The 60,948-nt window shown below is 41.8% G+C and overlaps 1 protein-coding gene across 2 annotated transcripts; it reads right to left on the bottom strand.

Moving 5' to 3' along the window:
- Positions 1–883: 883 nt before the first annotated feature.
- Positions 884–41,288, bottom strand: APPL2 (adaptor protein, phosphotyrosine interacting with PH domain and leucine zipper 2; the record flags this gene model as incomplete). 2 transcript variants are annotated; one of them, XM_084256256.1, is made up of 21 exons in its annotated part: positions 884–1,018; positions 2,260–2,307; positions 3,642–3,782; positions 4,009–4,045; positions 7,842–8,016; positions 9,172–9,224; positions 9,389–9,547; positions 12,315–12,403; positions 12,504–12,560; positions 12,645–12,687; positions 14,023–14,211; positions 15,563–15,721; positions 17,709–17,791; positions 22,073–22,219; positions 23,221–23,297; positions 23,414–23,455; positions 25,146–25,233; positions 26,217–26,288; positions 27,128–27,187; positions 35,006–35,104; positions 41,235–41,288. In XM_084256256.1, the coding sequence occupies 21 exons, from the start codon at positions 41,286–41,288 to the stop codon at positions 884–886; spliced, it is 2,007 nt and encodes a 668-aa protein (XP_084112382.1). The 2 variants fall into 2 exon arrangements, with proteins under 2 accessions (XP_084112382.1, XP_084112383.1); XM_084256257.1 differs by having other exon boundaries at positions 23,221–23,279.
- Positions 41,289–60,948: the final 19,660 nt, after the last annotated feature.

Genomic DNA, 60,948 nt, shown 5'->3' with positions numbered 1-60,948 from the left:
ATTACTGAACATACCATATCAAGTCAAGATTATTATATTGATTTCACAGGTAAGGGGATGACAGAGTGAGCTGGGATGCCAGGAACTAGATGTGTCAGGGTGGAAATAAGAACTTTATGCCAAACTCCTTACCAGCTGTGCTTCAACAGTGAGTTTTAAAATTAATTGGTCCCTTCCTTGAGGAGGGTCTGACTCAGAACTGGACACCACCCTGAAATATCCAAGAGAACTGTAAACTTCTGAATGCTGGCTCATTAAGGCTCCAATGTAAAATTAAACACACTTCATAGTACTCATTGGCTATTAGGTGCTAGTCTTTTTATTGCATGATGTCTGGAAGAATTATCAAAACTACTCCTGCATTTCTGCTACTGTTTGGGCCTCAAGGGCTCATCACCTAACAGCACAAATTAATACTATTAGGTCCAATTATAAGACAACTTGATTATAGTTTTCAGAATGACAGGCACTTAAAGCTCACTAAGTAAAATACAAAAATAGATCATATTAATAGGAAATATTTAGTATATCAAATCTAGGTTTTTGCCATTTTTAAAAAGGATACTGGAAACTGAAAAGAGATGACATTCAAATAAAGTGAACAATGCATTTTTAACTTACATTCTGAGCACTGAACAGTAAAATCTAAGACAAGAACTTACCACAAAGCACCTAACATAACATTGTAGATGGGTAGGAATGTTGTCAACCATTTCTTACTGTTTCCCTCCCAAGTCTCAGTATCAATGCCTCGAGAGTACAGTCCACAAGCGATTGTCAGCATTCTGAAACCAGGGCGTGTGCCTGTGTATCAGAGAAGTTGAAAACCCTTAAGGAGATAGCTCTCCCTCCTGGGTGCTCTTGCCTCAAAGGCGCAAGAAAATTATGCTTCAGATTCTGCGCCTCTATTTTCACTTGGACTTCCATCATTGTCATCTGGTTGATCGTTTAATAGTACATATTTTCCATCATTGGTTAGTGGTATGGAGTGCATTAACTGAGCCAATGCTTCTGGATCCTGAAGTTATGGGAGTTTAAGAAGAAAAAATAAAAAGAGCTTAAAATGTACTTAAAACCCCTTTGTCTTGGCTTTCACTTTTCTCTGTCATCTAGCCTCACTCCTTCTGACTCTATGCCTTCAAGTGTGTCTTCTGGCTTCTGTGAAGAAACTCAGCTGTATTACTTCTCAAGAATCTTGGCCAAGGTTTTTCTCTCAGGGAGAATATCATTTACATAGGCAAATCATAGTCATCTCCCAGAAAAAGTCCAAGAGGAACTTTCTTCACAAAGCCTCTGTCTAATGTCTTTAAACCCCTTTCTTTTCTTCTATTCCAAGAGTTGGCAATTATGGCCATTTGGCTCACCATTTGCTTTTTTTTTTTTTTTTTTAAAGATTTACTGGAACACAGCCATGTGCATTAAGTCACATACTGTGGTTGCTTTTATGTTACAACAGCAGAATTGAATAGTTAGTTGCAACAGAGATTGTAAGCCTAAAAGGTTATCTGTCTGGCCCTTTAGAGAAAAAGTTTGCCAACCCCTGGTCTACACCATAAAAATGCTAACTTGTAGTGGCTGCCATTATTTTGGGTATGTTGGTGATAGGCCTTGGTCCTTCTGCTCTCCTCGATAGATTAGAACTGCACTAATACCTATCCACTAGCTAAAGTTACTGTTTAAATTTAAATACAATTTTAAATTCAGCTCCTCAGTCAAACTACTGACATTTAGTCTGCATATTTAAACAGTTTAGAGATTTTCCATTATTGCAGAAAGTTCTGGGCAGTACCAATCTGGAAGCCCCTGGTACAGAGACTGCATCTGTCTTGCTCACTGCTATAATGCCAGGATTTTTCTTAATCAAACTTGGCTCTCAAAATTATGTTGGGTAAATGGAAGACATAAGCTGCTGAACAACCAGGAGGTAAGAGTTAATATTGATGGACCTGTGACCAGCCTGAGGAGGATGGCCTTTGAGTACATGATGGATACTTAGGTTTGTTCCATCCTAATTGGAAAGAAAGGGAACCCAGCCAACAACAGCAGGCAAAGAAAGTGACAACATAAAGCAGGAGCTGCAGCAATCATCAGCATTAAGACTCCACATGTGCTACCAGGGACCTGGGGGCCAGAGTGCTGAAGGAGAGCCCAGGCATGAGCACGCGCCCAGTGAGCAGCAGTCCCTTTTAACAGCAATCTTAGCATGTGTACAGATCTCTTTCTGAGCAGTGGTTAAACCAGTTCTAAATCATACCTTACCTTCTGAACCTCGATAATTTCTTTTCCCAAATTAATAGCATAACATATCTGTAAAAGACAAGAAAAGCAGTGTTTGGCAAAGGTGGTAGCAAAGGAAAAGGAATTCCAGGAAAAAAAGTGTCCATATTAATGAGGTCACTGTCGGGTCACATGAACACGAGGACAGAGAACTGGCTGAGAGACTCGTGACACAGGCTCTGGACAGCAGCAGCACCTGTCCTGATCTGCAGCCAGTGTGTGCTGCGCAAAAAAACCCCAGGTAAGTGAAAACTGAAGTTATTCCAGTGTTTCAAATTCTTAGTGGGACACTTTTTCCTTCTCTCTTAACCATATTTAGCCATTGAATGTTTGCATACACAGTGGCAAAGATACTTGCTGAGAGCAGGGTTGATTAATTCTAAGTAGAAAATGCAGTCACACAAGAACAACTCAGACACCCTACTTTCCTGGTGTCTGCTCCCTTGGCTCGCTCTTGGAGACTAGCTTTTCTCCTTTGTCATGTCTGCTTTAATTTTTAAAGAGAAAATTAGAGGAATTCTTTTTAACATTTCTTGATACCGCTACTAAACATCTGCATTTCGCCATCAGAGTTCTTCACTTACTCTTGTTTTTTTCCTAGGAGGTATTATCTACACTCCTCAATCAGAACATGCAGAATAGGGACTCCCTGGTGGTGCAAGGGGTTAAGCACCGTATTATGAAGCAATACACAGCCTCTGCAGCATAGGTTCAATCCCTGGCCAGTCAGGGAGAAACCCACATGGTGCAGCAGACCTCTCCTGTCTCACCCGCTGCTCCCCTCAGCAGTGGATTTCAGTAGATCTGCCTGTTCTGTTCCCCACTCTGTCTCTGGTGAATCTTCTCACCCCCCACATCTCTGGCCTGCACCCCAGCTCTTGTATGCATAAATAAAATAAATCTAAAAAAAAACCAACAACAACATGCAGAATAGTCAACTGAATTGAATATACAGGGGACTGGTGCCAAAAAAACACCCAAAAATTAAAATGGACTGGTTTGGACTCATATTAGAAAATCTTGGGCCTCCCCGGTGGCGCAGTGGTTGAGCGCTGGGTTGCGAAGCTGCCCGCGGCCTCTGCGGCGCCGGTTCGATCCCCGGCTGCTCCCCGGTCACCGAAGGAGGGTCCCACATGGCGCGCAGACCTCTCCTGCCGCCCGCTGCTCCCCTCAGCAGTGTACTTCGGTCCTTCTGCCTATTCTGCTCCCTGCTCTGGCTCTAGTGAATTCTCTCACCCTCCCGTGCTTCTGACTGTACCCAGTGCATGTATAAACAACAAAACAAACAAACAAACAAACTAAATAAAGCATGCCTCTATAAAAAAAAAATTCTTTAAAAAAAAGAAAATCTTAAGATGAAAAACCTTTTCGCCTTCAGAGTTGCTTTCAAAAACGTAAGTGCTCAGAGACTCTCCACCTGTGGACTCAGGTATGCGGACCACGAAGCCAACCAGTCTCTTGTTTTCTTGATGAGCAGCAAATCGGGTGATACTAGTAAGGTCAAACTGAAAAAAAAAACAAAACAAAACAGGAATAGACTGAGTATCAACAACAAACTGAAATTAAAAAACAGACAATGTCGTTCTCTCTAGGAAAAGTCATTTAAACAGTGCATGAAAGGTGACATTTAATTTAGGAAATAAAAATATAAAGTGCCTACTTTGTGTATAGAGTGGTTACAAAGGTAGATTAGAAGTAATCACCAAAATTAGCACACAGGAGGGTACTTACATTGGCTCTTGTTACTTGAGTCTGAGGATCTATCAACCTGAAAATTTAAGAGGTTCATTATATTACAGATATTGGATAAACAAATTTGCAGAAATTCTAGATGAAATCACACAAATAGCTTCCAAATATGAAAACATAAGGCCTGGTTGTGACCATTCAAAGGGAGGATGTGGCATGTTTCCTTGCCTTTTTTATAACTGTATATAAAAGCTCAGGGAATCTTTAGTGAGAGGTTATAGCAAATGGAGCTTTGTAGTATTTTGGTACTCATCTAAAAAAGGGCAGCATTATTCTCAATAGTTGTATATAATATTCTGAATAGCCTCAACATTTAATGACTTTCCTTTGGAGTGCTGGATCAACTGGTTCTCCTAAAATAGCAAAGGAAATTACAGGGTAGTGGTGAGAAACAGTGAAGGGATTTTTTTCTTGAAACTTCTTGTACACAATGGTGTATAAGAAATCTTTAAGAAGGCATTCTAGAGTATTCTTAACATTTTAAGCATCAGCTAAAAATCAGGTTGATGTATCTGAGAAAATAGAGTATTGCTATCTTTATAAACAAAAATTTATTCTAACACAAGGTGTATATATTTAAATTATTATTAATTCACTGTTTCATAAATGAAAGCAAAAATATTCTCTTTGTTAAAGGAAAAAAGGTTTTAATTCCACTTATAGGAAATGTCCAGAATGGGCAAATCTATAGAGATAGCAAGATTAGTGGTTACTGGCTGTTCAGGGTTAGGTATTTGGGAGGGGGCAGTGGGAAGAAATCACGACTAATGGGTATATTTTTTCTTGGAGGGGTGATGAAAATGTTCAGAGACTGTGGTGTTGGTTGTGCAATTCTGGATACGGATAAATTGTAGGGTATGTAAATTATATCTCAACAAAGATATCCCCCTCCTGTGCCAAAGCCACAGTTTTAAATATATGCTTTTATAACGCATATATTTATAATCAGAGAGATCAAAATTGAATTCTAAGCTGGTTATTCTAAGATACTGTGTACATCACCGTTCTCTCAACAGCTTCACCTGTAAAACTGGGATAAGAGCTTCCACTTCAAAAAGGTAGTTAAAACGAGAAACTCTGTATAGAATTTCAGGTAAACCATAAAACTAAATAAATGTTATATTTATTTATATCCCAATTAATGGTTATGAATTTAATGATTTTTTAAAATAGCCATCATAAAGAATTTCCCTCAAGTAGAGAGAACTTTCTTGATATTTTTTGTAAGTTTTTCTATTAATAAAAACTTAAAATTTGTCTATCCTCTTCTGTAACTTGAACATGAAAATTGCCATTATTGGTACATTCACAACACTGTACAATTAGCACGCTCTAATTCCAGAACATCTTTACCATCTTAAAAAGAAGCTGGATACCCCTTAAGCATTCACACTCCATTTCTCTTCCTCTCAGCTTTTGGCAACTACCCATCTTCATTGTTACCTCTATGGAGTTTCCCATTGAAGATATTTCATATAAATGATCATACAATAAAAAACTTTTTGTGTCTGTCTGTTTTCACCTGGCATAACGTTTTCAAGGTTCATCCATGTTGAAACATTTATCAGTACATTATCCCTTTTGAAGACTAAATAATATTCTACTTATGTATGTACCACATTTTGTTTATTCAATTATTGATGATCATTTTAGTTTTAATGAGTATACAGCAGGCCCTTGAATAATATCATTTCATTCAACATTGTTTCTTTATAATGTTGATGAGGGAGGAAAAAAAAACAGTGATTCATAGCCAGGGCCACTGTCCAGGTAGAGCTGCACATTCCCCATGTGTGCCTGGGCTCTCTGGTGTCCTTCCACATCCCAAAGATGTGCATGTCAGCTTCATGGGCGTGTATAAACTGTCCCAGTCTGGCTGTGGGTAGGTGTGTGACACACCCTGTAATGGAATGGCATCCTGCCTAGGGTTGGTTCCTAACATGCACCCTAAGCTGACACAATAGGCTCCAGCCACCCTATTGGTGACCCCGAACTAGAATGAGCAAGTTGTGAAATAAATGAATGCAAATCATTGGTTATTATTATATGTTTTGGGTATTTAAAGATTTGATGCTGTTTTGAGACTAGCAATATGCCACCAAACTTAACTCTTGTTTAGCCTATGGTCTCATTATACATTGTTTTGCTTAAAATTGCAGTTACCAAGAACCTATCAGTAACATTAAATGAGAACTTACTGTACCATTATGAATGTTTGCAAGTTTTTGTTTGAACACTTGTTTTCAATTCCTGTGGGTCTCTACTTAGGAGTGGAGTTCTTTAACTTATGGACGAGCTACCACACTATTTCCTACAAACCATTTTACATTCCCAGCAGCAGTGGATTCCAGTTCCTTTATGTCTTAGCTAAGATTTTAAAAATCAAATTGTTGCTGTCCTCAGGGATAAGTAGTATCTAATAGTGTGTTTGATTTTTCATCTTTTTCATGACTAATGCCATTGAGCATCTTTTCATGTGCTTGCTGGCCACTTGTGTATCTTCAAGAAATATTTACTCAATTTCTTCATCCATTTTTTTAATTGGGCTTTTTTCTTTTACTGTCTTTTCTTGATTTGTAAAGGTTGTTTATCTATTTTGGCTACGAGACCTTTATTAAACGTATGATTTGCAAATGTTTTTCCCCACTCTGTGGGTTGGTTGTCTGTACATTTTTGGGTAGTGTTCTTTGATGTACTAACTACAGGTTTTCATACTGCTTTAAAGTGTTACTTACTCTGATCTTTTTTTAGTGATTATATGAACAAAGAGCTAACATGTATAAAAGGTTTATAACAAATGAAAAGGCCTTATATTAATAAGGGTAAAGAACTATATTCTGATATTTGCCAAAGTCCTAGGTAAGTTTTTGGGGCATGGATATAAAATTATTTTCATTTAATAACCAAAGAAACCAAGGTACAAGGTTAAGTGACTTGCCACAGTATTACAACTAATAAATGAAGCCGGGAATGAGCCTAGACAGTTTGGCACTAAAGTAGTGGCTGCTGTTCCCCAGAAATTTAATGTAAGCTTCATACATAAACTTTTTCTAACAGTCATATTAAAAGAGTAAGAAGAAATAGGTGAAATTAATACACTTCATCTAATAGATCTAAAATACTAACTACCTAAAATTATTGAGGTATTTTTGCATTCTTTGGAAGGTATGAGGCCTTAGAAATCTGGTATTTTAGACTGAAACACATCTGAATTTAACTAGTTATGTTCAAGTGCTGTACGTGGCTACATATACTGAACAGTGCAACTATTAATGAAGCCTGTGCTAGCTGTGGCCTCGGTCACCTGCTATCATTCCTAGATACCTGATTACCTAAAACCCTGTCATGTAGTTCACATTGCTTGGCTTTTTTAATTGGATCCTTCCAACAAATATTAATCAGATTTTCCTTGTGGTGGTCTAGTTATCTCAGGCAGGCTCATGTTTTGTTTCCACTGCTGTTGATTTTTATAACCAGTATTCTCAGAAATGAAAAATAGAAAACACAGTCTTCCACTTCAAGGTGTGAGGTCTAGAGGGTCACTTTAGAACAATGGTATCTTCATGAACAATAGTAATCATTCACTACTAAGTTTCTAAAGGTATCAGTTCTTGTCTTTACGGGAGCATCTTCTGGCCAATATATCTTATAAAACTGAAATGCAAAAAGGAGTAGGAATAGAAAGAGTAGCATCTTCATTCAGTCCACTCAGATATTCATTCAGTCCACTCAGATAATGTTCTAGACGGGTAAGTGTGCCTTACAAGGGGGCTAGATCAAGCTATAATTAAGTCTGAAAATGAAATTGAATGTACCTCAGGTTTTGACTGGTTACCATCAGATGGGTTTCTGCCATTCGGAAGATGTTATGAATCGCCCGAGCAGCCAACACTTGTCTCATTGCTTCATAAATTACTTCAGGAGTGTTGTCTGTTTTTACTGCCATCGATCCCAAAAATCGAACTATAAACATCTGTTGCAAGAGAGAATCTGCAAGAGAGCGTGTCTGCTGAGGGTCATGTTCCCTTCCTGCCCTACTCATCTGCTTCCCGGTGTCAGGTGAGTTAGCCTGAGAACAGCTAGAACTGCCAGTTTTGGCTTCCTGATAAAGGCACATAACCTGGCAGGACTGATCCACAGCAACCATTACTGAAAGATCATAAACAAGGCTTAAAAGATCTATTTTAATAATTCACTTACCCAACATTTTAAACTAAAGAAGTCTGCTTTCTCACTTGCCCTCCCTATTGTGCCACTGCCCCTAAAAATAAGGGTCACAAAATTATTAAGAAAATATAACCAATAGAATGTTACAAATAGCTACTCCCATGAAAAGATAGTTTTTTTTAGAAGTTTGAAAGTCTTTGCACAGATTTTTTAACAGCACGGACTATATGAAGCTATATAGCTGTAAGTGCAGAGTCAGATGGGAGGCACAGCCCATTAATGTAATGTCTTCCCCTACCGCTGTGAGGAGTGCCAGTGCTTAAGTCCTACTTTTAAATTTAAACAACAGGCATTTCATTCCAGTGATATTCTCAGCCTCCAGTCCTGAAGCTGTGTTAAAATGGGGTCTTGCCAGCATTTTTAGCTACTAAATTGCCTTGGCTAGAACCCAGATTTAGTAACATGGAATAGTAGATTATGGTTAGCTCTACTGAGTATGTTCTCATTATGAGACTATAAATCAACCAACAAAAATTATGAATTTAAACAACATAAAGTCAATTTATTCATGACATCTTTGCACTGAAGAATGGGTTATTTGTGCTTTGGGTTTTCTAAGATGAAAGAGCCTATTTATGACTCATTAAATTTCATTTAATGTGACCATTCAATCCTGTTTGAATTTGTTTTGTGATGCCAGATTTAGATTTGGCAACATTTCTATGTAGGAGCAATACAAAAGGTATATATGGATATAGCTAATGTAGAAAATCTGTTACTTCCCCTTCATTTTTATCCAAGAGCTTCCTTAACTGCATGTATAATAATTAATTTTCAAAGTGAACAACAGATCTGTGGGTCATGATTTCAATTCATATTTCAAGTTTAGCTCCCTCCGACTTGACTTCACATCTCATTTCAATGGCCCTGTACATTCTGTACAGGGGAAAGAATAAGCACACCAAGCTAGCCACTTACCTTCTGCTTCTGGAAATGTGTCATCCTCAGTTTCACCAAAAGGGTTGACACGCCTATGGGAAAAGCCAGTCAAACAATCACGACAGCTTCAGCTGAAAGGATACTTAACACCTGAACTCTTTAAGTCAGAATGCAATCATAGCTGGAGGCGGGTGGGGGATACAAGAGCCATCAAATTTATTTTCATCTCTCAGAGACAACCTCCCTTAGTCCATACCTGCTCCCTCTGTTCTGATCAAGGAATTCTGTAGCAGGAAGTACAATATCAAACTGAATAGGTGTTCCAGGTGCAATGAGTTGTTCAGCTTCAGCTATACTGACGCTTGCTTTGGGAACAATACTGTCATTTTCCGTCTCTGAATTTTTCAGGTTCTGGCTGGAATATAAAAATAGGAAGGCAAGAAAAAGTCAAATCTCTTTTAGCCTTAGGCCTTTACAATCAAATGAATACTAGTTAAATGCTGATGTGACTTTTACAAATAGAAAGGCAAGGAAGATTTCAATCAACCCTCCATTCTACAAATAAATCTTTGTGGAACATCATTCATGCCCATGGTAAAAATCCTTCTGCACTCCCCACTACCTGTAGTTAGTGCTGCTGCACAGTCTCTGCATTGTTAAACTACTTATTACACTAGCAACTAACTTTCTCGTTGTGTCTTTCTCCTTTTGGGGCAGGTTTTTGCCAGTAAGGGCTACAGCTAAGTCATATTTACTACTTGGTATAAAAGGTAAATTGAATGAGTAATACATCTGCCCTCAGCTATCTCCCACCCCATCTCATCTTACTCCCAATTTCCTTTTGCCTGCCCCAGGTCTAGTTACTGATTTCCTTTCTGTTCCTTATAGACACTAAGTTCTTTTTGCCTTACATCCTCCACTACTAGTATCAGGAGTGCACACCTCTGGCTTTTTGGAAGATGGCTACATCCCATCTCTTCTCAGTTTAAATGTCAGACATACCCTAGTTAAGTCTCTTCTATACTCTCCGTGATTGTACTGGCATTAGTAACATTGTAGTGTTTTTCTCCACTTTAAATATTCGCTTATCTTTTTGGCCTGTCTTCCCCCACATGTAAGTTTCATGACCTAGCCCAGTGGCTGGGCTCGTAGCAGACACTCAGCAATTATTCTGAATAGCTACATAAATGAACACTAGATAAACAATCATCACAGAATGAGGGGAGATGGCTACACATCCTTAGAAGTGAATGACAACTTGTTTCCAAGACAATCTCTCTGACTCTTTCCCCACTGCTATCACAACATTTCTTTATTGTCAATGAGCTGACCCTCAGAGATAGCACCCCCACCCCCAACCCCACCCCCACAGCTCTGGAGCCAGCTGGCGGCCACATCTGTCACCCTTCCAATCTCTGGTTGATTCAGCTGGTCAGTGTCATTTTTTCCAGATATTCTTCTGTGTCCTTTCTGTGAGGTCATTTCTGCCTAAGAATGTGATTTACTTATTCTGGAACAGGGAGAAAAATCAGTTACTAATTAAATCTGACCTCAGATTGGTTTTTTAGAAAACCAGGCATGCCTTCTAATTATTAACACTAATTAAAGTATACATTGGCACCCTAGAAAGATAGCACAGCAGAGCTGGAAGGGGACTTGGAGGCCTAGTTTCTCATCATCTTATATCTCACAAAGCTGAGGAGACAGAGACCCAGATGGTTGACTGACTCACTCAAAAGTATCTAGTTGTGTTCAAGGCTATTATCAGCATTATCTCCCAACTTGGAGTGTAGCGTTTTTCACTGCGTCCATCTAACATTCTTGTAGCTTTAGAGAGAAGACACACTCACTTACCTGGCAAGGCTCAGGGATTAGTTCTACTGGCTAGATCTTTTTCCTAAATCATTCATATAGTACTCCCCCTAGAGTTGTACTTAATAAGCATGCTACTTGTGTAAACTGTTAGTTTCTTAAATTACAGCAATGAAATGTTTCTCGAACTTGTTGCCTCTTTCCCATTTTTATTACCTTTGTTCCTCTCCCATTCTGCTTCACTACAGTAACAACCCATTGGGTCTTTCTGCCCGAGCCTTCTCCCTACCACACCTCATTCACCCTGTCCCACAAAGTGCAGCAGAATACTCTTTGCAATGGCTCTGATAACACTACCCCTTCTTGCTAAGTCTTCAGTTCAGCTCCATTGCCTGCAACTCCTACTTTGTACATAACTGAAATGCAGATCTGGAATTATCTTTTTCTGTTATATCCATATCCAATGTAGTTGCAGGAACACTGAGTGGACATACAATTCATTCTCAGTGGACAGCACTGAGACCCTGGACAGTCACTCTGAGCTTTCTTACGATATTCTTCTGGGGTCATTAGAGGATACTGGTAGAACGTGTAATGGGGTTCTCTCTACTGTGCCACAAAAGATGAGCACCAAACACAGTCTTTTTAAGTTACCCTTTGAAGCCATGCCTCACTAACATGGCAGATATTACAACCCTCTAGTGTTTAATCACACAGAAACTCCCAGTAAGACAAAAGGTGGGATTCCTGGAACAAATCCTAAGTACAGTATTCAGAAATAAGAGAAAAAATATGTGTATGAAAATGCAACAGATAACGTACAAAGGAAGGGGAGACAATCTATTCAGCTGTCAGTAGTAATAAATGATAGAACAGTGTGTAGTTATTAAAATAAATATGAAAAATGTAAAAATATTAATGTATACGTGTGTGTATATATGTATATGAAATGTAAACGCATGCCCATCTACCAGCATGTGTGCAGATAAGGGCTGGGCAATAACACGGACATATAATTGTTTCTTATTTTATAAAAAATTTTGTTTTGGTTCCATAACTGTTGATGCTGATATAAAATGCAGCGAGAGCTCCTGACTAGCAGGGTCTTCTATGCAAGAACTATCTGCTCGGACTCGGGGCCCAGTGTAGTGGGAAATACATGGATGCTGAAGGCACAGAGGTTTGAACCCTGGCTCTGCTCTTCGTGTGACATAAACGTGGGCCTCACAGCTGCCCTTCCTGGTCACACTGCTCCTGTAGACCAGAAGTGAACAGCACCCTGAGTGGTTTATAAGGATAAAGTGACTCAAGTCAACTTCTAATGTACAGCTGGTTCTGTAAAAGCTAGTTTTCCTTTGTCCTCTAGTTACCTGGGGCATGAGCTTTCTTGCTTTTTTCCAAAACTTGTAATGGGAGTCACTGCTTGGAGAGCCGTCTGATTCAGTTTGATGGCGACAGCCTAAAAATTCACAGGAAGACAAGCTCAGTCCCAAGTGGATGCTTACCTTGCAGACTGTTTTAGAAAAGGGCTGTGAGGCAATAAGGTGCCTGTCAATTACCTCTGGGTTGTCAGTCAGGTAGATCTGTCTGGAGATGTTGTTTATTGCACATATCCACTGTAGAGGAGAGAAAAACAAAACAGCTGAATCCCAAATCCCAAAGTCATACAAGGAAAGAAGTAAAACAAACAAAATCTCTACCTCTTCATTTTCCTTTTTGCTTTCTGCTTGGAGGATTATTCCCCTGAAATAAAAGTGCATCTAAGTGAGTACTTCCCAGATTGCAGTGCTGAGGATTATTCTACATAAGCTGAATTCAGCTGGGGCCCAGAAAGGGACAACAGCATGACTGGGAGGACTGGAAAAAAAGCCTCTGGTTCTAGCTCTGCCACTATCCACCATGTGATCGCGGACAAACACCTTTCTCTAGGGCTCTTCCCACTGCATCCTTCTCATTTCTAAAAGAGCAGAAACTCAGATCCACCAGCCCAGCTTTTATCATGAGAAGCATCTCAGCCTCTCTGAAATGATCCAAGGCCACCAGGACTCTCGCCCAGTCACTTCTCTCAACCACACTCAAGGAAGAATTAGCCACCATCCCACTCCTTCCCAAGAACTGAGAAATCTGTTTATGGAGGGCCAGGGAACATGATATAATCTACTGCCCTACTTGCGGAGGGACTCCTCATCTCGCTCCTTTGATCATACACCTATGGAAGGTGAGGGACGTGGGCCTCATCCCTATTTTATATCTGAGGGAACCAAGGCATGGAGAAGTTAAGTAACTGCCTGCAACCAAAACGAGAAGTCAGGTACCTTCATTCCTCAATCATGTCCACTCACCCTGGGAGCAAGCGTATGCAAAACTACGCTGCCAATCTAGGAGAGGAAATGGTCAACACCTTGATACCAGCAAATGGGGTGCTTGTTCAAACACAACCCCAAATCAGAATGCCAATGTCAGTAGAGCAGCTCTGAGGAAGGATGGAGCCACTCTTCTGCTCCCCAGCTGAACCCTGGAGCTCTGACCTCCATGGGGCAGTTTCATGATGTGCTATAAGCCAGATCCCACTGGGATGGGAACTGCTATGAGTGACTACAAGCCTGCCATTTCCCCAGCAGGACCTCTTCCCCAGCAGCACATGGGCCACGTGTGGGGACAATACACTAACAAATGGCTCAGCAGCTGAATGCAGAACTCACATCAGCAGGAGAAACGGCCTCCTCAGGCAGGTCTTCCTACCTTCTCTCCTCCTCATCTGGCCCCATTACACAAAAAAGATGCCTGTCTCAGCTCAGACGGGGAATAGACACAGCCTTCTCTCTCTGAGAATGCTGACAACCTGCATCTACTGCCATCTTACATACGCAGGTCATCTCTTTCCCAAGGCCATGCATGGACAATCCTGCTGGGACTCCTTATATAAAGAGAACCAGAACCTTCTTCTGGAGGGTCTATGATACTCGGGACACTGCTTCTCCATGGAGGAGTGGCATCTGGGGTGGGATAGGAGACCTTTCCTTGGCAGGGGTGGAACACTACCCTTATCCTCCTCCCAAATAAAACCCGTGGGCATACGATTTTCCATTGGGCGTGGTGATCTGAAAGCAGTATCGTCGGTCTTCACAATCTACCGCCATCACCGAGCAATTATCCAGGTCCTGGATCAAACTTCCAGCCACCGCGCCCCTGGGCTGACACATGAGGTTCCCACCTTGAGTGAAGAAGTAAAGCCTCTCCCAGGTAGTGGTGACCAGCCCCGTTTTACTGCAGGAATAAATTTTAAAGTGCCCATTAGTACGAGGAAGTGTGAGTAGCACCTCAAAGTCTTGCTGTCTTTTCATGGCTATTGGTGGCATATTAGAAATAATATGTCTCCATATTACAACAAAACCGCTGCGAAGAGTATCAGAAGGGATGCAATCAAGCTAGGACAACCTGAGAGAAAACAGGCTCTGCTCACACTGGAGAAGATGGTCCCCAGGCACCTCCAGCACGTGGGCAGCTTGTGCCCATCCCCACTGCAGCCAGACTCTGGCATCAAAGCCCTGTATCTGAACAGAGACACCGTCCATGACCATGCACAACTGGAAACCTGGCGATCATCCCTCTGAGATACAGAGCTGAACTGCTCTGGCCCACAGCACACAGAATCCGGGTTAATTTTGCCACAACTTGATGTTACTCTTTGTGGGCTAATTATAAGAGAGCAATTCAGTTTCTGGCAAATAACCCCAGAACTTTGGGGTTTTCTATCCATATGGATTAGAGGGGACATTTGCCTGTGATCTCAATTCCGTTGAGGCATTCTATCCTGGTGAGAACACAGCTGGCGATTCATCCGCTCAGAGCCTCCACTTGGGAGCTATCAAATACTTTATTTGATGCAGTATTTCCTGTGTAGTAACTATGTGCAAGGCACTAGGTTTTCTGCCTCAACAATTATAGTAATTTCTGCAAAAATGTAACAGCTAACATTTGAGGGCTTACCACCTGCTAGGAATGACCTCATCCAGCCCGTGTAGAGACTTTATGAAGTGGGTGAATTATCAGTTCTATTTTATGGATGAAGTGACGGAGGCCCAGCTGAGTCAGGGTGCCTGTCCACTGATACGGAGTCTTCACACCTGACGATGACTTCCCTCGCTTGCAAACACAATTAAACCCTATCACTAATTCAAAATGGACATTTATATGCCTGAGTTTTAAATATGTGGTTAGGTCAATAAGCATCTAGATGACTCTGAAGGCCTTTTGGCCCTCACTCTCGCCTCGATGATGGGTGTCCTGCACCACCTAGAGTGAAGGGGTGAGATAACAGCCCTCAGTGGTGGAGGATGAGGACACTGGGAGCAGTCCATCTACCAGCAGCCTGGTAAATGGAGCCTGGGTGAACTGCCAAACCTTGCAGTTGACATACTGGCTTCTTAACATGATTCTGTTTCAAGCCCCATCTCTCAGTGCAGTTTGGGATCTGAACCCAGAGGCTTCCTGTGTCCCAGCAGGAAGGGGCAATATGGGGAGCTCTTCCCCTGTATTAGGGCACTTAACAGGTACTCTGCAGTCACACCTTGAGAAAACAGGTTTTAGAAAAAGAGGCAGGGAACAGCATTCTCACTTTCTAAGGTTAAGGTATCCAGCTTTCTGGATGAGGTTCCTGTTGATCTGTGGTGCAGACACGTCAAAGTCTGGAGTGTAAACAGATTTATCAGCTATAAGTAATTCTTGCAGAAACATGTGTGTCTTCTCAGCTTCACCTTCCAGGTTCACCTGGATGCTTGAGACAGAAAGTCACAGGTCAGTCACGCCTCATGGGCCAGTGCAGTACTGCAGAGCAGCAGATGGCAAGGCTGTCCCTTGAGGGCCCACAAAGAAAGCTGCAGGGTCCCCATCGCCACTCCACCTCTAACTCAGGTCCTGAAACCTAGAGGCCATGGGGACTGCAGTCTGTGTGACTAGAGGTGTTTGTGTGCCTGCTGTTCTAAAGTGGGATGTAAGGATTGCCACTGGGGATACCTGAACCCAGCTAAACGATTTCTCTGCTGACGTGGGAGGATGCATGCTCAGAACTGTTGATGCAAATTTTAGGAGAAAAGATTTGATGAGTCTATCCTCAAGGGTTTCATGTGCAGGAGCTGAAGAAAGTGCCAGAAAGGAAGATGAAAACATCTGTCAGTCCGCCTGTGGCCTCCCCTTCCCACTGTACTAGCACACCGCTTCCTACCTTGGTTTTGGCAGCGTGGTGGGGACGCCACTGGAGATGGGAAAATGACCCAGAAGTGGTACTAAAGCACACTGACAAAGTCAAAGGCAACACTGTTCCTTCTATGAACGCCATACAGCTGTGCGAGACAAACAGCTGTATGGCGGGCGGCCAACCAACGGCCACCCCAGCCACATGAGGGGTAAGTAAGTGGGCTCTGGTTTTCATGTCTGTGCACTGAGGTATGAAAAACCCAGGTACTTTAGCTTTATAATAAGCAACTGTCCTTTCTCCCCACAGACTGAGGTCTCCACAGCCACCCCACCTAGTGGTGATGGTCTTGGTCACAGCGTCTTGGACCATGGAACTCTGAAGTTAAAACAGGATGAAAAAGAGACAGTGAAAGACAAGGCAGAAAGGGGTCTAAAGTGACAATTTAATAGGCCCCCTCCTTTTACTTTTCCTCACCTCCCCAGTGGCTAACAATCGAACGAAAAGGTAAGAAACCAAAATCAGATTTTGAAAATCGCCTTCTAGCATAATTATAAACCCAACCTGCTTCACAACTGATACCAGTCATCAGGAAAAAACCAGCTCGGTGACTTTCAGAAAGGAGTCCCTGCCCTCATAAACTACACCTCTCCCCTGGATTTGTATGAATGCTTAGCTCTGGTTTTTCGTGGGATTCATGCTTTACTTTCAGAGCATTTCAGGTGGACTTCAGCCTAAATAAATTCCACTGCATGGCCTTCAGAAGCAATTTTGAAATGCAACATCCTCAAGAAGATGAACAGCTCTCTTCTTTTCTATTTTGTGTATTTTCTTACCAACTCTCAACATACAGAGAGACACATTTACATGCTCCAGGAAGCATGAAAAGTATTCAAGGCAGCAAGTATTCTTGGTCTTTACGAAAGAGGCCTGCAGCCAGAGGGGCCTGGTACCAGGGTGAGTGTGGACAAGAGAGGTCAAGGGGCCAGTGACCTCGGCATCCAATGTGGTCAGGACAGTCTGAACGTTGTTTTCAAAGACAAGCATTTTCAAGGTTAAACTGCAGTTTGTTAAATTAATTCAATAAAGGTCAAATGCCTCTTTTACCTATTATAAACTAATGTTTATTATCATTAGCTTCCTGAAAAGTTACAGCACTTCTGGCTAGGAACCCAACGAGCTTTCAAAAAAAAAAGCAAAGAGAGCTAGTAAATTCTCAGTAAACCTAAGTTGGACTCACAAGCTTATACCATGTGAAACTTTACTATTAACAAAAGGTGAACAAGAATTTGGATTTAATGTGGCAGTATCCCTATGTTTGTTTTAATCTTATTTCCTCTTGTCATATAATGGATAGGCCTCTGAGCTGCACACAAGTCAGGGACTGAGGAAATCATTACTTTTCAACCACATTAGCCCCAAATATTGGCAGCTCAGAAGGGTGCTATTTCTCAGCGTTCTGGGAGCTCTGTGAGACCCTCTACAGCCAGCACTCTCCCCTACCTCCCCAGAGGTAGATTTGCATAAATGGCAAAAGGCACACAAGACCCAAACTGGAATGTGGTATTACCTGTGAACCATGTCTGTAACAGAGGATAAAAAGCTGTCCATACTTTGGGAAAACATCTCTGCTCCCTTCTTAAAAAAGTTAATCTGAAAGATATAATTGCAACATTCTGAAAATCATCTAGAAAAGGTGAACGAATAATTCATTTCATGTGAGAGCAACATTTGGAAGTGGCCCACCCTGCTGGCCACAGTACTGGCTGCATCTCTGGAGCCCTCACCACACCGAGAGTCACTCCAAAGCCCCAAGGACTCTGGTACGTGAGAGACGGTGAAACCAGTACCTGGCTGAAGCAGCAGTGGATGGGAGCAAAGCAGGTGAAGTGCCTGGAACATACCAGGTGCATCGATAATTACTACTGGTGGCAATTTTTGATATTATCAGCAGTCTCTTTCCTGTGTGATAGTTTTTTGAGGGCAAGAGGTATGTCTTACTTGCCTTTGCATTTCCAGGGGCTAAACTGGTGTTGGCACATGACTGGCCTGGCCCCAGGAAGATGCAGCCACTGAAGTGGCTCTGAACACAGCTGGACGGATGGTGACATGGCTGAGGCACACTTTGCAGAGGGAAAGCCGAGGTTCTTCCAACCCTGACATCAACATACAGGGGACTGAGTGTGTAAAGGAGACAGCAGGCACCTACATGGTATAGACGCCCCAGGAGGCGAGGACGACCTCCTGCTGCCAATATCCCGGAAGGCAGGCGCTCTGCCCCAGGGTTAGTGTCCTCAGGAGACCTGAGGACTGCACAGTCTGCACAGTCTGAATGTGAAACAGTGCTCGCTAGCTTTGGGAAATGACAAGAAGGAAGTCCTTACTTGGGCCCCTTAACAGGCAGAAACTACAGGAAAGAGAAAAAGGAACATTTTTGTACATGGCCAACATCTGCAACCATCCTGCCCTGAAAAGCTCAAGTTTCCATTTTTTCTATAGCCAAGGTTTTAGGAAATCTGAATGTGGGATATGAACTGCTCTACTTTACATGCCTGACTTCAGAGTTAACAGGCCCAAGCCTAGTCAGGAAGAACAAGAGAAAACATTGAGTTTGGAAGTGGTTGTTACCTCACGTTAGCCCAGCTCATCTCAGACCTGGGTGCTGGCACAGAAATCTACCTCTCACCCCGAGGACAGCTGGTATTCTCAGCACAGTTCTGACATCTTTACATCTGTTCCCAGACACTCTGGGAAGGACGGGCACCAACGTCCTGAGTTTTCACAGTACAAAAGCAGATGATGGCAATTATCCTAATGCAAAGTAATACACACACAGGGAAATACTCTGTCCTCATGCTCTTTGAATCACATAGAGATCAACACTGTAAATGCTACTCTGAATCCCTGACTGTTAAATATCAAGGTGTGTTAAGTGAGCATTCTGCATTCTCAGGACACAAACATCAGGATGGCTTTCCCTCATCTTCCCCAAGCAAAACTCCTTGGATTGTGTACTATAAGTTCATGTCTCAGTTTCACTACTATTCTGTAAACTCCTAGGATAGGGGCTCACATAATCCCTAAGGAAATCTGATGGACAAACAGAAGGATCAGATACTGGGCCTGATAGCCATATTACAGAGGACTTACTTCTGTGAATACTACACTGGAGCTCATTTTTGTACCCATAAACCTGTACACAGATGACAAAACTTCAGTCTGTCTGCAGGCATGGGACTGAATCATGATATAATTAGAAACCTGTTTGTCAAGGGCCTAGGAAGGCAGAGATGGAGTCAAACAACCTCCACTAGGATGGGTGGTATGGAGAAGTCTGATGCAATGGAATGCCACATAAAGCAGTTCCTGACAACAACAGGAAGTACAATGGTCATCTGACCATGAGCTTACAAAGGTGGATGCTTAATTAACACTGATTTAAAAGGGCTGATGCGGAAGATGGGGAATGGATGCTGTAATCATCCAAAATGACTCATGGGGTTAAACAACAACCTTGTCTAAGAGAAGGAACCAGTTTCCATGAGGATTGTAAAAGTCTGATGGTGATGGACTATCTGGTCTTGTGTCTTGCAATTTTCCACATGAAAAATAAAACATACCATCCTCAGTCCTCAAAACGCTGCTGCTGCCACCCAACAGTATCAGTGAGCGCTGTTTTGTTCTCCTAGCATTTGCGCTACTGCTCACAGTCTCCTGTCCCCAGAGGCCAACATTCACTAACAAAGAGCAGGAGAGGTGGTGGAGCCTGTGGCCACCAGTGAGCATGAAAGCAGCCTGGATTAAACCCGTCCTTTAGGCCCTGGGGGGCTCCTCTCTCGAACCAACCAGGCTCTCCAGGCACTGACCAAACAGGCCTGGAGCTACTTCTCCTCCTGAGACTCTGGGTGCAGGACCCTCCCCGACCCAGGCTTCTAATAAGCAAGGATAACTGCTCATTCCAGTGAGGACAGACATGACACGAGGCATTAATGAGAGCACAGAGCACCCTGGCATTTGCTAGCAAAGCTAGGACATGTGCCAGGGCAGAGGTGTAATACTGAATCCAAAGAGAGGAGGGCAACAGAAAGTGAGCAAGTACACACAGGGGGGCATAGGTCCTTCTGAAGAAGCACCCAAAGGTCTGCTGAGGACCAGAACCCACAGTTGGACAGTGCTACTTTCTGGTTTAGCCCAGTTTCACTCAGAAGATGCAGAAAAGTCAGACTGCCCTATTTATATAATACTGCTGCACCTCCCCCTGCAATGACCCTCAGGGCTAATGGCTGTTGCCATGGTCCCTGAGGTCCGGCGTGGGCAAGGAACCATGCGCGCAGGGGGAGAACAGCAAACTCCCTAAGATGCAGAGAAGCCGAATGCCTGCCAAGAGATAACGACCACCAGAAGCTGCCACAAAGATGATTAAAAGAAATGCTGACCACCTGGAACCTTATCTCGCTTTCTCAAGGCCCACAAACTTTATTCTGCTACAACTATCTTTCTAAAATCTTTCCTTTTTCTGGTCATTGATTGCTAATTAAAAAACATATGTAATTTAATAATTAGGCTAATGCAAATGAAACATTACTAAACACTGTGTTATAATAGAATTGTTAGTTTAATAATCTTTCTATTATGTGCTTGACTTTAGTACCTTTGATATTAACTGCATTATAATATAAATTCACCCATGACAATTAATTATGAATAAACATGAGTAAGTAGTAGTAGTAGTAGTAATTAGTACAACAAAAATATAAGAAAGAGTTAATAGCCTGTCTACTTAGGAATGTGGCTAGGTCCAGATGTATTTTGGACATAAATCACTGCCCTGTCAATGATAAGCTAAACCTATGGGCAAGCTGATTTCTTTGATGTTCACCGATCCTATGCCTTTAGAAAAAACATATATACTGGCCACTAACAAAAATAAAGCGCACTCAGATTTACACTCTCTCTTGAAGTGTGTCTGTTTGTCATTTCTTTAACCGAATCCCTGACCACCCTGCGCAGTCTCTCAACCCTGAGACGGCCTCATCGTCTACTGCTGTGCTGGTCCGCGGCATAATACCTCTGTAAGCATAAGCTGACTTTAGTGTACTCATCACTCAACAATGTATAACAGCCTTCGGAAGATGACAATTGAGCTTGGATGTTTAAAGATCCTCTTTTGTTCCCCTTTTCCCTAAAGGAAACTGATGCTGTTTTTTAAAAATATATTTTAAATTTGTATTATAAAAGTTATAGATGCTCACGTGGAGGGGTTTTAAAATTTTCTGATTTTTTTTTCCTGTCCAATTTTGCTTCCTAACATTCCTTTGTCCCTATATCATGAACTGAAAGAAAATTCCCAGGTGCATTTCTCAGATGCCAAAATGAGACCCAATCACAGCCCATCCTGAAAGGAGCTTTCCTGCTGACAAATGTTCTGCAAACCACCAACAGGGGTGAAGAAGCAATACAGGGTTTCCACAAAACAACATCCTTCACAGCCCAGATGCAAAGGTGCTGGCAATAACCTGGCAACGTATCACCTGAGACTCCCCAGTCAAGGGTGAGCCTTCCCACACAGCAGCAGAGGAACGCGCTGTCTTGGGAGGTGAGCCTTGCTCTACCAACCCAGCAGTCAGCTTTTCCTCAGAAAATCGGACCAAGCCCGGCATTCACTTGCATCTGAGACAAAGGGCCAGGGTTCCTCCCCACAGGAGGCTTGGGATCAGGGCCATTACTTCCTGCACAGGTGGCCTCATAAGTGCAGCTCAGGATGATCTGTCCACCTGGAAGCTCTCCAGTGTGGCATCTAGAAAGTTTCCAGGGAGTTGTCCATTGTTTCTTTCTCTGATGCTGCTTCAATTTCTCCTAAGGGCTACCTCCCAGAATACCCTGCTGGTCTCCAGATTGGTTTAGGTCTCACTCTCCTGGAAGGGTCTGCCTTACCTGTCCTTGGGTAAAGCCTATCATGGGCTCCATCACGGCCATACGCTTTGAGTACTGCAGTATGTTGAGAGCCCGGTAATAATGAAGGGCCGAGGAGTGCTGCTTCTGCCGTGCAGCTGCCACCTCTTTAACAACTTCATTCTTCACCTGAGCAAGAGGTGAAAGGAAAACTTGAGGTTATCTAGTTGCCATGGTAATTCTGTAAGAGCATGCAACTTCAAAACATCTGTTTATTTACAAGAACCATTTCTGTGCAAATATAATAAAACTAGGTAAGGTTTCACCTCAAATTTTTTAAACATCCAAATTAAAAACACCAAAGTAACAGAATTTCAGTGCTTGTGAAGTGGCACTAAGGTGAAACCAATACTTCTGTGAGCAGCATTATGACATGCTCCAGTCAGCCTGGAAAACAATATGGTAGGTAGTATGACCGTCAGCCGTATATATTTTGGTTTATTCATAAGGTTGTATCCCAAGGAAGTCATGTAATAGAAGTAAAAAGTTAATGAAAATATTCAATATTATGTATAATAAAGTGAGCTTAAAAAATCAGTCAAAGAGGGCCTCCCCGGTGGTGCAGTGGTTGAGCGCTGGGTTGCGAAGCTGCCTGTAGTCTTTGCAGCGCCGGTTCGATCCTCGGCTGCTCCCTGGCCACAGGAGGAGGGTCCCACATGGTGCGCAGACCTCTCCTGCCGCCCGCTGCTCCCCTCAGCAGTGTACCTCAGTCCTTCTGCCTGCTCTGCTCCCTTCTCTGGCTCTGTGAATTGTCTCCCCCTCCCGTGCTTCTGACTATACCCAGTGCTTGTATAAATAAATAAGTAAATCTTTAAAAAAAAAAAAAAAAAAAAAAAAATCAGTCAAAGAAAAGGAATTGAAGTAACCTGAGGCTGTGAGTCTGATTACTATATGAGGTAGCAAGTATAAGCTAAAATCCTGCCTGAAAATTCTACCACAGTTCCAAGATGGTGTTCATTAACCAGTGTGAAAAGCTAGAATATGAAAGGGAGGTCTATTTAGGAGACTCAGAATAAATATTTTTTAAATTATGAAAAAAAATCATGAACACACCCTCAATACTATGAATTAACAAGAGGAAATGAAAAGGAGCTTAAGTGGCAAGCAACATCTAAGGTAGACAGTCTTACCTTTTCATTCTCCTTTTTTTTAGGAAGCCTGCTATATTTTGCCATTGCGATGTCATGCTCTAAAAATAAAGAGACATTTTAGCACCCAGATGGGCTGAAAGGCAAAAACATTTATTCAGTGTCTCTGCCCACAGACAAACTAAACTCACATGCATCACTAAACCCACGTACCAAGAACAGAGGACATGCCTACCATTGCTGGCGAGTCCAAAACGATCCTTTAAGGTGCTTACTTCTGCACAAGAGAAAGTAAACATTTCAGAGCAAGAAAATTAAGACACGCCACACTACAGTCTATGAATTCCCAAGAAAATAAAAGTTTATGTGTAGAAGGCTTTGCCAACACTCCCTCAAGTGCTCAGCCATTGCTGGTGGCTGGGAAGCCTGGTCTCAACGGAGCTTGTGGCTTTAGCTACACCCTCTCAGGGACCCTGACGGCCATGCAGCCAGTCCTCTCCAGACAGCATTCGAGGTCTGTGAGGGAGAGGACTGGACACATAGGCCGAAGGAATGGTGGTCAGGTACTATTCATCGCGACCTCGAGTATAAACATAAGCTCTGATTTTTCAGCCTGAAGTAGAGAATTTTAATCTATCTTTCCTCAGAATGCCGACTATACCCAGAACCTAGAAATGTCCTATTGTTGCCATTTTACCACCCGGTAAAGTCACCAGTAGCATATTGAAACCACTGTGGCTTCATGGTAGGATTTCAAGTCAGGTAATGTGATGCATCCATTTCTCTTTTTTTTTCTTCAGGATTACATGTGGTACTTGAGGCCTTTTATGGTTCCAGATGAATATCAATATTTTTGTTCAATTTTTGGAAAGCATATGTTAGTATACTGATGAGGACTGTGTTGTATGGCTTCTGGTAAGATAGTCATTTTGATCATGTTGAGCCTTCCCATCCATGAGCATGGAATGTCTTTCCATCTCCTTATGTCCTCACGTATATCCTTTAGTCAAGTCTTGAGTTTACAGTGTTAAATCCATCATGTCCTTGGTTAATTCTGAGCTATCTGCTTTTTCTAAGTGTTCTGGAATGGAATTTTCTTCATTTCTCTTCTCATTCATCACATGTAAAAATGCAACAGCTTATTGTGTTTTTGTAACTGGCACGTTTCTGGATTCATCCATTGTTGCTAATAGCTCTTTGATAGAATCTTTAAGGTTTTCTATATAGTATAGTGTCACATCCTCTGCAAGTAACAGTTGCACTACATTTCCTTCCGGATTTCTTTTATTTCCTATTGTTGTCTGATGGCTCTAAATACTTAGTTATCTCTCAAAACCCAGTTCAGAGATAACCCTTTCCAGGAAACCTTCCCAGGCAACCTGTCCCCAAAAGGGTAATCATGTTTTTCTATGTGCTGACTCTATTTCTTGTATACCTCTATCCTGCTGCCCTCATCATCACATATTACAATGATGTGTTTCCAAGACTGTTTTCTTATTAGCTGTGACCTCCTTTAGGTGAGCCAAAAATACAGAGGGGATTCATTAAAAGTTAGCTATTTGAGGGCCTCCCTGGTGGCGCAAGGGGTTAAGCACCACACTGTGAAGCAATCCACAGCCTCTGCAGCATGAGATCGATCCCCAGCCAGCCAGGGAGAAACCCACATGGTAAGGCAGACCCCTCCTGTCTCGCCCGCTGCTCCCCTCAGCAGTGTATTTCAGTCAGTCTGCCTGTTCTGCTCCCCACTCTGTCTCTGGTGAATCCTCTCACCCCCCACACCTCTGGCCTGTACCCCAGCTCTTATATACATAAATAAATATATCTTTAAAAAAAAAAAAGTTAGCTATTTGAACTACTCAAAAAAAGGTGGGAGGCATTTGTCAATGACCCACACACTGAAAAAAATTTTAATATAGGAAGAATCACTATTAAACAATATTTTGAAGATAACTGGCACTGAACTTTACCTGTAAGATCCATTTCTCGAAATTGAATAATAGGGAGAACCATTGTGTCTGCCAAATGTTTAGCCAGTTCTGTATGGAGAACATTAAGCTGAAAGAAAGAGAAATCTATTGAAGAAAATCACATCCACTATCACTGACATTGCCTTTTTTCACCAAGAGATCACGCTAAACACTTTTGTGTTGTTGAAGAGCTCAGTCAGATGTTGTAGCAAATAAATACCCTTCATAAAGCAGTCAACAATACAGGCCTAGAGGTAGTAAGCACTAACTGCAAGGTTGCAAGGTTCTAACTGATGGGGGCATCAGTCAAACTTACTCAAGGTCCAGAGGTATTGTTTGTTTCGGTGTAAACTGTGGTTCTTAGCCTCAATCTGAGACACACCTGCCTGTGTGGAGAGCACCTTGATGTGCACGCAGTGGGCACAGCTCACTGTCAGTGGGGCACACAGATCACCGTGACCCCAGGCCACAATGAGCTCTGTCACCTTCAGAGGGGGCTGAAATCACACTCGAAATACAGGCCTACTGGGTACCTACTAACCCACGGCCAGCTGTGGTCCTGGGAATCACTCTGGACAGAGAATGCTTCCTACCAAAACTACTCAGCCAAATTTCAGGTGCGTCTTTTCTTTGGAAAAAAAGACCTGACCTTTCTAAGAACAAGAGGACTGTGTTCAATGTGGTCCTCCCTACCAGATTGCTTTAAAACTTCAGTCTTTCTCCCCTTCTACCTCAGGGCCTTACTAACTCCTGTCGACTTAAAAAATGGTCTAGGTAGAAGAAATAAAACTATTCCCATCAGCACTACCATTTTTAAACACATTTTATGTGCCAGTTTTCTATGTTTTATAGCATTTAAAACATCTCATCCACTCTGCGAGTTGGGTACTATTCATTTTCCAGACAGGCAGATAAATCTCCCATTCCAGACAGCAAATAAGTAGCAGGACTAGGCTTTTTAATCCCAGGCTACTGGGACATTTAAGTAGCTATCTCAAAATGGAAAGTGGGTCACAATAAAAAAAAAAAAAAAAAAGAATCAAACCACATTTTGTTCAGTTGCACTCTTACCTTATCCACCACTTTGGAAAAACAGTGGAGTGTAGAAATTACTTCTTCATCACCTTTTCCAAGGGCAAAATTCTAAGACCAAAGAATGAAAAAGCCAGGGGTTAACTGGGTGTTAACTAAGGAGCTCAGCATTACAGCATCCTCCCACCACACACTGCCCTCCACCTCACTGCCTTTCTCCCAATACCTGACAAGTATGAAAGCGCAGAAAACCAGAGCTTTCCCCTTACTGCCAGCACTGCACGTGACTGCCCTCTCTGCGCGATTCCTTCTTTGGCCTTCACCCTTTAGCTAGACACCATGGCATCGTGGGGCTTATTTCCTAGAATGTTAGTAGTGACTCACTTGCAGATGAACCCTCAAGGATAGCTAATTACATCTGTGGGTTATCAGAACAAATGATAAAAACTTTGGCTAGTAACTGGTTAGAATTTACCAGTGGGAAGGAAAGGGCAAGACAAAAGAAAAGGGAGGGAGGAAAGGAGGCATAAAGGCAGGAGGGAGGAAGACAGAGAAGAAGAGAGAGAAGGGAGAGAGGAAAGGAGGGAGGGAGCTTCTAAGAATTCCTTTATAAGAATTCAATGTAAGGGCCTCCCCGGTGGCGCAGTGGTTGAGCGCTGGGCTACGAAGCTGCCCGTAGCCTCTGCAATGTTGGTTCTATCCCCAGCCACCGGCAAGGGTCCCACATGGCGCGCAGACCTCTCCTGCAGCACCCGCTGCTCCCCTCAGCAGTGTATTTCGTCAGTCTGCCTGTTCTGCTCTCTGCTCTGGCTCTGGTGAATTCTCTCACCCTCCCGCGCTTCTGACTGTACCCAGTGCCCGTATAAATAAATAAATAAATCTTAAAAAAAAAAAAGAATTCAATGTAAGAGAGTCCAGAACACAGAATCGGCACATAAATATCCAGTTACCCGTTTTTCATATGCCAGCAGTTGCTTAGAAAGCTGTTGAGTGGCCAGGGACATTTCATTCTGCAAGGGAAAGAGAAAAGCAAGATTTGTCCACTGCATGTACAGAAACTGAAATATGAAATATAAAATAGGGCAAATGCCGCCTCAGAGAATCCCTTAAAAGTAATGTGTAAGTCTATAAAATAGTAAAATATCTTGCTCAGAAATTAAAAGGTTAAAGCTTGCTTCCTCCCCACATACCCTAATAATTTACAGATTGCTGCTCCTTCTGGTCATTCAGTGGGGAAACACATGTAGAAGGCAACAGACAGACAAACAGACATGATCTCTTGTGCTCACAGGGTTTGTTGAAGAAGCAGACATCAAAACATAGTTGCAATCATGCTGAGAAATGACAGGGAAATACTGTGTGAAGAGCTGTGTGTCGGAGGATCTAAATGTTAAGGAAGACAGTCTCAAAATCCCTGGAGATAGCAATGGAGACAAGCTTTCCAGAAAGAGGGAACATGTGGGGAAAATGCATCACAAAAATGTGAAAAACAAAAAGTCTGTCTGAAGAACTATAAAAGACAAAGTAGCAAAAAGTGAAGGACATGAGGTGAGAAGGTGTGGCACTATGGCTGAGCAACAGCGTGCAGGCCTCCATGGCCCATTCACTCTAAGTGCAACGGGGTTTACGCTGCACTGTGGCTTTGTGAGACAGTCGGCGAGGATGAGAATGATGATGACACAGATGAACAGCTGCAACGCCCAGGGAGGGCCATTTTGTGCCGTTTCCTCTTCTCTTACTCCTTTACTTTCAACTACACAGTTCACCATGATGTGCTCAGCCTAGAAAACATGTCTTACATTTTCAGGACTCAATTAAGGCTTCCCTTCAGATTCAGGGCTCTTCTTAAGAAAGGAGCAGATCCCCAGGGTCTGACCTGGGCCAGGGATGAGGAGTGGACACTGGTCTGCCATGGCCTTGGCCTCCACTTCCTTTCTAATTCTCCCAGGTTAGAGGTGAGGTGTAAACTCTGCAGAAGCTGGTTTTATTTTTCATGATCCTCTTTTGCAAGACCCATCAGAGCCCAAGCCCACTTTCCTTGGCTCTTTGCAGACAAATGGCAACCTGTTTCGACTTCCTTCATCTGCCCAAGGAACAGGCCAGGCCCTGACATGTGACTCTCCCCCTTTTCTTCAGAAAAAGTCAGGTGAATATAATGAAAGTTCCTGAATTATGCATCTTGCTGGGGTGCTACCCCTTTCAAAAATACCCAGAGCTGGCAGCCACCTAGCAAAGTGGCAGACAAACCAAGACTTCCACAGCACACCATCCCACACTTAAGAGATGGGCGTTCAACAGTTCCCAGTGCACACAGTGCACACAGTCTCTCAATAAACGTTTGATGAAAAGGGCCTCCCCGGTGGCGCAGCGGTTGAGCGCTGGGTTGCGAAGTTGCCCACAGCCTCTGCAGCGTCGGTTCGATCCCTGGCTGCTCCCCGGCCACCAGAGGAGGGTCCCACATGGCGCGCAGACCTCTCCTGCTGCCCGCTGCTCCCCTCAGCAGTGTACTTCGGTCCTTCTGCCTGCTCTGCTCCCCACTCTGGCTCTGGTGAATTCTCTCACCCTCTCGCGCTTCTGACTGTACCCAGTGCTTGTATAAATAAATAAATAAAAATAAATAAATCTTTAAAAAAAAAAAAATTAAAAAAAAAAAAAAACGTTTGATGAATGAATGAACAAACAAGGGTAAGAGAGTCATCCAAATTTAAATAGTAGCCAGAATCATGGTGTAAGGCGGGAAATACTTCCTAGCCACAAGGAAGCAGTACAACGGGGGGTGGAGGGGAGGGCAATAAAACACAAAAGTTAGACCAGGGATGAAGCAGTTGGCCAGGAAATACTGCCAAATGACCATCTTCCATGGTGCTACTTTAAAGATCAGTGTGCACGGGAACAACAGCCTTAGCCACAGACACTGGGCCGCTAACCCTGCCGGGTCAGACAATCTCTTGCTTCTCATTTCTGAGTTCTCAGTGGGTTTTTGTTCAAGCTACCTTGGCATCTGCTGGGGCAGCATCATGTGGACTCTGAATTGCAGATCCATAGAATCTCTTAACAATAGCAGCAAACATTCACAGAGCACTTAATTCACAGTAGGCACCACTATAAGTGCCTTCAATATGCTATTTCACTGGATTCTGACAACCCTGCGAGGCAGGTTTTAATTACAAACTTACATTTACAGATGAAGAAACTGAGGAACAGAGAGGTTAAGCCATTTGCGCAAGACTATAACATAACTCAGTAGCAAGGCTGGGATGTCAATCGAGCTCTGTCCAATTCTAAAAAACACTACTCTCTGTTGTGCTAGGAGATAAGAGCTGAGAAGGCCGATACTCTACACTAGAGTTGACAAAGTTTTCTTGTAAGTGGCTAGATAGTAATTCTTTTTGGCTTGGGGAACATATGGTCTCTGTCACAGCTACTCAACTGGCTGATGTGGCATGAAAATAGACATAAACAATACAATAAGTAGCTTCATTGCAACTAAACTTTGCTTACAAAAATCAGAGGCCAGTAGGGCCACAAATTGCTGATCTTGATTTAAACACTATGTCTCAAAAGACCCACTCTTCTGTTCTACCTCCCTCAAGATGTTCTGCATTAGGCTAAAATATTTCAGATTCAAGAAACATTTTTACCTTATTAAGTCATTCTTTTCTTAATCTTAGCTAAATCTACAATATTACTCCTTCCATATCTGTATCCTTTAGAGGCTGATCAACAGATATGACAACCACCCTTCATGCCTTCAAAATAAGCAGGAACCCACAGGCTACTTGGATTCTTCTCTAGAGCTGATTGGCAAGGGTTGTAAAGTCATGGAAACACCTGCCAGGGAGCTGCCAGTGTCAGATAACACCCTAGTCAATGGTGAGGATGAGGGGTCACTCACAGAATGCCAATGGAGCTCAGAAAGGGGGTACAACATACAATAGTTGCTTCCCAAAACTTCTGTGTACAACAAGACTGTGCCAGGTCTCTTCTAGAAAGACCTTCTGCAAATAAGCTGTGTACTTTCAGATGTACATGACTTCAGGCTACAAGATTCTATTCCAACAATACAATTCACTGGGAACAAATCGTACAAAAAGACCTGTCACTTACCCTAAAAGAAATGAATCTTTCCTGTCTGGGCACATTACATGAAAAGCCTTTTGAACTAGACCAAATTTAACTTTACTTACACTTAATCCACTTACTGTACACAAAATTTTTATGAAATGCTTTACCAACCTCAGCTAATTAATGCACACCCTGTGAGGCACGCCCATACACTTATCTCTGCAACAAGACTTGCAAAACTGGAGCTTGGACAGAGAGTAAATATTAGTAATGACAACAATAGAACTAGCTGCTAATATTTATTGAGTCTTTTGTAGTTACTTGACATTTCTGTTGAGCATTTTTCATATATTAGCACTTTTAGTCCTTCAAAGGAAGGTGGGTACTATTATTATCCTCATTTTATAAATGAGGAGACTAAGGTTTAAAAAAGATGGGGGGCGGGAGGGGAGGGATTGGGGTCAGAATGGGGGGATTGCAATTGTATGGGGAATATAAAAATAAAATTTATTAATTAAAAAAAATAAAAAAAATAAAAAAGATAACACCTTTCTAAAACTGTACAACTACTAACTGGAAAGGCAAAGACTTGCCTTCAATTCAGAACTACTGGACTCAAAACCTAAAGCCTGAGCTCTCAACACTGCTGTTCTGATCCTGAGTCAAAACTGCATCTAGTTAGTACTCAGTGGGCAGAATTGCAGGGCCTACAGACTGGATCATAGATCTCATACTTTTCTAGCTACAGTCCAATAAAAGAGGCTGTCTAAAATTTAAGTTCAAAATGGAGTCCCCATGAGTAAGACTCCTTTGAAATTCTGGAATAGTTCTCTGGCTACTGATAAGAATCCTACAAAAGATAACCAGGGTTTACTGATGATATCCCCTATGTTAGACAGAATCTCCCAAGGCTGTGACCAAGGCAGAAAGCGAATCCTAAAGGAAAGCTTTTGACAAAGGAATGTTTGTTTTAAGGGGACACAGAGCACTAAATAACTGCAACTGTCACCCAGAGCTATGTGCGGATGGCAGCATCCATGGTGCGCAGGAATGCAGAGGGGCAGGGGCAGAGAAAACCCACCAGAATCAAAATCACAAAAGTCATCTGCTTCCACCTACAACAAATATTTGGCCAGAAACATTGCCTAAAGTCAAGCAGCTGCAAGTCTCACTCATCCCAGTGCTTTGCGCACAGCTGGGCTCAGGCACATATGGGAGAAGGCAGGGCCAGGAGGCACACAGGGTGGAATGCTCTGTCTGGGGCATTCTTGTAAAGTCCACTTTTAAAGATTCTTTTTTTTTACTTGTAGCCTCTTTAGAAAAGAAACAAGTATATGCATTAAAAGTGAAACTTGGACATATTTAACTATAAGTATACAGCTGCATCTATGCAGATGCTGTGGGCATTTTAAACATATTTAGCCAATAATTTGAGAGATGGCAGCTCTTTTGAAGTAACCCATTCCTGCTTTGCTAATGCATAAGAAATGCATATAACTTCACTTTATGTAGGTGACCCACAAAGGAATACTAAGAGTCCACCATGTGCAAAGGCAGAAAGGCACATCTGATATTAAGAGACCAGAAGTGACTCCAGGGACTACGGTAAAATGCTGCAAAGAGCTCACCAACTATAGCTTATGCTTGTATTTCAGCCAAATTTTTTTTTTTAATTTCCCCAAATCAGCCACAGTCAGCAAAACTGCTCACAGACCTTTCCTCTACTTTTCCTTCTCTTCCTCTTTCTAAAACTAAGATCTGAAGTTATTCTCTACATCAGAATCCAGAAATTTGCCATGTGATCTGATTTAAAATATCTTTTATGAATATTTGTTACTGATCAGCAGCATACCCTAGTTTTTAAAATAATGAAAAACTACATAATGCTAAGTGCCCCTGTTTTTAAAAATGAAATTATAAAACTATATTAATCTAATTCAATATGTCTAGATATAAAGTACTTAAGGAGGGTCTCCTCTGGTGGCACAGTGGTTGAGCGCTGGGCTGCGAGGCTGCCCACAGCCTGTGCAGCACTGGTTTGATTCCCGGCTGTCAGTGAGGGTACCACATGGCATGACAGACCTCTCCTGCCGCGCCTGCTGCTACCCTTAGCAGTGTATTTTGTCAGTCTGCCTGTTCTGTTCCCTGCTCTGCCTCTGGTGAATTCTCTCACCCTCCCGTGCCTCTGACTGTACCTAGTGCTTGTATAAATAAATAAATAAATCTTTAAAAAAATAAAATAAAGTATTTAAGGAGCATGAAATAAAACAAGGAAAACAACTTAGATAAAAACATTGACAGAGTGTGTATACAAACAGATACACACACCCCACAAACTGAACAGAAAGGAGTCAGGAAGATTTTTTTTCTTTTTTTTTAAAAGACTTATTATTTATTCATACAAGAACTGGGGTATAGACCAGAGGTGTGGGGGGTGAGAGGATTTACCAGAGACAGAGTGGGGAACAGAACAGGCAGATTGACTGAAATACACTGCTGAGGGGAGCAGCAGGCGAGACAGGAGAGGTCTGCTGTGCCATGTGGGTAGCTCCCTGGCTGGGGATAGGTTGTGTCTTAACCCCTTGTGCCACCAGGGAGGCCCAGGAAAATTTTCTTAACTAAAATGAATCAAAGCCATGCCCATGACCCAGCTGACTTAAATGCCACGGGCATGGCTTGCATCTGTGCTGCACTGGGGCAGCACGGGCCAGACTATCTCATTAGCCTCTGCGCCAGGAAATCCCAAGGCAGGCGGCAGGGTTTCTCACTCGCAGGAGAGACCATGTGATGATCATGTGGTGTGAATTAAAAGCAGTTACAGCCTCTTGGAATGCAAGACCCACTTAATTTTGGCAAAATGTAGCTCTCTGGCTCAAAAGCAAAAACCGCCTAAGAGAGTGTTTGGATATCTCCAAGCAAATGATTCCAGCAGACATGGAAAGGCAGAATAGAGATGTTGGGAGTGGCAGACACAGTACTTAATTAAGTCTTGGGGTTCTTAAGCCTTTTACAGGAGAGAAATCATTTAAGGACAAGAGTCAAGTGAATAAACAGCAAGCAAGTTCAGGTATACATTCAGAGAAACACATTCTGTTTTCTTCAATTTTGTGTATTTGGGAAAAAACAAAAACATAAAAAACAGTTTTAAAAAAACTGCCAAGGTACATCCTCCATTTCTGAATGTCTTACCAAAACAAGCAAAATCACAAATGAGCACCATTTGTTTAGTTGTTAAAATTAGTTCTAAAGAATAAGGTGCACTTGCGTAACACTGTATAGTTGCAAATCTGTATCTTCCACCTGAACTCTGGATCTAAGCCTTCAACAAGGTCTCTTTCCCTACTTCATGTCCAAGGACATCTCAAAACCAGCCTTTCAAGAAAGAGTTAGGATTAGCAAGCCTACCCCCAGCCCCCCGCTGTTCTACTTTCTGGTTCTCCTGACTACCTGCCCTGCCATTCAAGTCAAAGACCTGGGCATCATCAGTTTTCATTTATCCTTCACTCACACATGACCCTTTCGCCTTCAAACAACACCAATCCACCTCCCAAATACCTCAGAAATTAATCCAGTTCTTTCATTTCTACTGCCACACTCCTAGTTCAGAACACATATAATTTAAGAGTCTGGGCTTTGGCTTCTGCCTTGCTCTGCCATTTATTAGAGGGGAGACCTTAGAGAAGTTACTCATCATCAAAATTCTTATATCTCCTGACCTATAAATGAGTATAATAACTATACTCACCTCATAGAAATAACCAATGTTAAAAGCGCCAAAGCTGGGCCAGGAAGCTAGTATACAATCACAAAATCTCAACTGTCAAAACTCTTCTGAGTGCTCAGCACAATTTCTCTGGATTAGGTGACTCTCCTCTAACATTATCTTGGTAATTATTTTGTTTGTGTCCCAGTTATCAGCAATTCATGGCAAGGACGGACACACACACACACACACACACACACACACACAACTGTCCACATGTCATGAATAAATGACTAATAAAACAACGGGGATAATAAATAATTATATATGAATATTAACATACTACTGGATGCGGTCTTTGTTAAAAGATCAATGAGAAAATGAAACAATGACATGTACAGGTTTAAGTTAGCAAGGAATCAATAATGAAAAGCATTTGTTCCCATAATATTTCAATGTATAACATAATGAATTTTACTTTCAAGTAACTCACAAGTTTTCTCTTAGAAAGTAACATACATGAGCACTTCCTGATCTTGGAAAGATTCACTTTTGCTACTCAACAATTTATTTTCCTGGTTTTGCAAGTCAGAGATATTTGTTCCTCTAAAGAAGCCTCACAGTAGTTTCAGAACTATGATTCAAGTCTTTTCAGATGAATTAACTTGAAAAAAACATCTCAACTTGCCTATACTGACATCGAAGACCGCCCATTCTTGAGAAAGACAACGAGCACGTCATGTCTTTGAATACTGAAACCACTCATTCACAAGTAAGAAGGAGAGACTCAAATGTTTTCCTGTGGGGTTGAATTAAAAAAAATTTTTTTGATAGCAGTTATGTGGTTCCTCTCTACTGACTCTCCAGTTACAGGAAAATGACCTCTTTAAGCAATGAAAACAAACTGTCCTCAGCTTTTTGAGGGGAACAGAATGAGAAAAGCAATTGTGATTTTTATTTCAAAATGCTAAATAGTGTGGTTCTGACTCAAATCTCTTCACCCCCTGAGAGTTGAAGGAGTCCCATTCAGCTCCTCTCCAGGTGAGGGACAGGACAATACCTGAGCTCCGTAGACACGCTGCATGGCCTGCAGCAGCTGGTTGGTGTAATCTGTGAGAGTGCAGGCATCTTCTTCAAACACACTCAGTAAAGAGCGAGTCTGCAAGAAAAGAGGTCAGTGGTTATTTTTAAGTGGAAAAACTACAAAGGAGGCAGAACTCATACCCACACATGAAATGGGGAGGGAAGGTGTCTGTTTGGGGCTTTCTTCTTTTACTGATAATACTAGGACGTGCTGATTCCTGGAGCTATAAATTAGAACTCCTTTGCTAATTTGTTAAGAGTACAGTGTGTGGGCAAATTCAATACAATTTGAGGATCTAGGTCAGAGAGGAAAGTCAGTTTTTTAGAGATTAAGACTCAACAGTTATTAGCTGTCCTGTCTTTAGCCCTTCCCTAAGTATCAGTGGGTTCACTCCATTAAAAAAAGTGGGCAGCCTCTCCCTTCCCATCCATAAACTGAACCCAACATTGGGCCTATCTGTGCACCTGGGGTGTGTTTACCCAGCATGCCTCATGCCAGCTATTAACCACCTGTCTGTTTTTCTGCACTCCTGGACATCTTACAGGAGTGTGTCATTATTTCCTCTTAAGGTACTATAATTAATTCCTGTGTCTTTCGTCATAGTTTATTCAACCATTTTTCAAACTGATGGCCAGGAAATTTTGTGCATTCTGGACCTACCACTAGTAGATCTGGGCTCAAAACCCAAATAGCAACTTGTAAGAATGTTCTCCCCATTCTTTTTGGGAAGACTGGCTAGCCAGTGCTCTGAAAGCAACCGGGCCATGTCATTAGACGGAAGAGGTATTCCCTATTGTTTTCATGCAGAATCTTGACACATGCTAAGCACAAAAGAAATATGTATCTATTGGGTGGTGTCTGAAGAGGTTTCAAGGCATCACATAAGACACCATATCTACTCAAGGAACTTTCATTAAGGTGTCTAGTATGGTAGGAATTTAAAATACTCTCTTACAAAGGAGAGTATTTTAGGTAGGAGGGGATCTCTGTTTCAGAAAACAAAACAAAAAAACCTCAATAGAAAGGAAAATCATAGAAATCCCTTTAATAAGCTGACATCAAGGGATTTTATAAACAATCCACTAAGGTTCATTATTTCCCTGCAAATGAATTTCCGTTCCTTTTTTCTTCTGATTTTACAGTTCCCCTAAGAAACCCCAATGAACTGCAACGGGAACAGGGAGCTGGGGTATCAATGCTTGGTTTTGTTTTACAAACTCTGGCGCACTTTAGACCTCACCAGCTTACCCTGCTTTTGCCCAGGGTCTTTCAAGGCTGAAAATACATCCTCTGAGACCAATGTATTCTCTTCAGTAGCAATCTTTATCAACAGCAGAACCAGAACACGACAAATAAGAAAGCCGTAAGACAGGTATCTAAAAAGCTTTCAATGACAGCAAAACATCGTAGACGCATACAGTAATTTGTGTTAAAACAAAGTTCTTCAAAACTTTTAAATTAAAATCCACACTACAGCAACACCATTACCTACAGTTATTCATAAATGTAATGGAATAGTAGGGAACTTTTTTTGTACTCGGGCTGCCAGTGGTATAGGCGCCACCAACACTGATTATGATTCTGGTAACTTTCTTTGCTGTAATTACTATGTCTAGGGGAATGGGAAGGAAGAGAGTGATACGACTGGATTGATGACACTTAATTTTCAAATTACAACTTATAGGGGCCTCCCTGATGGTGCAGGGGTTAAAGGCAGCACTATCAAGCTATCGACAGCCACTGCAGCACGAGTTCAATCCCCAGCCAGGGAGAAACCCACATGGTGCAGCAGGCCTCTCCTGCTCCTGTCTCACCCACTGCTCCCCTCAGCAGTGTATTTCTAGATGTCTATTCTGTTCCCCGCTCTGTCTCTGGTGACTCCTCCACCCCCCACACCTCCAGCTTACACCACAGTTCTTGTATGCATAAATAAATAAATCTTAAAAAAAATAAAATAAAATACTACTTATATCCAGTTATTGAGTCTCAATAACTCTCAACAGTAAAATAGAATGGACAATGAAAGTTTCAATGAAGAGAGCGCTTGTGCAAATGTCCTCCACAGAGAGAATGGAAAAACTAAAACTACCATGTTATGTGAAGACCAGCTATGCATTACTTCATTTAGTCCTTCCAACAACTTTATGAGGCAGATACCATAGGTTACATTCACTCCATTTTATAGATGATGAACCTGAGACTCATCAAAGTTAAGCAACTTGCTCCACCTCCAACGATGGCTGGGCAGCAGCAGGACAGGCTGTAAATCTAGGTCTGGCTGGTAGCAATGGCCAGCTTCCTCGGCTGCAGAAGACTGCATGTGTCACCCCCAGGGTGGACCTCATCAGTGGCCACACTCTCTGATCCTCAGTCCACTGTACTGCATGGAGGCAGGACAGAGGCTGCCTAGAGCTGGCTCTTGTTTAGTTATGCTACAGTCACGGTCTCACCTGTGAGAACTGCCAAAGAACTACATCACAAATATCTCCTTCTTGATACTCAGGACATGTGTACCATGACTCCCAGAAGAGCTCGCAGGAAAATTCCACTCTTTCCTCTCTAATTTAACTAGGCCAACTTCACTCCCGGAAAAAAAACAACAAAACTCAACTATTTCAGATAGTGATTTGATAGGTTTATCAGCTCCACATCTGTTCAAGCTTAGAATAGGAACGTTCTCAAAAAATAAAGAAGGTATGAGACTAACGACCAGGCAAAGGTAAACCAGTTGCTGAAAATTCCACAAAAAGGTCAGAAAGGTGGTATGTATGTCGCTTCCAGAGATAATAACATCAACCATTTATATAACTCCTATGACATACATAGAGGTACTTTATATACATTATTCATTCTTCATAATAATTCCACTAAATAGCTATTTTAATTCTAATTTTGTCAAAACACAAGTTTAGAAAAGTTGAATAACTCACACATGGTAAATTACTCTGCATCACCAAGTCACAGAATCAAGATTTCAGTTCCATCCTTTCTCTACAACCCTACATTCTTAGAAGTATGCCTGGCCAGAAAAACAAACCAAAAACCTTGGATATAACCTTAGTGCCTTATAGTCCCTCCATCTTAGAGTAAGAAACTGGATGTTATCTCATAAAATATTCCTAGACATTTTTTCACTCTCAAGAATAGCATCCCGTTGCATAATTGCACAATTTCAATAGCTGAGTGTTTAAAATGTATGTGTGTAAGTATGTCTGTCTATATTAAAGCAAAAAGCAATTAAACTTCTTATACCCACAGTTTGGCTAAGGAAGAAAACTGTCTCAGTTGAAGAGAACCTACCTAAAGGAAAATGTATTATTAAAAAAAGAACAGCAAACCCCTCCACATGAAGACAAAACCACAAGGTTTTGTTTTGAGAGATCCTGAATAAAGAAAGGCTTGATCTGGTTGGTGAGTGCTGTTTCCAGCTGGGCCACTAGCCGCATAATCGCAGAACTAAGTGTTTGATTTCTTCGTGCATTAGTTGTGCCAACTGCAATGGAAACCAAAAAAAAAAATCAAATAAATCTGCAGCAATAATGCTTCTTGTGTTCACCTTAACTCAAAAACATACTTCTTACAAGAAAGAGAATGCGCCCCCAAAGAAATATGAGCTACAGCAGCTTAAAGCTACATTTTTCTTCCTATCACAGCAGTATTCACAATGCTGGAATGGCTACTTTTCTTATCTATCCCCTGGAACAGACTGTGAAGCACTGGCAGGCAGGCAGAGGCTCACAAACGGCAATGCAAACAAGCATCTTAATCCCTATAACATTCTGCCTCTCGTATATCTAAGGTAACCAGAAGTATTAAGTGCAGGCCCACAGACTAGTCTTACAATGCACTGCTCAGCACTGGGAACTAAAAGGGAAGACATGAACAGATCTGGCTAAGGTTAGTCAACTACTATTCAGCTCTTCTTGGGTCACTGACTTCAAATACAAAAGCTTTTGTGTTCATTTAATGAATCGGTGCAACCAGGTTACTGCAGCAATCGTCATAACTACTCTACATTAAACTAGAGGAAACAAACAACAGATGATTTCTTAAGACCATTTCCTTTTAGTGTCACCGATGACAGAAAAGCCAGGTGTTAGGTAGCAGGGGTGGACAACATAGGCAGACTGTTCCAACCCAGGCTCTGCCACTTGATTATCTTGGCAAGTTACATAACTGCCCAGCTATGCTAATTTTAATGGAGGGCCAACTTCAAAAGATTGTTGGGAGAATTATGTGTTAGTATATGTAATACATTAAGAATAGTACCTGGCACATGGAAAAATGCATGTTTGATATAGATAGTTGCTATCGTTTTATTCTTTGCACAAAAAAATGACAGAGTTGGGTTAGATTCCTTCCAGGTCCAGGTCTGAGTCTTAGGAGTAAAGTTACATTGGGCACATGCCACATACAGCAGTTCTAAATAAATACGCCCTGGTGATTATCAAAGAACTTCTTGGAAGTAGCTTCTGTTCAACCTCACCAAGACCGTTCCATTGAGAGGAACAAAGAGTAGGAATGATAATGTCTCTAAGTCTCTTCTTCCACATACAAGTTCAATGTCATATACCATGCATTTGACAGAAATTTAAGCTTCCAGGCACCTCACACATAATCAGCTCCATGTCCTCAATCTGCACATGTGAAAACTGAGCTGTCACAAGGTGGGATAGGGACTGGCTCCCATCACGTGACAAGTCCGTGGGAGAGCCAGCATTAGGACCCAGGACTCCTGACTTTTATGCCAATCCCCTGTTCTCTTCCTCTCAGCAAGCGAATCCTGCAGCCCACTCGGAAATAGTGCATATTCATTTATGTGAGAGCCGAAAGTTCAGAATGTGACTTATCGGAGAGGGCAATATGGAGAATCAGTGCAATCTCTCTAAGCTGGCTCAGCCATCGCCATACTCACTTAGGAAAGCAATATATCCTTGTATCTCAGTTTCTCCAATTACAAAGCAAAAGGAAACGGTTCAAAATGGTATTGTTTGAAATTCGACATTATTATCTTTAGACCCCACACAAGAGAAGCGAGGCTAGACAAAATGACTTCTACCAGGGACTTTGGTGCCATTAAAATACCAGAAGTCTATAGAGACTTCAAAGAAGCCTTTGAAGAGTCAGTTTTAACAAAAATTAACAACTTGCTTACAGTTTCTTACTTGCCTACATAAGGAAGACCATAAAGAACAGGGCACCAGCAGCCAAGCACACAACCCTTTTGACCACTTATTCTGAAGGGAATAGATAAAAAGTTGGTGCAGGCAAGTTCATCAGAAAAAAGATTATCCAGGCAGGTACAATTCACTAAGAAGAAAAAGAAACAATCAAAAAGGGGGTGTGGGGGGCTAAGTAATAGGAAACAGGTTAACCTTAATCTAATTTTTTTAGAGTTGAGCCACTAGGGACTAAAGAGATATATAACCCAGGGAAGCAGGGCCAGGGGAATAGATGTGAAGCTAGGGAAATTTAATGAAGAACAAAAGCTCTCTGGGGAAAGGAGCACTGAATTACAAACTAATGTCACTCTGCACCATTTGCTATATTTACACACCACCTTTCATCTGCAGGGCTCAAAGGACTAGATGCACATCTCAGACGTGCTGATGAAGTTCCCCCGCGACAGCAGTGGGGCAGGTGTGCTGCATTTTCTTTTCACAAATGGGAAAACAGTGCCCAGGGAAGACCTGGCACCGCTGGAAAAGAGATCCAGCTTCTGCCTTCCATGCTGGTTTTAAACCCACCAGGTCCCTCAGAGGCAGCAGGGGCAGCGATAAAATACGATGGAGCTTGACAGTCTGATAACAACTTTAAAGGCACTGCCTCATTTCATTCTAACAACTCCGTGAGGCCGGAACAATTCTTCCTTATTTAACAGCTGACAAAAGTGAACCCAAGAAGTGAGGTGATTTGCCTGGGAGCTCAGCTGCAGTTTAGGCCGGCAGCCTTCCTTATGGTTGAGTTTGGAAAGGGGTCAAGACACAAAGACTCCGGACTGGGGCACAGGGGGGAAGAGGGGTCCCCCTGGGTTCTGCAGCTCGGCCAGGAGAGTGGCCCCCCTGGAGCGCCCCGGGTTTTGCTGTCCCGCCGGGCGCCCCCTCCTCGCCCCCGAGGGTCCCAGCAAACTCCCGGGCTCCACCCGAGCCGGAGGGGCCTCCGCGGCCTCAGCCCTCGCGAGGGGGACCTGAGCGGCGGGAGGTACCTGCGGGCTGTCCTGCAACGCCTCCTCTAGCAGGAGCTCGTCCACGACGGGCATGGTGCCGAGCGGCGGGGCCGAGGGCGACGGGAGGGCGGAGGGAAGCGCGGCGGCCGAGGGTGCTCCGGGCTCCGGCGACGAGGCGGACGCTCCGTGCCGCGACACCCCCACGCGCCCGCGCCAGCCAGGGGCCGCCCTCAGCCGGCCCGCCCGCCGCCGGCCCTCCTCCCGGCCCAGCCTCCGGCCCAGCCGCATCAACAGGAAGTGTGGCGAGCGCCCGGGCCGGACACCGGAAGTGTGGCGAGCGCCCGGGCTGGACACCGGAAGTGTGGAGACCCCACTTCCGTCGCGCCCACGCTACGCCCACCCCGCAGGCCCTGCGGCCCTAACCCCCGGGAGCCCGTCCCGCGTGGAGGACCCGGATGCTGATGCCAGCCAGGGCTTATAAAGTCCAGGGCGCGGACCTGCAGGGCGGAGAGATAAAGTTTGATCTGCTTGTGACTACCCAGAAAACTTGAGATGGAGCTAGGAGGGAATAGATTTTTTTTCATTTCTTTTTTTTTTCATTTTTTTAAACATCATTTTTCATTTTTGAGCAATATTTGCTTCCCCCTGCCCCTTCAGGTGTAGTCCCCATAGTTTCCTTCACCAGTGCACCCATGGATTTTGCCTCTGTGACTCTCCCCACCCCTTTATTTTATTTTATTTTTTTTCTTTTTGTCTGCCCCCCCCCTCAGGTGTAGTCCCCATAGAACTTCCTCCACCAAATCAGAGCTTCTTAATGTTGCCCCAAACACTTGTCTTAGTCTATGACAAATCCTTTATTTTATTTTTATTTATTTTCCATTTTTTAAACGTAGTGCTTTTATCTCACATTGTTGGTAATTTTTGGACAGTGTATGATTTCTCCTCTCATCATAATTCTCCCACCACAAATCATTTGAACTGATCTCGGAAAAAAGAAAAAATTCACAAAACAGTTTTTCTCTTAGGGCTGAGTTCTTCTCTAGTAGGAAATTGATGTGGGTTTTTGGATTCATTACAAATAACCATATTTTTTTCATGAAAATGGGAGTCAGTATAAAATGGCCCTCACACATTTTATACTGTCTCCCCATCCCTTTAAAACTGAAAGACCACCCTGTACTTCTCACACCACTTTTTCTAGATATGTCTGTGTCCACTCAGCAGAAGGGTCACCTTCATCTAGAAAAAATTAGGTCATCGAGTCATCTGTGATATTCAGAAATAAGCATTTTGGAAGCCACAACTTTTTGATTTGGGTAATATTAAGGGCTCATCCTTGTGGTTTGTTGTGTTTTGTTGTGTTTTTTAGGACTGGAAGGGGTAGATGATCTAGTTCAGTTATTGTCATTTAGAGACAAGAAAATGGAATGCAGAGAATGAAGTGAAAGTTTATGAAAAGGAGAGGACGAAGAGCAGGAAGAGGGAGCAATGGGGAAAGACTGGTCAGTGGAATTTCACAGCTTTTTAGATTAAAGGGAAGGATTTTACGAATCACGTTTCTCTGATAGGACACGTCACTAAAATCCATAGGACTAATACGATAAAATGCAAATTATATGTTCTACAGAAACACCTAAGTCACAGTCCGCAAACACCTGATCGCGTGCTATTTTATCTCTTGAAAATGTCAAGCCGTCATTCTCAGTTCTAGCCTGACCAAAACTTCCCCTATTTTATCACCTCCGGGGGAAACCTTTGGCATCCTTTCCCCCACTTGTTATTTCTTCTCTTTGGGAAGACTCATGCTCACACCATACTTCTTCCTTTTCCTGTATTTTCTATCAAATACCTTTGAATTAACTTCACCTCATCCAGTCTGGGCACCTCTCCTGACTGAAAGCCTCTTCCACAAGATTAGACTCAAGCTCCTCTTTCCCTCTTTGGTCACGCCAATCCCCCTCCTCTAAACACATCTTCACCATGTCATCCAGCAAGTTCTATTCTGTAGTGATTTTTCTTTGTGTAGGTCTCATTCCCTCTGTAAACAGCAAACCTCTCATGGTGTGTTATCTTCCTTTTATTCTGAATAAAATGCATGCTTATTGCTATGACATGCTCATCCCTTCAAATGCTTTCTAATTATTTAAGGGAAATTTTCTCATCCTTCCATCTTCCTTTGTCCCACCCTTCCATCCAATTGGAAACACAGGTTATTGATCACGGACAGACGGTATTTATCCTCCTGATTATAAGATTGTGCCAAAGGGAAAAGATGCATACATTTAAACTTGAAAATGGATGCAAAAGGAGACAGTGCCCTACAGAACCATTCCTTCAAAGGTCTCAGAAATCCCCTTGAAAATCATATTTTTCATATGCCATCTCATCTCCCAGTCAAAGATGCATGTCTCTGTCTTATCAGGTTTGGTATCTCTAGAGTGCTCACTTCTGCAAAGCAGAAAGGTTTCATTTACTAACTCAAGCCAAATATATATGACCACTTTATAAATTTATTGGAGGAGGGAGGGAACAGAGGAAATCCACACTATAATAATAAAAGTATACAATTTAATTAACAGCAAAAGAGGGGAAAGTCAGAAACCTCTTGGCAAAGTTTGTAAGACTGGTGTGCGGAGTTGGGGGGTGGGGTTCAGAGAGCATCCGGTGTGTTCCATCAGAGGGAGGGGAATGCAACTTCTCCAGGTGAGTCCCTGGCAGCTCTCTCCAAACTTTGGAAGAGGCTTCAGAATTATGGACTCAGAGTCCATAAGCATTCATATTGCTCAAATTTGGAGCCTATGTTTATACCACTTTTCAGTGTTTTATCAGTGATTTTGGTGGGGCTCCTCAGCAGTCAGGATTTTATCCTTGCTTTCCCTATGTCTGTTTATCAGTATCTTGTAAACAAGTGGTTGCTTTGTTTTGATCATTTAAATCTCAATTGTCACCTCCCACCCTTGTCATCTGTCAGAAGTATTATGTCAGTACACATAATATCTGAATCAGTCAGGATCGTTAAAAATATCAATATTACGTCCTCAAGCACCTGTATTTTAAACATGTTTTTACACAGTGCCATTTTCTATATATTACCTCTACATTTTGGGCTGAACAACCTTAGTGGGATTTCTTGGAAGTTAAGAACCATTTATAACATTGTTTTTGCAGGGAAAATGCATGCCAAATTCAAAACAACTAAGTTACAAAACCAACGCTCAGAATACAGCACATTTGCAGATTGTTAATCTAGTTCACTTCCTTTGTTAATTCATCCATTTCACAAATACAGACAGCTCAATGTTCAGCACTGTTTCTCCCACTTATTTTGTTGCCTTTATTATGACTCTCACTTAAATTCCAAAGCCAAACATCCTCCTCTTGAATAGATTTCAAACATCCAACCAACCGTATCTGAAATCCCTGAGCAACTGTGAGGTTGATATAGAAGGAACAAATATAGACAATTTGGAGTTGCCATGTCCTCTGGGGAAGGAAAGGATGGACTCTATGGGACTGTAATCTTTTACCCATTGGAGACAAACTAGGAGAAAGACACAATGAAAAACAAGTGCTTGGGAGGGTGGGTTAGAGAAAACCTGAGGCTTTGAGAATGAAACAGAAAAGTGGGAGGGAGAAAGGTGCCTGTTTTGGAAGATGCTGAGCCAACTGTAGAGTATGGCATACATGTGGTCCGCACGTTGAAATTCTTTCCTCTGTCTGCAATGCCATTACTGCTTCTTTGTCTGATAAACCCAACCACAACCTTCAAGCCCCAGCATGATGTGAATTTCTTGGTGAAGACTTCATTCACTCCTACACCCTCAAACAAAAATAAATCTTCCTTTCCTTCAGTATGCTTTGGAAACACTTGGAAAATTCTAGAATAATATTTGCCTCTATTCATTCCCACCCTTCCAACTAGAGTAAGCAAGAACTCTGTCTCTTGTTTATTTCTGTAATTATAGTGCCTGGTACATTACCTTGCATAAAAAAGCAGTCAGTCACTTGAAAAATACTCATTAAAATGTAGTTATTATAACATATATGATTAGTACTCAAGAGTTTAAAAAGTGATATCGCAAATCTCATTTTCATTTGATACCACGATGCTGTGAGTTTTTTTATTTTTTTTATTTTTTTTTATTTTTTTATTTTTTCCTCTCAGTCTTAAAATTTTCTTCAAAGAAAGTGAGTTTTTTTATTCCTTCATTCACTACTTAGTACCTACCATGTGCCAGACTCTCCTCCAGAATCTAAGGATATAGCCTCAGACAAACAGACATTCTTGCCCTACCTAATGCAGCTTATGCTGTAATAGGTAGATAACAGTGAACAAACACAGATTGGTAAACAAAAGATAACATCTACGAAAGGAAGAGAGGATAATAGGATGTGGGGTAATCAGAAAGGTTCCTTGGAGGTGGCCAATATTTGTGCTGAGAATTGCGCAATGAAGCAGATGAGCCAAGCCTGAGTGGAAGAGCAGGTGCAAAGGCCCTGAGGCCTACACATGCGGGCACATGCTCACCACTCTGAGGAAGAACAGAAAGGCCAGTGGAACTGGACTAGAGTGAAGCAGGGAGGAATGGGAGGAGATGAGATTGAAGAGGTACCAAGCACCAGATCACAAAGACTCTCAAGTCTGTGATTGGTGGAATTGGTGCCCTTTTTAAAATATGACAGGAACAGGGCCTCCCCGGTGGTGCAGCGGTTGAGCACTGGGTTGCGAAGCTGCCCGCAGCCTCTGCAGCGCCGGTTCGATACCCGGCTGCTCCCCGGCCACCGGAGGAGGATCCCACATGGCGCGCAGACCTCTCCTGCCGCCCGCTGCTCCCCTCAGCAGTGTACTTCAGTCCTTCTGCCTGCTCTGCTCCCCGCTCTGGCTCTGGTGAATTCTCTCACCCTCCCGCGCTTCTGACTGTACCCAGTGCATGTATAAACAAAAAAACAAAACAAAACAAAAAAAAAAACAACAAATAAATAAAAGCATGCCTCTATAAAAAAAAAATAAAATAAAATATGACAGGAACAGCAGTTGAGCACTGGGTTGCGAGGCTGCCCGCAGCCTCTGCATCACCGGTTCAATCCCCGGCTGCCAGGCGAAGGTCCCACATGGCGCGCAGACCTCTCCTGCCACGCCTGCTGCTCCCCTCAGCAGTGTATTTCGTCACTCTGCCTGTTCTACTGTCCGCTCTGGCTCTGGTGAATTCTCTCACCCTCCCGTGCTTCTGACTGTACCTAGTGCTTGTATAAATAAATAAATAAATCTTTAAAAATAAAATATGACAGGAAGCCATTTAAATGTAAGCAACTGAGTGACAAGGTCTGATATCTATTTTTTTTTTAATAGAGGCATGTTTTTTATTTATTTGTTTGTTTGTTTGTTTTGTTTATACAAGCACTGGGTACAGTCAGAAGAGCGGGAGGGTGAGAGAATTCACCAGAGCCAGAGCGGGGAGCAGAGCAGGCAGACTGACGAAATACACTGCTGAGGGGAGCAGCGGGCATGGCAGGAGAGGTCTGCGCGCCATGTGGGACCCTCCTCTGGTGGCCGGGGAGCAGCCGGGGATCGAACCGGCACCGCAGAGGCCGCGGGCAGCTTCGTAACCCAGTGCTCAACCGCTGTGCCACGGAGGAGGCCCTGATATTTATTTTTAAAGAATACCTCTGGGCTGAGGAAGCCATTGCAATTATTTGATTTCAAGATTTCAAGGTCTAGGTCAAGGTCTAGTGGTAGAAATTGTGAGAAGGAATTGAAATCTGGACATTTTTGATAGTAGATCTGACATAATATGCTGGGTGAGAAAGAAAGTAAGTGGGTAAATGGTTCTGTGATTTATTGAAATGGGAAAACTAGGAAAGAACAGGTTGGTGGAGTTGACCTCAAGTGTTGTCTTCAGGTCACTGCATTTGAGATGTCTTTCTGAAAATGAAAGTGTCATGTGGTTACTTGGATATACCACTTCGGAGTTTGAAGGAGAGACTGGAACTGAAGGTATAAATCTGGGAGTTTACCAGCAAATGAGTGGTCTTTTGACTATGAGAGAAGATGTGATTTCTTAGTGATCGAGTCCAAATAGATAAGAGGCGAGGTTGGAGGACTGAGACCCAAGCAAGACCCGGCAGCTAATGAAGAGGAGGAAAATCAGGAGATTACCAAACCTTCTTACAAACCCAATGAGTATGAAAATCATAGAGGATCACCTCCTAAATCTCAAGTGAGGTAAGTGTTTTTGAAATAATTAATCCACCGTCTCCATGCAGCTGAGTAATCAAGTAAGAGTAAAGAGTAGAATTGACCTTTGGATTTGAGGGTCATTTGTTGAACTTGGTAAGAAACCTTGAAGAGTTTTCTTTGGAAGCAAGATGGGGTGTGTTCAAAAGCGATGGAATAAAGACAAAGATATTTCTTTCAAGATATTTTTGGGATAAGTGAAGGGGAAGTAACTGTAAGGAATAATGAATGAAAGAGCCTTTTTATTTGCTTGCTTGTTTTAAATTCAGAGGAGTTGCAGACTTTGGATGAGATATTAAACTTCCCCAGCCTCAGTTTACTTCTCTGTGATATGAAATGACAATTCCTTTCACATGCTGTTTGCATAGGTGCATAAATACAAATCAGGACTTTTTTAGTGGTAAATGACACAAACCAAGCTTCAGGTGGCTTAAAGAAAACATAAAAGTTTGGGCAAGACTGAGGGGTGAGAAGGCTGTATTTTTTCCAAATATTTGTATACTGATGAGAATGGTCAGTAAGGTGGGGGTGGAGGCTTGAAGCTATAGAGGGATGTGACAATTGCAGGAACAATGTCCTTGAGTAGAAAAAAGGACTAGCTCCAAATCACATGTGATGGGGATAGAGGCAGGGACAGAACGTTCAGAGAATTCCATGTAGCAGTAGGTTCGTAGATTAAAAGGAGGTGGATAAAGACGTTCTTTTCTGATTGTTTTTATTCTTTCAGTAAAATAAGAAGCAAGGTCGTCAGCTCAAAACAATGATAAGAGGGAAGAGAGGACAGTGTCTGAATCTAATCGTGTACATGGGAAGGTGAGAAATAAATATTATCACCATTTTACAGATGCTACAACTGAGAAAATGTTGTCACAGACAGAACCAGGGTTCCTAATGACAGAACTGTCCCTATTGCATCCTCTAATTTAAAAGGAAGCCTGCTCAGGAAGAAGCATGAAGCTAGTTGGCCCTAGAACTCCTCTCCACTCACCCCCACATTCCTACATAGTGTCTGCCCTAGAGCAAGTGTTTTTTAGGTGGTGATTGAATGAGTGAATGTTCCTGTTTTCTCCACCTTAGATTCCTGTGATGTCAGGCTATATTTCACTGACTCCGCTTTCATTAACTCTACCTGCCTACAGACCACTAGGGTAAAAAATAAAAGGGAAAGAGGTGGGGAAGCTTCACCAGTCCTAAGTACCCATCTCATAGTGGGGACTGGCCTCTGACTTTCACTCAAGATGCAAATTTGATCACATCACTGCTGTTTAAAACCCTCTGGTGATAATAAGGGCGATACTAATATTAGCAAACAGGCCACTTTTAAGTTATCACTACGTGCTAGGTATTATATTATTTTACCTTCACTGTTTCATGGCATCTGATCCAGAACCTCCATTATTTGCTATTATAATCCCCATTTTAAAGGTGAGGAGGCTGAGGCCTAGGAAGCTTCAAAAACATGTCCACCATTAGCTCATTTCAGAAGCATTCAAATTCAGACAGTCCGTCTCTAGAATATGTCCTCAGCCCAACCTCTTTGGAGGCCTCCTTCAGTGGTTCCCTGTTGCTGCAGGGTCACATCTGTATTCCCTCAGCATGATCTAGACCCCAATACCATGATGATGTCATCTCCTGCCATAACAAAGTCCACTGTAGTCTTTTGAAAAAAAAAAAAAATAGACTATTTGACTTGTTTGTGTCATTGCAGAGACTTACCCACTCAGCCCCAAATGCCTTTCCCTCCATGAATCACTCACCAAATTCATCTTTCAAAGCTCTGCTTTAATATCACTTCTGTGGTCAATGAAATTCAATTGAACACTTATTAATTAAGCAGGTACTTGTTCCAACCCAAGTAAAGTATTGGAAGTTTAATAATGTAAGAGACTTGGTCTCAAGGGAAGTAATTAAAGAGACAGCGTCCTGATGGGGGAGGCATAGGCTGCAAGGTTGCCAGCACATGGTAGAAGCTGAAGTCCACATATTTAGGAAGCAGAGGGGGAGCATGGATGAGCAAAGTGGCCCCCCTCTAGTTGGCCAGTCTGGCTTGAAGCTGATGCCATGTCTGTGTGTTTGTGTGCCTGTCTGCTGCTAATGATAACTCATTCTTGCAAATAAAATAAATATTAGTAAGTATATATGTGTGGCATACTTTACATAAACCTTTAGAGTGGTGGTCCAAGAAGTAACAAGTTTTTTGGGGGGATGCATCTTTAAATTGTCAATTTCTTCATAAGATCCTGTGTAATATTAACCTTGCTAAGAGTGATATTACATCATTCAAATATCACCCAATAATGTTCACTGGCAGTTCCAATGTTTGAATCTTCACTCTAGGTTCTTTATAAATATTATAAAACTTAATTTCCTTATTTATTAAACAATTTTACATAGCCATAATAATATGTAAAGAATATATAATATTGGCAGCATTTTAAGAATAGTTCATGATAGTAGGAATTCCTGAGATTTCCCAGGAATTCTGATTTCTTGCTCAAAATCTCAGTGATTAAGTTGCTTTAGACTGATGTCATCTGTCTGTTCTCCATTGCCTGTGAGACTTGGTACATGCTTGTATTGACACTGATGTCTTTGTTCTATTTAATTATGTGCCTGTCTCTCTTGACTCAACTGTGAGCTTCTAAATTACAAGGTCCTTATTTTGTGGATATTTATTTTTTAATGTCAAGCTCAGGATCTGGTTTTTAAGTGGTTTTCAGTGAAAACTTGCTGAGTGAGTGTTGGAATTCAGTAACACTATCGGTTAGATTTAGATTTGACTATAACTGATAAGATAAAAATAATACCATACAATAGAAGTATATTTCTTTCTTGTATTTAAGAATTCCAGAGGCTGTCAGTCCAGGGGTCGCTGGCTACTCCACAGTGTCAATCACAGATTCCTTCTATCCTGTGCTCTGACTTCCCTTCCTAAAGTTACTGCATGGTCCAAGATGGCCGCAGGCCCTCCAGCCATTGAGACAACCTTCCACGCAGCAGGTTGGTGAAAACAACAGAGGAGGACACAGTTCTGTCAGGAACTGAACATACCACCTCTTCTTACATCCCATGCCACGAGCCTGAACTTAGTCACATAGCCACACAGAGCACTAGGTTCATTGTGTCCAGCTGAAAATCAAGATTTGTCCTGAGACACTGTTTGTGGGAATATAAAATGGTGCAGTCACTGTGGAAAATAGTTTGGCCATTCCTCAAAATGTTAAACATAAAGTTATATATGACCCAGCAAGTCTCTGCCAGTATTTACCCAAGAGAATTGAAAATATCTGTTCACACAATCACTTGAACATGAATGTTCACGATAACAGTATTTATAATAGCCAAGCAGTGAGAACCAACCCAAGAGCCCATAAAATATAGATGGATAAACAAAATGTGGAATTTACATTCATGCCCATACAATGAAATATTATTATTTGGCAATAAATAAAAAGGAATGAAGTACTTAAGGGTATAATGTGGATGAATCTTGACATCACTATGTTAAATATAAAAAGCCAGACATAAAAGTCCACATCGTTATCTAATTATAATTAGTTATCTAATTATAACTAAATGAAATATGCAGAATAGAAAAAATAATCTGTAGAGATAGAAAACTGATTAATAGTGGTCAGAGGGACTGATGGCTGGGGTGGGGCAGAATGGGGATCAATGATTAGTATGTCTGAGGTTAATTTGGGGGATGATGAAATGATCAAGAGTTAGTATGATAGTTGCACAACCTTCTGAATCTACAAAAGGAAAAAAAGATTGCATTATATATTTTTTAAATGGTGAATGTTATATGTGAGTTACATCTCACTTTAAAATGGTAACTTTTAATAAAAGATCAGGGATTCTATTATTGAATTACGAGAGAAAAAGGCCAACAAGTTGGGACAGTGGTGTATTCATGTATTTGTCCATCTTGCTTAGCTCCCCTCTGGCATGAATCACCAGGCCCTAGTACTCTTCCCTTGAACTCCTTTTATTCTATCTTTTTCTCTCTTCCCTCACCTGCTCTAGTGGACTTCACAATCCTTTACTCTTGCTACAGAGCTAATGGGCCCTTTTCCTCCTTATTGTACTTCCCTCTGTTTTAACTTCTACACCCTAGTGAGAGCCATTAACCCAAAAATGAAAGTCTTGTGATGGCGCTTCCTGACTCAAGGTATTTTTAATGGTTCCTCAACAAGGTGGTGTTTCTGGGCACAACTGGGCATGCCTGGGGCTCATTCTCAACAGCCTCTGACTGTTTTAGTTACCTAGATTCAAATGACTCCAAAACATTTCAGATCTCTTGTGAGAGCTCACTCAATAAAATGCTTGTAAATTGAATGAAAACCTGAAACAATACCTGTGTACAGTTGGTAATTCACAAATAAATGGATTCTTTCAAAAACACCTACTGAGCACCCACTGTAGATTGAGCTCTGTGCCAGGTTTGTCCTTCCTTCAGCAAATATTTATTTTCTTCTGCATGTCAGGACTTATGGTAGGAGCTGGGAACACTTTTGGTCAATAACGCAGGGAAGGTTCCTTGTTTCTATGACCTTACATTTCTAGATGATTCTAAATAAATATCATTTCACATCCTCCCACTTCCCCTGCACCTGTTAAGAGGTAACTGAATCAGTCATACATATTTTAACACTTTCTCTGCTTCCTCCTTCTGCTCTGTATTCTCTTTCTCTATTGCATTCTCAGGCACCAAGAGATGGATGTTTGATAATGTCAGAGTTTTATTGTTTTATTTAACCACTGTATAGATCAACACAGAGCAAACATGAAATCAGCCCCTTTAGTGCCTGCATCAGCTTGAACTTTCTTAGTAAATTCATCCAGGGGTTGTTCTCCTGAGGTTCAAGGAGGGCACTAAATGTTCACTCTGTTTTCAATCTCTTCTGCAACACCTAATTGTTTCTCTTATGTTTGCGTTTCAATTTCCTTGTAACACATGCCAGATCTGGGCATCAAAACTACATGCATCTCGGGCCTCCCCTGGTGGCGCAAGTGGTTGAACGCCACGCTGTGAAGCTATCTGCAGCCTCTGTAGCGCCAGATCGATCCCAGCCAGTCGGCGAGGGTCCCACATGGCGAAGCAGACCTCTCCTGTCTCGCCCGCTGCTCCCCTCAGCAGTGTATTTCTCCAGTCTGCCTGTTCTGTTCCCCGCTCTGTTTCTGGTGAATCCTCACCCTCCCGCGCATCTGGCCTGTACCCCAGTTCTTGTATAAATAAATAAATAAATCTTAAAAAAAAAAAAACCAAAACTGCATGCATCTCATTTGGAGATAGTTGGCTCTTGAGCTCATCTTAGGCTCATCAGAAAGAATAGAATTGTTGTTTGAATACTTGACTTCTTGGTAACATAAGCTGATTGTTCCTTCTCTCTTCTCTTCTCCCTCACTCTTTGTTGACCTTCTGTCCTCATGTACTTTCTAAGCGTTCTTTAGGAAAGAAGAATATCATGAAGGCCTCTGTTATAAAATCACCCTTACTCATACAGAGCTTACTTTCCCAGATGTTCTCTCAGCTGAGATGCAATTTTTCATGCTTACTCATGGGTAACAGAAGAAATATTTTGGAAAGTCTGGGCATGCTCACTTCAGAACTATTTATGATTTAGACAACTCAATTGTAGAAAAGTTTTAGGTGAAGAAGTTGCATACAGGTATACTATGGACCAAACTGTGCCACTCCAACATTTTACACTGAAGTCCTGTCCTCCAATGTGATGGTATTTGAAGTCAGGGGCTTTGGGAGGTAAGTAGGACTAGATGAGATCTGGAGGGTGATATTATGATTTATTACAAGAATATGAACATCTGACCCTGGTTCCTGTTATAGCATTCCCCAAATCCAGCTAATTTCTTAAGAGATAAGAGCATCAGGGGCATATTTTGTTTAATAGTCTTTGACCCTGGTTCATGATACAAGTTCCTGAACCTTTATAATTTACTGGATAATAGGAATGTAGACATATTGTAAAATTGTTCAGTGTGGCAGGCAAGAGAGCAAAGTCATCTTCATAGACTTAAAGTGTGAATAGGTGCCATCTTGTAGTCTATGCAGGAATTCTGCTGCCTGAAAGGAAACCAGTCTTTTCATACCCACTGATGACCAAGCTGCCATATAAAGAAGATTTAACAATGGGGAGCTGGCCTTTGCATCACTGCAGTGCATTCTTTAGAGAGGAAGAGATTAAATCCTGTGTGCCTTCCCCTAGGATCAGCATATCTTTAGATTGGAACAATTTAGACCTAGAAACTCCTCCTATCCAGAAGAATTACATTCTTAATGTCAGATTCACTGTTTCTACCTATGTAAACTAGATTCAAACTTGTGCTTATTGGAACAGCTCCCACAGAGTAAAATCTGTCAAACTGCTTCTTGGTTTGAGGAAAGTTCTCTCCTTACGCCCTTTTGCAACAAATATCTGGTAGTTGTTAATGCTAGAGAGAAGACTGCCTTACCTTGGTGACCACTAGCTGTTTCCTTAACATCTCTAATCTATGCAGCCTCACCAATAAGGGAAAGATTAAAAAAAAAAGTCCCTGGATCATAAGACTTTTATGAAGATTAAGTAGCATAATATCTATAAAGTATACCATAATATCTGGCATACATCCTGCACAGACTACAGGATGGCACCTATTCACACTTTAAGTCTATGAAGATGACTTTGCTCTTTTGCCTGCTACACTGAACAAATCCACTAGTTGATGAGCAAAATGCCTGTGCATTATGATATTAATAAATTTGATATTCTAGTCTGGTAATTCCAGATATGACTCACTAAAACTTCTGGGGAAAGATTTTTTGGTGTGAGATATTACAAAACATGCCAACCAAAAAACATCAATGCAATACAATTTCAGAATTAGATTCACCATAACTTGAATAACTTGGAAGTTTCTTTTTTATATAAAAGACCAGAATTCACAGTCTAGGGATGGTATAGTGACTTTCTTATATGAGGTCTTCAAGGATCTGTGGTCTCTTTATCTTTACTGAAGAATAGTTGACAAATAAATTTTCGATATTTTAAAGTGTACAGCTTGATGGTTTAATATGTGCATATATTGTGAAATGATCACCACAATCAAATTAATAACACATCCATCAACTTGCATAATTTTTTGTGAGAATACAAGATCTAATTACTTTGCAAATTTCAAGTACATATACATTATTATTAATTATAGCTGTACATTAGATCCTCAGAATGTATTCATCTTGTAATTGCAAGTTTGTACATTTGGATCAACATCTCCTTCTTTCCCCTAGTCCCTACCTGTTGGCAACCACCATTCTACTCTCTTTTTCTGTGAATTTCACTTTATTTTTTTCAGATTTCACATATTAGTGGATACAATGTTTGCCTTCTTTGTCTGGCTTATTTCCCTCAGCATAATGCCTTCCATATCACAAAGGCAAGATTTCATTCTCTTTTATGTGAACAAAATTCCACTATAAATGTGTCATATTTTCTTTATCCACTCACCCATTGATAGAGTCCGAGGTTGTTTTTATATCTTGACACTCTAACATACATAACCTCCATATATCACTTCATTGCACAAGAGGGCTGCTCAGCTCCAGCCATCACATCCAAATTCCAGGTAGTAGGAAGCAGAAAAGAGAAGAGAAAATAGGCTATATGGTTTATATAAGCTCTCTTTCAAGGGGGATTCTGAGGAGCTACCACATGACACATCCACTTACAGCCCACTGGCCAGTACTGAGTTATATGGAAGAAAGGTTGAAAAATCCTGTCTTTATTCTGCATTGTTATGTGCCCAGCCAAAAATCAGGGATTCTAGAATAATGGGGAAAAGGAAATAAATCTTGAAAGTAGTCTGCAACAAAAATTCATCCATTTTTCTTAATAATATTCTTATTCTCAGGGACTTTAAGTGAAGCTCCTAAAACTTTACAGCGTTGTTTTAAATAAATTCATTCAGCATTCAGGAGGACCCAACATTATACATAACATTGATTCAATAAATCCAGACCCTAAGGGTACAGAGATTAAGAAAAAGAAAAGAAACAGTTCCTCCCCAAAAAAAAATAACACAATGGCATTTGTGCTATAACCAGTCGTTGTTACAAAGTGTTATTACACATGGAGGAAGGAGTGATGCAATCTTCTGGAGTAGCTGATAATAGGTGATGGTCCTACGAAGCTTCATAGAAAACAATTTTTGTTTAGAACCTTGGGAGATAAAAAGAACCTTTGTAGAAATGAGTAGAAACATGGCAAAAATCAATTGTTGGGGGCCTCCCCTGGTGGCGCAGCAGTTGAGTGCTGGGCTGCGAAGCTGCCCGCAGCTTCTGTAGCACCGGTTCGATCCCCGGCTGCCGCCGGTGAGGGTCCCACCCACATGGCACACAGACCTCTCCTGCCGTGCCCGCTGCTCCCCTCAGCAGTGTATTTCATCAGTCTGCCTGTTCTGTTCCCCGCTCTGGCTCTGGTGAATTCTCTCACCTTCCCGCACTTCTGACGTACCCAGTGCTTGTATAAATAAATAAATAAATAAATCTTTAATAAAATAAAATATTTTAAAAAAAATCAACTGTTGGGAACACTCTCAGCTGTAGACACAAGATTCTTGGCTCAAGTAAGTGGACTCAAGGAAAGAATTAGGTGAAATGGGGAGACACCCCTTTCCTTCTCACTTCTGTGCACCTAAAGGAAGCAGAAGGAAAGAATGAAATATAATCACTATTTCTTATTTCAATGATGAAACATAGAGCACTTATTACCTAAATTCAATTTTTTCCCCATGCATGATGAAGAACATTATCTAACATAATGTGAATTGGAGCAGAGAGTCTTTTTAGAGACAGATTAAAAGTAATGTACTACAGAATTAGCAGATGTAAGCTTGAAGTGAAATTTCTGCTAAAATAATAGGAAATAATCTCATTGAGAGAGTAGCCAGAGCTGTAGAGCGAAAAGCTCTAATGACAGCAATAAAAGCATTTTCACTTAGTTTATTATTACAAATGGGGAGGTGGAATGATCAAGTGAAGTCATGGGACACTTATTATTGGGGATGTGTTACAGATGTATCTCCGTGAAAGGGGAAGCACCATTCCCTCACCCCCTCTCACACTCAGCTGCCTTGGGTTACAAGTCCCAGCATGCTATGAAACATACTTCCTGAGGGGATGGTGAAGGCAGTTGAGGAGAAAGGTGGAGAAACAGAGGGGGATGGGGAAATGGGAGGAGACACATGGAGATTCTTGAAAGGGACATGGGTAAGAGATGTGGGGAGTTTGCTTCTGGAAATCAGATTTATTTTCTCATTTCAAACAATATTTGGTTTACTCTTTTGAAAGTGGATATAGTTATTTTCTATATTGCACATCTGTAATGTATCAAATAGTTTGTTTTCTATTTTGCTCCAGCTTGCATACATTCTGAATGTATGTGCACACATTCTGACATAGACAGCCTGAAAACAATTATAGCTGATTGTGAAAATGCCTTCATAAACATTTCCTCCTGCATCTAGATAACAATTTAAACAGCATAGAAATTGTGGGTTCAGTTCCCCCAAAAGGGTTGGATTGATTTCTGAATAAGCCCAGAGTAGGTCTCTCATCACCTCAGAGAGTCTCAAGAGGTTATTATCATTACCTGTAGAATGCAAATTGCTTTGTCTGAGAGCAGCCAGGGGCTAGGAAAATCTTCAGTTCTTGCCCAAGTCTTTGCCCCTCTCTCATGGAAAAAAAGATCAATATTTCCTAAATTTCTGCTCTTTTTCTAATCAGAGAAGCAATCACTGCTCTACCTTTTATGACCTAGAAGAATGTAGTTTGGACTAGGGCTATTGGAGGGTGGGGGGTAAGGGCTGTGCATGGCTGAGAACAGAGGCATCGGGCCAAAGATGCTGTGTTGGGAGCTCTGTTATCTGCAGGACACTGAGTCAGTGAGATCCACGCAGTCTAATCTGTTCCCTATCCCAACCTACAATTACTAGCTGTAGGATCGTTGGCAAATTTTTAACCTTTCCTAAGCCTCAGTATTAGTACTTAAGCTGAAGAATTAATATCAGCCTTATGAGATTGCTGTGAGTGTTCACTAAGAACGTGCATGTCCTGTGGATCCTGGCACAGAGTAAGTCCTCAATACATTTTATTTATGTATGGAGTTCTTAGGATAGTGAGACCAGACAAGCTGCCCTTGATTTGAATGTAGCTTTAATGAGGCTTGCTTTGATCTGGGAATGTTGTCCAGTTAATCCACCATATCTGTTGATTCCCCATCTGCAGATTCAACCATGGGATCAAAAAGAGATATTATGAGAGGTTGTGTGTGCACTAAACATGTAAGACTTATTTTTCTTGTCATTATTCTCTAACAATACAGGATAACAATTATTTACATAGCATTTGCATTGCATTAGGTAGTATAAGTAATTAGAGATAATTTAAAGTATATTGGAGTATGTGCAGAGGTTATGTGCAAATACTATGCTATTTTATAGAAGGGACTTGGCTGAAATCCATGATTTTGGTATCTGCAAGGGTGTTGAACCAATTCTCCAGCAGATATCAAGGAATGATTGTATCACCAACCACACTGGGAGAGGAAAGACTCATGTATGTCAGCTCATCACACCATTATTGAGTTATACTCAGCAAACGGAATCTAAATTGTTATTCCCAGCATTTTAAGCATTTAAAAAAATATTTATTTATTTATGCATACAAGAATGGGGTACAGGCCAGAGGTGTGTGTGTGGGGGGGGTGAGAGGCTTCACCAGAGGGAGAGCGGGGAGCAGAACAGGCAGATGGCAGATTGACTGAAATACACTGCTGAGGGGAGCATCGGGAGAGACAGGAGGGGTCTGCTGTGCCATGTGGGTAGCTCCCTGGTGGGCTGGGGATCGAATTTGTGCTGCAGTGGCTGCAGATTGTCTCAAAGGTTGAGTCTTAACCTCTTGCGTCACCAGGAAGTCCCTTAAGCATGTTTTGAAAAGCAAAGGAAAGACCTTTTATAACCTGGCCGATGACTTCATCACTCTCTCTGTCCTCAGCTTATGATTTAGTCCCATATGCAAGCCCTGATTCAAGCCTTTCAGATGCTGAGTGTCTCCTCCTGGCAGTAGATAGGAAGAGACAGAGGGAGTTACACGTTTCCAAGGGAACCATTTATCCCAAGCAGCCAAAAAGACCTCCATGGTCTCGTCTCAGTTTGTGGCCACCAGTTACTCCATTACCAAATAATGAAACCTGGACAATAGTTCTTTCATAGAGAGAAGAATGCTATTAAAAAAGAAAACATTCACTGTTTTGCAAAACCTCTACAAGGAGCCAAATACAAATCGTTGATTTACTTGTCTGCTTATATATCAAATGGAAAAAGAAATGTAATTGTAAAATTACCATTCATTCAAAAATGTCACATTTTACAGATTTTCCTTTTCTCTTTTTGTAACTATATTGACATAACGGGAAAAGCCCTGATGCATTAAAATTTTTTTTAATTAAAAAAGGGATTGTAAATGGCTGTATTTGGATTGTTCTTGAATTTCATGGTGCCAATTTGATTTTGATTTTGCAGCCAACCCATCTCCCAAGCAACATGACTGAAAACCAACTTTGTAAATGCACAAACTAAAAGAAGGTAAAATATTCAACAAAAATAGATGATTATTGAATTTTCAAAAGAACATGACTTTCTAATAATTGTTTTCGAGAAAGGGTTTGCAGTATCTTGTGGGTTTTTTAAATGATGGACCAAGATTTAATTTCTGGGTTGATGTCAGAGAATTTGAGCCAGCAGTGAACTGGCTCACTTTTCAGTCTCTTCTTATCCTGTGCTTCTAAGCTGACTGCAGCAAAGAACATCCTGGAAAGTTGCCAGTTTAATGGGTCTCCTTTTTTGGCATTCATTACTTTTCGTCATTTTTGTCCTTAGGCTGAATTCTTTCAAGCCTGGAGCCAGAGTTGATATTTTTTACATATTAATTTCTATTAACTTAGATTTCATTTTTTATTGCTTATGGTACTTCAGCCTTTCTCAATTTCAGCTTTTTTACTTAGTCACCCAATTGCTCAATCTATTACCATGTGCCCCAAGTCTCACACCCTATTGTGTTCACAGAAATGACAGAAGGCCTCATATTTAATGCTCTCCACTTACAAATTCTTTTAAGGTCTGCTGCAGTGGAACTGAGAGTTAATTGCACCTCCATTTGATAGGCCTTTTGATTCTCTTTTTTTTCCCCTTTCATTTGTTGTGGGTGTGGCTGCAAAATGGTGATAGGACAGATGCCTGTCCTGGCAGAAACATTCTGTATCTTGGCTGTAATTCAATGTCAATATCCTAGTTCTGATAATGTACTCTAGTTTTGCAAGACATTGCCTTTGGGGGAGCTAAGTTAAGAGTACATGATCTGTCTGCAATTATCTTTTTAAAAAAAAGTGAAAAGAGGACCTCCCCTGGTGGTGCAGGCGGTTGAGCACTGCACTGTGAAGCTGTCAGCAGCCTCTGCAGCGCCAGTTTGGTCCCCGGGCCCTGGGTGAGGGCAGACCTCTCCTGCCTCACCCGCTGCTCCCCTCAGCAATGTATTTCGCCAGTCTGCCTGTTCTGTTCCCTGCTCTGTCTCTGGTGAATCCTCTTACCCTCCCGTGTATCTGGCCTGTACCCTGGTTCTTGTCTAAATAAATAAATAAACAAACAAACAAATAAATAAATCTTTTTTAAAAAAAAGTGAAAAGAGAACAAAAACAAAATTTTCCCAGGGTAACCAGTTCAGGAAGAGTTCAATTATGAAGTTCAAACTCTAGCAGGCTAGCTCTAGAGGTTGTACTCTTAACTGGGACACCACAGTTCTTCAAAATTATTTAATTCAAGACCTCTGTAAAAATATATGTCATCAGAACTCTGTACCACATTGCTTATTTGTGTGTATTATAGGGACAGGAAAACTTTCTCTGTCATCTTTGGGTCTCTGGCTGGGTCAAAGGTTTATTTTATTTTATATTTATTGATTGAGTCATTCATTCATTTCCTGTTGGGGCTCAGGAATGCTGAGAGGCTCCAGGGTTCTTGACTTTTATGCAGGAAAGTGTGTATGTGGTGCAGGTGAGTTAGTGATGAAGCTTTATTGTAGGTGAGAGGACACACTCAGGAGTGAGTGTGGGCAGAGTTAGAGAAGAATGGTGCCTTGGGTTTTAGGGCTGCTGAGATAAACACTTGCTTTTTGGAAGGCTGGAGCTCACAGATGGGATCCTAAGTGGGTTTTGACCACTTTTATTTAACAAAAAAGGCAGGAATTTACAAACTGGGATAATGAGATTTGGCCAATTTTGTTTATCAAAAGCTCCTGACCTGTAACCTTGCTAGTGAGACAGGAGAAGTTTTACAACCTGTGGCAGCTGGTGTGAGATAAACTAACAGGGATTGAGTCACTTGGTTCTGAAATGTGCAGTGTTTTTCAGAAATCCTAGATAGGGAACAGAGGGGCTGAAGCCATTGTATTAAATTCCTGTTCTA

The sequence above is a fragment of the Talpa europaea genome (genome assembly GCF_964194135.1).
Source record: "Talpa europaea genome assembly, chromosome: 15".
NCBI lineage: Eukaryota > Metazoa > Chordata > Mammalia > Eulipotyphla > Talpidae > Talpa > Talpa europaea.
This window is presented reverse-complemented; position numbering and strand designations above follow the sequence as displayed.